At 35.8% G+C, this 72,089-nt stretch overlaps 1 protein-coding gene and 3 long non-coding RNA genes across 5 annotated transcripts in view; all 4 read right to left on the bottom strand.

Moving 5' to 3' along the window:
* Positions 1-25,652: 25,652 nt before the first annotated feature.
* Positions 25,653-37,815, bottom strand: LOC129738507 (putative mediator of RNA polymerase II transcription subunit 15). Its single transcript, XM_055729728.1, has 3 exons — positions 37,581-37,815; positions 35,790-36,940; positions 25,653-26,777 (listed from the first exon to the last, which is right to left on the bottom strand). The coding sequence occupies exons 2-3, from the start codon at positions 36,779-36,781 to the stop codon at positions 26,720-26,722; spliced, it is 1,050 nt and encodes a 349-aa protein (XP_055585703.1). The 5' UTR covers positions 36,782-36,940; positions 37,581-37,815; the 3' UTR covers positions 25,653-26,719.
* A 3,144-nt stretch (positions 37,816-40,959) lies between these two features.
* On the bottom strand, positions 40,960-42,141 carry LOC129738510 (uncharacterized). The gene is made up of 3 exons (XR_008735526.1): positions 41,955-42,141; positions 41,397-41,884; positions 40,960-41,331 (listed from the first exon to the last, which is right to left on the bottom strand). It is a non-coding gene; the product is annotated as an uncharacterized LOC129738510 (long non-coding RNA).
* A 4,665-nt stretch (positions 42,142-46,806) lies between these two features.
* Positions 46,807-47,960, bottom strand: LOC129738511 (uncharacterized). The gene is made up of 3 exons (XR_008735527.1): positions 47,802-47,960; positions 47,244-47,731; positions 46,807-47,178 (listed from the first exon to the last, which is right to left on the bottom strand). It is a non-coding gene; the product is annotated as an uncharacterized LOC129738511 (long non-coding RNA).
* Positions 47,961-67,477: 19,517 nt separating this feature from the next.
* The window catches only part of LOC129738512 (uncharacterized), a 5,173-nt gene continuing 561 nt past the window's right edge, over positions 67,478-72,089 (bottom strand). For both annotated transcript variants that reach the window (XR_008735529.1, XR_008735528.1), the window contains exons 2-4: positions 69,665-70,499; positions 67,863-68,465; positions 67,478-67,521 (exon numbers count right to left, since the gene is read on the bottom strand). This is a non-coding gene — a long non-coding RNA (uncharacterized LOC129738512). The remainder of the gene's footprint in view (positions 67,522-67,862; positions 68,466-69,664; positions 70,500-72,089) is intronic.

The following is a 72,089-nucleotide window of genomic DNA, read 5'->3' as shown; positions in this document are numbered from 1 at the left end:
TAATTCAGCTACCAGTCTGGGCTTAAATGCATCAAATGCAAATCAAAGATTCACTTTTTATATCTTGATTCAATTTGCTGGAATGTGATTGATTTGCTTAATTTCAAAATTTCATCCATGCAAACATTAATTTTTATGATTTTAGCTAGTAGTTTTTTTGCAGTATTTTTTACCCCTTAATGTATGCAGCACCCATATGCTTTTTTTTTAATCTTCCAAAGCTGTTCGGGTTTATACTCAAATCATGATAACTCTTCGAAAAAAGTCGCTAAAATTTGCTTTTGAAAACCTTTCTAGGGAATCACCAAGCTGTACTACTAGCCAACTCTCTGTGACCACCGGATGTGCTCCCTCAAAAAATCCGTAACTAGGCTGTTCGGGCCAATACGACTCGAGAGTTTGCGAGCGTTCACCTGGCCGCAAACATTCACCGATTTCAATGTTTTTTAATTCACTGTATGGATATTTTATTTTAGTTTCTCAATCTGGAAAAATTAAGCTTGGTTTGTTGATTGCTTGCGCTGATGCTAATACCTCCTTGCGTAGTAAATGTTTTAATTTTAAAATAGAGAAAGATGATTTCTCACAATTGAAATGAAATGCTTGAATCGTTTTAGACATTTTATCATTTGAGTTCTTCAGTGATACAAATTTTTGGATATTATGATGCTTTTGTTACATTTTTGTTACAAATACCCCTCGAATAATATTGAATGATTTATCATATGGCATCTGCATCTGAATCTGGATGAGGGTTCCATACTTGAAGTGATACTCAAGAAAGTATTTCAAAAAGGAAATGATTAGCTTTAAATGCAGCTTTAGCATATTAAGTGACATTAATTCGAACCGTTGAAAATCATACCCGCCTATACTTTTCACAACTTAACTGAATTTTTTTCTTACACAAACATTTTGTTGAATTTTTTAAAATAACTTTAAAAATAAATCTAGTTTATTTACTTTTTGTAATTTAATGGTTTCAAAATTTTATATTAAAATAATGAATAGATGATTTAGACCTGTAGTTCAATCTAATCTCATTAAAAAAATTTAAATCATTCACGAGAACAATAACTTTTTCCTTCAAATTTGGATTTTCGAATGTTTTCCCACAGTAACTATTTCCTTTGAATTTCTATACTTCAAATTGGAAAACTTAATTGGGTTAAAACATGTTTTTGAATTAAAACTTGTTTTTTAAATGACGAATGATCTGTCAATAGAGCGTTAAGAAGCGCTAAAAAACCTAAGCTTAGTTCTTGTTCCGAAGATCGGACTGTGTTTAGATATTGATTCTTGGAAGTATTTACCTAGTTATTGAAAAAAAGCTAGTCTTCAAAGTGTATGAAGCCAATTGTCGTAGTTTAATTGTAAGATTTATATCTAGTTTTTCCAATTAACCTCGATTCAATCACATTTAATCCGATGAATCTTTCTCACAATCGCCATAATACGAAAAAAAAAAAAGCTATCGTCATGCAGCTTTATGACTACGATAGGGAATCATAACATAATCAGGACTAAAAAAAGATCAAGAAGCATCACCCCGTTTTATTGTCACCACAGTCTGGATGTTTGTGTGACTCTAATGTGTGATTGTTGGTATTGACAAAAACTAGTAGTCACGCCTCGCCGTGGCCAGAATACTTAATAATCATTATTTGCGCCATTATAATGGCGTGAACACGTGAAAACTGGTGCCCGGTTGGAAGTGAGCAATGGGCCAAAAGGGAAGATGTCCTCGTCGTCGAGGTTGGCCTGCTCCCAGAATCTTAAGTTAAACTACACCAAGAAAGGACCCAGGGAACGATATCACCAAGACGTGTCAATCGACGACATTTGCTAGGCTTGGTTTGGGTGTTGAATTTTCCAATTTTTTTTTTCGGGGAGGGCTTGTCTTCCAATAATGTAAATGGAGCTTCATCACGACGACGTCGTCAGCTGGATTTATCTAAGTGTGGTGGAATGGGGTTGTGGAGTGTCCTGGCACACACCTGGCTGGCCGATAGCGGCTAGATAAATAAATTATTTCAAACATGAGGGTTCAATCAATTGCAACGCACACCGTTGTGTGTTTGCTGGATGGAAGTGAGGTGTCAGTTTTGGTTGATGTAGTGGTTTTTTGAAAAAGGATGGAAAAAACACCCACCGGGGTAGGAGAAAAAAAAGCGATCGAATCAACGGAACGGTTAGGCATAAACTTTGAGAACGGTGGCGGTTTTCGTTTTTTCGATACTCCGCAAACACATGTGCCCGTTTTGTGTGGTGCCTCCTGGACTTTCCGAGTGATTCAACTTTTTTCACTTAATAGTGTTCAACCACACTGTATTGCTATTGCTATTGATGACGGCGATGATGGTCGGTATTTTGTGTGCTGGTGATGTGATGGTGGCGGTCTCGCTTTTTGGTGCAGGATAGACTGTTTCGTCCGAGCCAAACACTGAACACTATAAATACAGACACACATACAGAACACATAGCGTGTTTGAAAAACTTGCCACAGAGTGAAGGCAGTCAGGCAAAAAGTCACATCGTGCCTCCAGAAAATACACCAACCATAATACTGCTACTGCCACTGCTTTTGGAGCACAGCACATATAGTGAAACCCCAAGCCTTCCACGAGGGCCACCCAAACTCCCCAATTCCCCTCCCTCAATCCTTGCTTCTACTTGGCGTAGGCTGAGGTGGTAGTTGTCGGTTGTCGGTGGTAAATTCTTTTCTTCCCAGCTCCCCTGTCTAGATAAAGAAACTATTAAATAACGTTGCAATGCAGATAACTTGGGCTTTCTTGAAATACACCAAAAAATCCATCCGAAGAGAACGACCCCAAAACCGAATGTTCGGTGTGACTCGTCTTCTGCTGACTTTTGCCTCGATTCAGTAAATCCCAAACATGGTGATTTTGCTGTTTTTGCTCTTCTGCTTTTCTTCTATAGCTGCTGCTGCACAGTATTCACTTTTATCCTTTAAACGGCACCACGCAATCAATCCGGAACAGCTGGGCAATGTATCACAACCCATTCCGGAATGTTTTTTTTTACAATTAGACAGCACGCACTACTGGACCGGAAGAAAACTCATCAGCTATCCCACTAAGAGTGAAATTTTGATACACTGAGACCCAATGATACCAGAAAGTGGTGCAACCCAAGTCTGTTTGTGACACTACCCCATCAATTCTTAATTAAAATCTCTAATGAAACATTACGAAAACGAGTCACATGAAAGGCCTTCACTCCTTCTCACTCTCTTCTGAGCACCATTTCACTCTAGCATGACACGATTGACCCCGGTTTCTACCCATCATACTTCATACCCCCTTTCATTCGGTGGATGATCAAAATGCACTTTTCCACGACCAAACGAAGGGAAAAAAGAAACGACCATAATAAAAGGTCCCAAAATAAACAACAACAGAGATAAAAATGCTACCACTCACAGGAACAACCACGTACCGAAATTTTTGAAATATTGCCCCGACGAAAGCAAGCAGCACATCAACAATTTTCACCGCACCGATCACAAATTTCCGCGTTCCGACAAGCGATGAGTACGATCCCGGGTTCAATTATTCCGAACGAATCCATGTCCACAAGCTCTTGCTGACTCTGACTGACTTTGGCGTCGATGTTGATGACGCCAATCGTAGCCAATCCGGAAGGAGGAAATTTGAAAAAACGACGACAAATTTCTGCTTCCTAGTGTAGCGGGTTTTGATGTTCAATTAGGTTCTTTTGGGTATTTTTGTTCAGTTAAACTCAGCTACATCCGCGTCAAAGTTTCTTTTTTATGGTTTGGCCCCACACACGTCTCTGCGCGTCGGATCGCGACGTCAAACTCTCAGCGACCGCGGCGACGACGTTTGTTTTGTGCCATTCGCTGGAACAATGGAACACTACTAATACGCCAACAGCCAGCCGACTTTTAGCATCAAGACTCCCCGAATGGAGAACTACTCCAGCCAGACGTTTGTTGGCGTCGTCGTTGCTCGACCAGACTCGACTCGACTCGACTCAACTTGACTGGCGTGTGCCGTATTTTCCGAGCCGTGTTCCGCTCTCTGACTCTAACTATACTACTGACACGGGCAATGTGCCCTCCGGAGCCTTCCGGTCTTTTTTCTTTTGCCTTTTTTTCTTTCGTTGCTGCTGCTTGTAGGCCGCCACGCTGATACGCTACTTTCTCTGCGATCCGCCACCCGAAATCCCACTCATACAGACGGGGCTCTTCCACCGCACAATAATAGCACAAAGCCGCTAGGAGAACAAAAAAGAGCACCTAACAAAATAAGGAGAGAACGAGAGAAGGTCCAGGACTCTCAAAAAGTATTTGAAAACTGTTTTTTGTGAAACTTTTCCGCTTATCAACACAAAAGCCTTCAAAACTTCTAACGTCCATTTCCTGCTTCTAAACCCCAAAACTGAGAGCTCACAAAAACCTTGCCTTACAAACGCGATTCAAGTTTGCCCCAAACTTGCTAACAGCTAAAACGCGAATCCGCTCAAACTGTCACCAAACAAGGACCAAACCGTCAACGCCGCCAGTCAGTCAGTGGCAGAACCGTTAGGAAAAATACCCTAGCTGTTACCTTTCTCTTTCTCTCTATTTGCGCTCCCAAAATTCTCTGTTGTTCACCACGACAAAAAAAAGTGGAAACACACCCCCCAACATTCCCCCAATGTTGCCTAAAATGAGTAGTGGGTTGCTTTTGTGTACACACAAACTCTCAGCAGCTGCTCGGGGGAAAAACCACCACCCACTTTCAACCACCCAGCGAGAGATCAAATCAGAGTGAGAGCTTGATTGAATCTGAACTCGGAAAAACTTCTCCCAATCCAAACTAAGGGTGAGTGTGAGAGCCGAGTGTGAGTGATGGTCGCTGCAGCGTTGCAGAGAGTCGGAAAATTGTACAACACAAAGGGTAACTCAGTAGAGGTTCGAGGGAAAAAAGCGCGCGCGTTAGAAAATGAATCGCCGTATGTCGAGTAACCTTTCCGTAACCTCAAGATGGTGCTGCTGTCGGTCACGCAGAATGTGTGCACCTGTCTTTTGACAATTTTACTAGTGGGGTTTCAGCACTTTGAAGCTCATTTATTGTTTGATTTAATGACCAAGTAGATCAAAAAATGAACCTATTTTTAGTGGGAAGGACGTTTTTCAAATCGTAAAATTAATGATTCGAATCATACATCAGTGGCAAAACTTAACTAAAGAACGAAACCCGATTTGGTTTCAGTATTATAATTTTGCATGTTTGCAACATCGCAAAATCGTCAAATTTGAGGCACAAAACGTTGTAGTCTCCAGAGGACACCGCAAAGCGGAGAAATTCTTTTTTTTCTAGATTTTTTATATAGCAATTCCACGAAAGTGTTTTATCCAAGTGAATTCTTAGTAAGTATTTGAAGGTTTTTACTACTTCTATAACAAACTGATTCATGCTAGGGTCTCCATATGGCTACAAAACTTTCATGAAATTTCATAATGATAGTAAATTGCTGTACAAATATGCGGAGAATAATTATAAATCATACTCCAGGTTTTTTTCTAGGATTATCCTGTATAATAAAGTGCTGTCATCTGCGAAAAGCCTTGCTGAACCGAAAAGTGGAAGTACACATAAATCATTAACATATAAAAGAAAGAGCAGTAGTCCTATATTTCTGACTTGTAGGACGCCTACACTAATAAATTTTTCTTATTTCATTCACTGTTCCTTGAACAACTACCTATTGTTTTCTATCCAAAAGATAACTGTCCAGATGAGTCCTAGGTTCAGAAATTGTTTTTTTTTTGTTTTTGTTTCGATTATAGTCGTTTTACCATCATTACGGCATTCGCGACTTTATCAACGGTTCAGTTGGCGGATCGTTATTGAAAAACTTATCCGGTACAACTGTGTTCGATGTTTTCTGTTGGGCTCGAACTTGCGGACCTCTGCTTAGGAGACAACAGACTTTCCAACTGAGCTATATCACAAGCCCAATTCAGAAATTGTGATAAGAGTATTTGAGCCTGCTACAAATACATATTGCATACTATATAGAACATTGTTGCGATTGAGGAAATTAGTAATCTATTTACTTGTAACTTCTCGAAAACTTTGCGAAAACGCTGAGACTCGATATTCGTCGATAATTGCTAACATATTCTGAATCACCTGATCTCAAAATAGGAGTCACTCTTGCTGCCTTAAGGCAACCTGGGTAACGTTCAGATTCAGTTATTGAGTTGAAAAACTGTTTTAAAATGGGAGTAAATAAAATGCTGTTATTTTTTAACACACTCACGGGAAACCTATCAGGCCTTCAGCTTTTTTTTTGCTTTAACCGTAAGAATGACCGAATGGACTTTTTTTTTCATCCGTTCTTTACAAGAAAATTGTGTTCTGAACATCGTTGATGTTGGAAAAGACATAAAATTCAGTTTCAACGGGTATTTCCTTAGTAGGATTTGATTCCATCGAAGAAAAGTATCCGTTAAATATATTGCCAGCCAACAAGTTTTTTGTCTGTAATGAGTTCTTCACCTACTGTGAGAGTAGTTGGTGACGATGATTTAGATTTACCCAAGAGTTGACGAATGTTCTTTCTAGAGTTTAGAGTGGGTACCATTTACAGTTGCGTTCAAAAAAGAATGAATTCGCGTGAAGCTGCGCACCCACTTTCAAATTTGACGAGCTGCCATTTCTCTCTCGATCGATATTTTTTCATGAAAATTTCACACAATCTAGTTCAACTATTCAACTAACACTAAACGAAATTTGAAGTCTTTTCAATGACAGGAAACAAAGGTAGAGCTATTTCCGTTAAAAAGGGAAATTTTGAATTGCTTCAATAAACTTGCTGTATCTTCGACCAATTTCAATGAAAAATCTTTAAATTTGGTCCAAAGATGTAAAAATGTTTGATCTTATATCAGGCCAAGTTATGCAAAATCGATTAACGTCATTAAAAATTGTTCCGGGTAGAAAATCAGCTTCATTATCGCTCAACATACGATTTCATTCATTTTTGGACGGATGTTTGTATGGAAAACATCGTAATCCATGTATTCTTATGGCGTATTTTTTTTTTGATTCCGGATTTGGCTCTGGAACCGTCAGAATAAAAAAACGATTTTCGGGTTTCGAGTTATTCCATACGTAGGTGTGCGTGAGAACGAGCGCAATGTTTACATGCAGCTGTCATTTTGTTCTCCCTTCTAGATTTCTTCATTCGGTTCTTCACATCCGGATTGCTTTTTTTCGTGTCCGGATTGCACTGGACAGCATATAGTATGATTTTGCTTGGCTGAGAGGTTCAAAATCGCGGCAATCATCATTTTCCCGTTCATTATTTCAACTGTTTTGCTTTCAGCCAAAAACAGCTGTTTAATGTTTTGACAACAACGTTGAGAGTATTGGTGAACTTCTCGCAAAACTGACTTTCTTCTCAGGGCGACTCAGTCCGTTTTTCGAGTGAACTTAGGTTGCCTCTCGAGCAATAAATGAGCACGATGACAGCAGTTAGAGCGAACCTAGGTTGCCTCTAGTTTGCCTCCAGGTGAAAAAAAATACGGTATTAGTTTTTTCTTTCACAAAATCTAAATTTATCACAAAGAAGGTTGTAAATTAATAGAAACTTCATTCCTGCTTTGTTTAGAAATAGAAATTGTTCCAACAGAGCTGGTATTGAAACACAAGAGCGAATAGAATACTCGCTTTAATTGTGTATCAAATTTGTTTATCGGAATAATTAGCAGGTCATTTCTGAAACTCTGTTCTTCTTATTTTGAACTCTGCTGAAACATTTTCTATTCCGAAACAAAGCACGAATGAAGTTTTTATCCATTAACAACAGTCTTTGTGATAAATTTTGATTTTGTTAAAGGAAAAACCAATAATACATGGATTACGAAGTTTTCCATACAAACATCCATCCCAAAATGAATGAAATCGTATGTTGGGCAGTTATGGACCTGATTCTCTACCTGGCACCATCTTTGATCACGTTCATTTATTTTGATGAAACTTTGCCTGGTATAAGATCAAACATTTTTACATCTTTGGACCAAATTTCAAAATTTTTCAATGAAATTTGTCGAAGTTTATTGAAGCAATTCAAATTTCCCTTTTTAACGGAAATAGCTCTACCTTTGTTTCCCGTAATTGAAAAGACTTCAAATTTCGTTAAGTGTTAGTTGAATAGTTGATCTAGATTGTGTGAAATTTTCATGAAAAAATTTCAACCGAGAGAGAAATGGCAGCTTGTCGAAGTTGGAAGTGGGTGCGCAGCTTCACGCGAATTCATTCTTTTTTGAACGCAACTGTACCATTAAGTAATCTCTTAAAATACATCCCATTTTCTTAGTGAACTTTGTTGACCTTCTTTCAGCCATATTTTGGAGAAACTTAAAACTTAATACCTATAATTTTTTTTAATTAAACTAAGTTATAAATCTGACGGTTTTAAACTTCTACCTAGAATGAAGCAAATAGATTTTTCCTTTTAAAGCTTCCATTTTGTATTTAGCTTTGCGACGGGATTACGGAACCTTTTAGGGCCAAACGGTCTCATCATTATGAACTTTTAGAACACGTGACATCACGTGAAGCCTCAGCAGTTTAACACGATTTAAAACGACCCTTTTAACGAATTCAGATAAAGAAAGTTCAAGGCTCGAGAAAAAATATTAATGATGATCGAAGTCAGGTTTCCCTATCACTATCCCTAACCCCAAGTCCGTCCAGTGTTTCACGTTTCTGTCGTTAAAATTTCAAAACTGCCACCCGAGCACCACTATTCTCATCTTCATCAACGCCAACATCAACAACCTGGAGTATCCTGCTGCTGCATTTCGGGAGCATATTTTATCATATTTGTAAAAGCTTCTTGGAACATTGCCATATCATGTGCGCCGCAGGGTTTGACACTCATCCCCCCTTACCCGTTCCTCGGTTTTGGTTTTTGCGCAATTGTTTCATGCTTTTCCCCCACAACAAAAATGCCTCTACTCCAAACCAAACAGAAAAAAAAACTTTCACATGTCATAGCAAGGAAGCAACCTCATCCAAACGAAGAGTAAAGGACAAGGGCCCTCTAGCTGAGAACGGGCAAAGACAAGCAATCGAGAGAGTGGCCGTATAAGTGAGTCAGTTAGTGAGATGAAGGTGAGTAGGCGTTAATGGCACTTTCGACCTGCTTGACGTAACCTGAGGTCTTCTGCCGAGGCGAGAAGGATCCGAATGCGAAGGAAATGTTGGTTATGCCCTTATTCGGATGACTTCACGGTTGTTCTTTGAGTTCACAAGGAAGTTTAAATTACAGATTTTAGTTACAGATTATTGGACATCTTTTTATGAATTTTAAGGATTTTACAATCAAACATTTGTTTATACTCTGCAAACATTCATCCAGGGAATAAAATTAAAATAAACTGTTGGAAACAGATAACCATAAACGAATTTCCTCGACATATCAAGATAAAAAATGGAGGCAATACGATTGAAGCATCCAAACAAACATTCAAACTCATCTCAATGGGTCTACAAGGGTGACAAGGGTGAGCAAATTGAAGCTAAATACTTTTTCACACACTTGAATCTCAAGAATCATTTTCGCTCTGAGAACAGTCTAACTTTTGTGTGAAAAAAAACACGTTTTCCCGTTTGATTTTTTCCCTCTAACCGTTTTCCTTCTTTGACTCCAACAATTCAGGGATCCTTTGCTGCACTTTTATTCTTTTTCACTCCTCTTTATCTTCCTCTCCAACTGGGGACAAGTCAGAGAAAAAGTGGATTCGGATGGTAGATTACAACAGAAGGGACTTCCGGGATGAAAGCGCGTTTGTAATTTCTGGAGGATTATTCCCATAATCTTAACGTCACTGAACTCATTCAACCGTTTTTTCGTTTCTGTTTTTTAGGCATCGAAAAATGTTGCCCAAAAGCACCGAAAAATGTTCTTTTCCGTGGCAACAAAAGTCCACCCACTCCGTCTGTGAATGTTTAATTTTTTTTCTCTCTTTTTGCTGCTCTTCTTGGAATTCAACGAGCTATTAGCCTCTAGTAAGTTTTCCCGAAACTCAACCGAGGGTAGAGATTTTGGTTTACTGGCTCATTAAGTAGACTGTATAGGGGCTTGGTTGAAGTTAACGTACTATTGGTCTTGAATGTTCAATTGTCGTTTAGTTTGCATAGTTTAAAAGCGTTTTGATTCTGTTTGAAGTGATTTTGCTTTCGTAGATATCAGCTAAAAAATCAGTTCGTTCAATTATCTAATAAAGTTTTTTTTTTCTTTTTTGTAATTATGTCATTTTTGTCATTTTTGTCATTTTTGTCATTTTTGTCATTTTTGTCATTTTTGTCATTTTTGTCATTTTTGTCATTTTTGTCATTTTTGTCATTTTTGTCATTTTTGTCATTTTTGTCATTTTTGTCATTTTTGTCATTTTTGTCATTTTTGTCATTTTTGTCATTTTTGTCATTTTTGTCATTTTTGTCATTTTTGTCATTTTTGTCATTTTTGTCATTTTTGTCATTTTTGTCATTTTTGTCATTTTTGTCATTTTTGTCATTTTTGTCATTTTTGTCATTTTTGTCATTTTTGTCATTTTTGTCATTTTTGTCATTTTTGTCATTTTTGTAATTTTTGTAATTTTTGTAATTTTTGTAATTTTTGTAATTTTTGCCATTTTTGTCATTTTTGTAATTTTTGTAAATTTTGTAATTTCTGTAATTTTTGTAATTTTTGTCATTTTTGTCATTTTTGTCATTTTTGTCATTTTTGTCATTTTTGTCATTTTTGTCATTTTTGTCATTTTTGTCATTTTTGTCATTTTTGTCATTTTTGTCATTTTTGTCATTTTTGTCATTTTTGTCATTTTTGTCATTTTTGTCATTTTTGTCATTTTTGTCATTTTTGTCATTTTTGTCATTTTTGTCATTTTTGTCATTTTTGTCATTTTTGTCATTTTTGTCATTTTTGTCATTTTTGTCATTTTTGTCATTTTTGTCATTTTTGTCATTTTTGTCATTTTTGTCATTTTTGTCATTTTTGTCATTTTTGTCATTTTTGTCATTTTTGTCATTTTTGTCATTTTTGTCATTTTTGTCATTTTTGTCATTTTTGTCATTTTTGTCATTTTTGTCATTTTTGTCATTTTTGTCATTTTTGTCATTTTTGTCATTTTTGTCATTTTTGTCATTTTTGTCATTTTTGTCATTTTTGTCATTTTTGTCATTTTTGTCATTTTTGTCATTTTTGTCATTTTTGTCATTTTTGTCATTTTTGTCATTTTTGTCATTTTTGTCATTTTTGTCATTTTTGTCATTTTTGTCATTTTTGTCATTTTTGTCATTTTTGTCATTTTTGTCATTTTTGTCATTTTTGTCATTTTTGTCATTTTTGTCATTTTTGTCATTTTTGTCATTTTTGTCATTTTTGTCATTTTTGTCATTTTTGTCATTTTTGTCATTTTTGTCATTTTTGTCATTTTTGTCATTTTTGTCATTTTTGTCATTTTTGTCATTTTTGTCATTTTTGTCATTTTTGTCATTTTTGTCATTTTTGTCATTTTTATCATTTGTGTCATTTGTGTCATTTTTGTCATTTTTCATTTCGAATATGCTTACTGAAACTTATTTTTCATGATTCGTAGGTTCAATGTTCAATTGTAATATCCAAAATTTCTACACCCCATAATCATTGCTGCCGCAGCACAAATTATCCTATTGCACTTTAATGAGCGCTCATCTTCCCGTCGCCAGATTATCGCTCTACGTAAAAATTCCTCAGGAGTAAATTGCACACTTAATTACGCGTATTAAATTCACTCGAAGCACTTCTTTCCGCGACTGCGAATAATTTGAAAACAAGTGCCCACTTCTTTTTGTGAGATGACGATGATGAAGACGATGAAGATGGAGCAACAACATCAGCAACGAGCACAAAATTGTACCACTTTGCACATGTAGGGGACACAACATCGATCCTTCTTCTTCTTCTATGTTGAGTGGAATAGAAGAAGGGAAAATAAATAAACAGACCACAACGCCTCCTAGCGATGATACCGGCAAACCGCCTGGCAGTGACTCAAAGATGCTTGAATATGATTCCGGAATGGCGGAAGTTCAGAAGTGGAGGTTTGGGGAGGTAAACACATTTTGACCACAGCTCTTGGGTCTTGGTAATAATAAAGAAAATTCCTCCACAAGCGCCACGGTAGACATGATGAGAGACGTTAAGCGGCCAAGGACGACAAAGGAACGTTTCTTCCACAATTGAAGACATCCTTCCAGCCCACTTCACTTCATGATTCTCCACCTTCAGCATGTATTGTACTGTGCCAAGGATAGACGAAACGAACCTAAACCAAAGCGGAAAGAAAGCAAGAGAGCTCATTTAAATGGTGACTATTAAAGCCATTTATCTTTCGCCTGTCGGACTGGCTGACTGGAACCACGTGGCGGTGTTAGAAGCACCGCCGGAGCAAAATAAGAATTATGACCACGCGCTCCTTTGGCTGTAAACCGAGGGAATCTGGCTGGGTTTGCAAATTTTACGGGTTTGCTTTACTGTGTTTGGATGATGTGGCTCACTTCTTCTAGGACAAAGATTTTCCTCACAACACCACTGTTAGATACATATGCTTGAACATCTAGAAAATAGAGCAACAAAATCGAGAGATTTTTAACTTTAACATTCGTTCATGCTTTGGTTAGTTCTTCTTTAAAAGTAAGTATTCAAAAAGTACCACCAAGTTTTCTTTATCATTAATCTGCTTCAAGAATGAACGAGCGCTGAAAAAATTCGTATACGATTTCTTCGTACTTTTTAAGAAAAATACAAGATCATGTATATTTTTCCGAGCCTCTAGGCATAACGCATTGTCAACATAAAAAAAGGGCAACGAATGACAATAACCTTGTCAGGGTCACGGCAAAACCGGCAAAACAATCCAATATCCAATTCGCAGTAGGCTACAGACTGTCTGCTACAGAGCGATGTTAGACACTCATTTCAGTATTCCTAGTCTTAGTGTACTACATACATATGCGTGCTTCCCACGAACAAAGACTAGATGAGGGAAACAAAGTCTCACAGCAGGCTTTTGCTGAATATGCTGCGGCCTGGAATTGTCAATCCAACAACGCTGTCAGCGAGCGCCACCTGCTATTTTTTCATGTAAATAGGCTAGTGTTCTCAATCTTTAGAAACATTCAAACGTAGGGTTTGTTTGAATAAGATTCTATTCCAGGATGTGTGAATAGAGAATGGAACTTTTGTGAAACTCCACCCAGCGGGATTCACTTCTGGTCCTCAATCTGCGACTACTGTCACTGAAAGTGATAGTTTTTCCAGAGGAAATCTTCTGTGTTTTTTTTTTCTGTTCCCCGCACTGTTTGTTGAGACTGTCGATCGGCGGAAGTGGGTAAGCAAGTGAGTGAAACGGGAATAAACTTCCATCTGTCGGTTGTCAACCTTAACAACTCTTGGCGTGCGCTCCTGACTCCTGGCTCCTCGATGATGGCATAACGATTTCCGGTGGGTCAGACACCTACCAACCAAACCATAAATCGTCATAATTGGGTGCTCATTTCCCGGTCATTTATCTTGCTTTGTGGATCTTTCGCTTGTGATTATTTGCTGCTGCTGGAGAATAATTCACTTTTTTGTGCAATACTGGTAAACTGGACGTTGTCATTTCACTGAATTGTTTACTATTGCTATATATAAATGCTTTTTCAATAATATACGTGAAAATATTTTTTGTACATTTATTTAACGAGGGTATATAACATAAGTTTCCACCATTAGCGAGAATAATGCGATCCTTTTAACACTCTAAAATTCAGATTTAAGCTAAAAAATTCATAGAAGTTTCCTTTTATGAGTACCAACAACTTTTGTTTCACAAAAATCCTTAACGTTGAGCAAAAATTAAAAAAAAAATTACAAAAATTGCATAGCTACAGGGGTTGAGATCGATATGATGTCGATTTTTGCCAACCCCGCTTTTAAGACGTGGTTTATATTTTATCTGTTCAACCTAACTTAGGATCATTTTTACTCAAAAAATCAATCCTGAAAAATTGTTACTCTTAGACCTTACTGTCAATAATTTTTTATAAAGCTTACAAAAATAATTTCCAAAACAAATAAATAGGAGCTGCTGCTTTAGTAAACAGCTTGTAAAACGACTGCTATTAGTATCACGGTGTCTTTTTGAGGACAGTTTCAATAAAAAAAAAATCGGCACCTCTTAAAATGTGTCACATTATAGAAGAGACTTTTCGATATCAAACGCACTATTCAGGAAAATATCAATCGAATTCGAAGACTCGAAAAACATTTTTTTTTGGAAATACACGAGCTAAGTTTTCAGGTTCACCATAATTTTTCTAAAAACTTCAATTTCTATATTTGTTGTTCTTTGATGTATTAAGATTCCTTCAATAATAAATAATAACTTAAAATTATTGATAAAAATGATTTATAATCAAAAATTTTGACGAAAATTTTAAATTTAAAAGAAAATTTAAAAGTTAACACAAAAATAATCTAGAATAATCTTTATATTTTACTAGCAATACTATAGCAAATTTACAAGAGCGCAGAAATAAAGTTGTATAATCCATGATAATTTCTACCGAAGACAGAATGTAGTTTTGAGTTAAGAAGAGAAAGTTAGAATTTGCTATAGTGTTGCCAGTTAATTTTAAGGCTTATTGTAGATAATTAATATTATTAATTTTCCAACTTTCTTCAAAATTTAACATTTCTGCAAAACATTTTTATTTAAAATTGTGTTTATTTAAATTGTGTTTATTTAAATAAGGCTAAGCTCAAAAGTTTGAAACATGTAATTTTTAGGAGAAATTATTAACCAAAACTTTGAATTTCGTTTACAAATCATTTAAAAAGTTGTTCTAGACCTCCTTATCGATTTTATTTTCGAATGGTGCGTTAGATAGGAGAGAGTCTTCTACATTATGTAACAAATTTTCTGAGATGCCAATATTTCTTAAAAAAAATGACACCGTGGTACGAATTGTAAAACTAAGAGGTCTTAAAACATTCTGCACAGAAACTTAGAGTAAAATCCGTATTTATCACAGCTGAGCAGAAAACCTCTTGTAAGACTCCAATATTGGCTTGTTCTTCTGAAATTGGCTCCATTCCACTTAACTGTGTAAAATTAATATTTAATTCTCAATTTTCTATCTTTTATAAGCTTATTTAAATGGAATGTTGGATATGATAAGAATCATAGGGAGGAGCTTTATCTATATTTATTCAAATTTTCCATGATTAACTTGATTTATGAGTGGAATATTAAAAAATGGTTGCAAAGTGGTCTTTGTCTGAATTAAGTCCGTTACACTATTATGTACAATAGAAGTATCTCCAGAGCAGGGCCGTAGGAAGAACTGCCTCATAGGGGGGGTTTTGGTGACAAAATTATTCCTAGAACATTTTTGCTTGGAAAATGCATACATAAAAATAAGTAAAAAAAAGTGATCCTAAGAGTATCTCTTATTCGGGTTTAAGTTCTTTTATAATAATAGTTATTCATTTCAAATCATTACTTTCGAAAATAAGTCTTAAAAGTGTCAGATTTTTTTAAAGGCTTAAGAAATGAATGAGAGATCACGAAGGCTTTATTTTAATTAAAAAAAATGTTCGGGGTTCAAATCAGATTTATATTTAATTCTTGTAAACTCGAAACATTCAGATTTTAGTTTAATTTTTTTTAGGATCTACAATATAAATAATGTCAATCAACAAACCTATAAAATATATATCCTGAACCCGAAGATGAAGTACAAGTTAATTTATCAACTATAAATTATCATTAATAATTTATTTTATGATTGAAATCTTGTGAAAAATTGAAACTAAGATTTTTCAAAAAACACAATTTTGAAAATGAGTAAAGATCTTATTTTACAACAGCGGCTTCTACCTGTTTTGTGTTTTGTTCTGAGCAATTTCGAATTTCTATTCTGAATCTGAATTCAGCATTTTGTACCTAAATACAATTTTCGAATTCCTATCCTTTAAAATAGATTTATGAATATAAAGTCCTTACAAAAATTTCCAATAATTATGAACAGAATAGACAGAATTGTTAATCAGAATCTTTTTTTCGATTTTTGATTCTTTGATTTTCTATATGAATTTTTACTTCAATTATTTATTTATTCGTAATTCAACTATTGAATCGTACTAAAAACTCTAAATGTAGAATATCTGATATTTCATTGCTGGATCACCATTATGGAACTTAAAAATTAAAAGTAAAAATTTTAAATCCAAATTTTACAAATGGTTTGTTATTTTAAATATTTTTTTTTTAATATTCCGGAATGATGAGTTTCGAACATTTAAAATGAATCTTATTTTAGTTTAAAAAGCAAAACCAAAATTTGGATCAGAATTTTGTCCCAATAATGAACCAAACTAAAAACCAAGAATTATTAACTGTGTACAAATTCCTCAATACGGTCACAGGCAACAAATTTAGATTGTTGAAAAAGCCAAAAAATCGGAAATTATTCAAACTTATGCTCACCAGATATTTTTCCGCACTTTTCCGGGCAAGGAAAATCTGGACTTTTTTTTTTATCTAAAAACCTTGCAAAATCCGGGCATTCGATTTCAAAGTTTACTTCCAAAATTCTGGGCAATATCCAGGCAAATTTTGGTATTCTTCAGTTAAATTCAAGGAAAAAAACTCGAAAAGTATTTTGTTTTCATCGAAACACATCAACCAGTTTATTTGGATAAACTTTGTTAAAAAAACGGTTTTGGACGAAAAATACAAAATTATGATCAGGTAATTTAAATTTTGCTTTGATTTTGCAAATAAGTAAAAACATTCGGGCAAAATCCGGGTATTCAGGCAACCTTAGTGAGTGTTATTAAAGATTCGATATCTTTTTTTTTTTTTTTAAGTTTTATAGACGCATTTAACCTATTGAGCTAGGTCTTTCGCGTCTCTGTTTTATTTATCACAATATACAAAAAATAATACATTATTCATATTCCTAATCCTTCCTAGCCTATTACAATTTTATATCAGTTTAAACATATCGATATCCTTAAGAAATTTAATCACTTTGTCTTCTTGTTGTTTCTGATTTTTCAATATTAACTCAATAGAATTACCAAGTTTCAACAATCGCGTTTTTGGAAGTAACATGGTGCACTCCAAAAAGATATGGTCAATAGTAAGAGAGATTTTACAGTTAGAACAGATAGGAGGAGACGAATAAGGAGTAAGAAGATAGTCATGAGCAAGGATTGAAAAACTCATTCAAACGAGCGACGGAACCTGCATCGCTCCGATTTTTGCTCATAAAAATGTCGTGAAACGCGAATGAGGTGTGAGCGAGAATCTTCTGTTCTCACGAATCAATCCCGACCAAAACGAAAACACGAACAAGGTTCCTGATTCCTTTTTACTTTGCTTCCCTCTTCGCACACAAAGTCGAGCACCAACCCGAAGATTGCGTAGCAGCGAGCTGGTTCGTGAAAATTTTTACCAACCCGCTCATGAGCCGTGTTAGTAATGATATTATTTCTTCCCGTGGTAAAATCTTCGTCCCTTTGCGAAGCTTGAGCTTAAAAAAACACTAACAGCAACAATACTGACGCCAAGCCGTGTTGGCTTTCAACAACGTTGGCCAACAGGAATTGAAAAAAAGAAAAACAGTGTGCATTTGGCCGGTACAGCCAATCCATGTTAGTGATGTTATTATTCTTTTCAGGCAAATATGCCGAGGCAAAAGAATACATTTGCTTCATGCTAGTGGTGTTATTATTGCTTCCTACGGAAGAATGTGCGTCACTTTTTGAAGCTACAAGCTTGAAGGAACATCAATAACATCAACAGCAACAGTGTACACTTGAATAGGACAAGCCAATCTTCAAACGATCGGTGTCCGGATGGTACGGACGGTTTATCTCTGAAAAGGACAAGCCGAAAGATTCCTTTTTCTTTTTCTTTTGAACTGACGTACTTACTCCCTTAAACAGACAGCAAGCTTGGTATCTAAATTTTCACGAACCAAATACGAGTCTCTCGTGATCCCGTTGCTCAGACTCGCTCATGAATATTTTGTAATACGAGCAACAAAGAAACCGCCATCGTTGAATCGTTTGTGTTGCTATTCGTGATTGTATTGCGCACAAACGAATAGCGAGCCGGCGACGAAGCATTCTCATGTGCTTTTCGATGAGTGAGCGATTTTTATAGTCCTTGGTCATGAGTAAGTCGGCAGTGGCCGATTCTAAGCCTGGTCAAAACCTTTTGTTCGTAAGGGGTTTTCCGATCAAATCCTGGGAAAACGTTAGTTTTAATTTTGTGTAGTTTTAAGGCAGGGTTTGTAGATTCCATTCATCTTGCCAAGCTTGCCATATTTTTGTGTTAATAAATAATTTTGCATCAGAACCTGTAATATCTTTTTTGTAAACTCTCTTGGATCTACCCTCATTAGCAAGTTGGTCGGCCCTCTCGTTTCCAATAATGCCGGCATGTCCTGGTATCCATACCAAGGTAATCTTTTTACTCTTCATAAGCAGCTCGCAGGATTGAATCCAAGAATTACGAGATTTGCCTGCTTCAATTGCTTTCAAGCAGCTTGCACTATCTGAAATGATAGCGCACTTTTTGATTTTGGGAGAATTTTTGATTGCGGTTAAGATTGCCATGGTCTCAGCACAGAATACAGAACAAGTATCCTGTAATCTTTCACTGGTCGAGCTTATTTCTGAAAATGTTCTGAATCCCATCCTCGTCGCCAACTGTTTTGTACCTGTTGTGTCACCACGAGAGAAAGCCAAGTTTTCGCGTTTTTAAGTTCTAGTATAATTCTCAACCTCGTTGTCGTTAAAGTACAAAATTCAGAATGAATAATAAAGAATAACAAAAGTATATCTAACTGACATATCTCATTGGGGCATCCAGTGATGACGATCTTCGATGATGTTCGAAAGTTGCGCACCGAGGGACCCAACAGAAAATATTCCGAAACCTGTTGAACCATTTGCTTTTGAGCCGTCTGTAAAAATTTTTACGAAGTCTGAATATTTTTTATTGATTTCTTCATGATATACCGATAAAACTTTATGAGAGCTATCGCCTGCACGAATTTGCCGGGCAATTGACCAATCTACACACGGTTTTATGTAGTCCCATCTATGTGGGCCCCATCTAATAAGAGGTGTAATTTTTGGAAAGTTACATGACGTTATCGTTTCAAAACATGTGGTTGCCCTTTTAATCAAGACAAGATCTTTCAATGTGCGTCCCATTTCAATCATTCTTATTGCAGTTCTGGCTTCAGTTAATGCTACCAAATAACCGAAAGGAAGTTGACCAGCTTCACAAAGCATGGCTTTAGTAGGGCTTGTCAAAAGGCGCCAGAGGCTAAACGCATAGCTTTGTTGTACACAGGTTCTAATACTGGAAGGACATGTTCTTTTTTTCTACCAGCTACACAAATACCGTACAACAATCGGGGAACAATAATGCTTTTTACAATTCTTGTGAGCGTTTCTCTCGATCCTCTTACTTTAGATCAGATCATTTTTAAAACATTTATCATAGCAGACGCCGATTCTTTTCTTTCCTTGTCATGCTTCATAAAATTCATTTTTGAATCAAAAGTAACACCCAAGACTTTAAGCAAGTGATTGAAGCTTGATTGTGCGCGAGTAGATAGATTAAATAGAAGAAAGAAGAAGCTGAAAGTTCGATTTAGGTTGAATGAAGTTTGGGGGATTTTAAAGGGAATAATCTAAATGGTGTAAGCGAAGGGAAGTGGGGTTTCTCATGTGCACATGGAATCGGTTGTGTTTGCTCTTCGAAGGCTCTCTGAAGTGGGGAATTGGGCAGTGAGAAAGGGAAGAGTCCAATTTTTAGAAAATCAGTGATAGGGGAAAAGAATAGCAGTGCCATGCTATGAGACAACCGATGGAACGCGAAAAAGTTTTAAGTCGCGTTCGACGGTAGTGGGTATTTGCGATTTCCCGCGAGAGGAGTTGGAATCGATAGGGAGTACTTGGTGAGATTGTTCCTGTTAAATGTTATTCAATGATAAATTAATTTTCGTTTATATAATTAAGAACGTTCAGTCAGGTGCCAGCTGGCCAGGTATATACACGGATGCCGGAATACCTGTAGTAAATATACAACATTGAAAATGTTGTAAATTTTCAACTGGTTGTGTATCTGATTGACACATTCTTCCAAAATATACTGACACCTACACGTAATACATTCGCTCCATAACAGTTCACACGAAACCATGGGGTCCGGGTATGGTGCACGTTGCATTAAAGAACTGTCGAAATATTTAGCTAAAAGATGCATGTGAGATCATACTTAGGCAGAAACTGCGGTGAATCCGTGCACCCATGGTGGATAACCAACATACATACATACATAAAAGTAGCACCCAAGACTTTAAGCGTTTTCACTGTTGGAACTGTAAGATCACCCACAGTTATCTCAGGAACATGTCCTCGATGACGACGATTCTGACAAGTGAGCAAAAGTTGGCATTTTTCTATCGCAACACGGAAACCAACAGATGTTAGCCAATGGATCGCTTTTTCAGCGGCTTTCTGAATTTTTGCTCTGAGTGTTTTTCTCTGTTTTCCATAAGCTACCAACAGAATATCATCAGCGTAAGTGATAATTTGGACATTTGTAGGGATAACTTCGAAAATAGGATTCATACCTACAAGGAAAAGTGTTACGGAAAGTACTGATCCTTGTGGAATCCCTTGAGCAGCAGTTCGCAAAGACGAATAAGTTGATCCGATTCTTCCTTTAAAAGTTCGGTTGACTAAAAAGTGAAATTTAGTATTTTTCCAGAAAAAATCATTTTTATTAGTGTAGAGATGACTGCGTCTCTATTCAAAGTATCATATGCTTTAGAAATATCCATTGACAGCATTTCGATGTGTTGATTATCTCTCAATGGCTTATCAAAAAATTCTTCTAGTTCAGCGAAATAAACATCAGTGCCTAGTCCTGCTCTAAATGCATACTGCCGAGGATCTAGAAGTTTTTTGTCTTCTAATTCACAAATTAAACGTCTGTTAACTATTCTTTCCAAAACTTTTCCTATGCAACTTATCAATGAAATTGGACGATAATCTTCTGGGTTGCCACTTTTTTTATTTTTTTTTATGAATGGGTACAATTATAGACTCTTTCCAGCAATCAGGATTTTTTCCTGATTTCCACACTGCATTGTAAGTATTAAGTAAGCATAATTTACCAGATAAAGGTAGGTTTTTCAAGAGGGGATACCCTACATCATCACATCCAGTGCTTTTACTGGAGCACTTACTTAGAGCCCAGTCTAATTCGTTGAGTGTGAGATCTAGATTTATATTTAGATTTTTATCAGGTTCAGGGTTTTGTGGTAAATCGTTTGTGACAGAAAAAATGTTAGAAGAGGTACTAATTTTTTCAAAATGGTCGGCAAGGGTTTCAGCAACTACAACCGGGTCAGTTGTGAGAGTATTCCCGTTTTTAATAAAGTGTTGTGGACTTCTATAACGACCTTGGAGCGCAGCAATTCTTTTCCAAATAGCGGACGAATTGGTGCTTGGATTCAAACCCTCAACAAAATCAACCCAACTACGGTGTTTAGCTTCTTTTACAATTTTCCTCGTTTTGTTACGATTTTCCCGGAATATGACTAAGGCTTTTTGGAAATCAGGGTGATTAGGGCTAAGTTTACGAAGAGATCTAAGGGCTTTACGACGGGATTTTACTGCAAATGCAACTTCCCTATTCCACCACGGAACACGTTTTTTGCCGAATAGACCACTTGATTTAGGGATAAAAGATAATGCGGCTTGACGAATCAGGTTTAAAAACATTTCAGGGGAATATAATTCATTAACATCAAGAGAGCAATTTAGGGAGTCTTGGTATTTAACCCAATCACCTTTATCGAATAACCATTTAGGGATACATTTAATAGGAGAACAATTTTGAATGGGGAGTAAAAGTATAGGGAAATGATCACTGCCACACAAATCATTAACTACACACCATTTTGTGTTACTGAGTGTCGAAGACGACAATGTTAAGTCAACAGATGATTCACTACCATTGGCCAAACTTAAAAAAAGTCATTGAATCATCGTTTAATATACTGAGGTTAAATTCATCAATTACACTTATCAGTATTTTCCCGCGAAGATCGGTAGAAATTCCACCCCAGATTTCAGAATGAGCGTTCATGTCACCCATTATGGTGAAAGGTTTCGGAAGTTGTTTTATCAACTCTTGCAAGTCAGTTTTAAGAGTACTATTATCACGAGACGGAGGAATGTAAATTGATACAAAAGTATGATCACTAGGTAAACTTATTTTCAATGCAATAGCTTGCAAGGTAGTGGTAAGGGGAACATTGACACAAGAAAAACCCCGCTTAGCAGCGATTGCTACTCCACCCCATCCTGTTAGTTGCGAGGGAGGTTTACAGAACAAATCATATTTAGAATCAAATGTACGATAATTCGGTTGACACAATGTTTCTTGAAGGCAGATTATATTTGGATTATATCGATTTACAAGGATTTGTGACTCTGACAGACGAGCTCTATAACCTCTGATGTTCCACTGTAAGGCGTTAGTTGATTCTTTGGAAATGTTATTGTTATTAATTGTACGTGTAATAGTGTTATTAGAACAAATATCCATTAAAAGAAAAGGAAAAAAGAACACAGAACCTTTAGAATTACTAAACGTGGTCAAAGGGAAATTTTAAACCAGTATTCAAATACAGAGAATAAATGAATGACCATGCTACTCCATCATACGATTGCTAGAAACATTAGACTTAACACTTTCAACTTCTTGATAAACTTGTTTTTTCGAAGGGGGTGAACTGCAGTTGTAACGATTGTTTTGTTCTTTTTCGGGACTTTTTAGTCGTTTGTTACCTTTGTCATCTTTCGAGAGGGTAATGTAGGGAATACGTTCGTCCGGTGGCAATTCCTGGAGTTCGGTGGTTGGTTCCGGGGAGGTGGTGAGGGTGGAAACAAGTTGACTGGGTTCTCGATCTTTCTTCAGGGCGGCGACTTTGTTGATAAGCTTTTCAAGTAGAGCTCTCAAGTTGAATATTTCTTTCTCCTTTTCTGCAAGCTTTTCGGTGAGTTCCAGAACTGCTGGGGCTCTCAGCAGATTCATACGCGACTGTGCAACATACATTTCCTGGTTACGTGAATTATTTTCGTCTGGCTTCCTCGTATGAGACGTCATTGTCAACTTTTATTTTGACAATCTCCATCTCTTCTTTTTTCCGATGGCAATCTCTGGATCTAGAGCTATGAGCACCATTGCAATTCGTACAATGGGGCTCAGCTCGACAAGGATCGTCAGTTGTTTCGTGTTCCTTGGAGCATTCAGGGCATGTCGGAGAATTTTTGCAAAATTTTTTCGCATGACCAAATTGCCAGCACAGACCACACTGGAGTGGGCTTGGATAATATGGACGGGTTTTGATTCTCAAAAATCCAAATGAGACTGTTTTTGGTACCGTGGTTCCTTGTATGGTTAGCAAAATTGTAGAGGTTGGTAGAAGCTTTGATTTGTTTTTCGGATCCTTTTTGTAAAATCGTTTAGCTTCAATAACTCGTTGCGTTCTTAAACCTTCCATTAACTCGTCGTCACTGATGTGGAGACCATATTGACAGCTTATTATGCACTTTCGGATATTGAGTGTGTTATGATAACAGATCGTAATACCTGATCCATCAATCAAAGTTTTCAACTGTAGTAATTTTTCAACCTGACTACGTTGACGCACTTTCAGCACATATCTAGAGCCTTTAGCCTCGAAACGAGCATCTTCTATTTTCCCTACTGCTTGCTCGATCGACTTCTTGATGATAAACGGATTATCAGGCAATCTCTCGCTCTCTTTCGCAGCTTTCAACATGAGAACCGACAGCTCTCCGTTGATCGGGTCCATCCATTCTGGCAATTTACGTCCAGCAAAACTGCTATTAACAGTTTGTGAAACAATGGCAGAGGTGTTCCAAGCAGTTCGCAAACTGTTTTCCGGGTCAGAAGTAGAAGAACCTTCTCCTGCCCTGTGAGATTGGCCTGAGGCCATCTCACAGTCGTGGTTGACCGAAGCCAACCACTAGCCTTTACCCTTTTCCAACACTCAACAGCGAAGGCTTAAGGTACCACTGTTAAGGAACCACTTCCGAACAAATCGATACCGGTCACTCACTCGTCACACACAGGTTAGGTATAATCACGTTTCGTTTTTAACCACGTGGATTTAAAAGTTTTATTTGGAAAACAAATTGTTTTTCACTTTAATTTCCCTTTATGATACACACTTTAGTTCTTCTTCCGATATAAAAACACTTCAACTTCACAGCCGTATCGCGTTCGCTCAACAATATCCAAAATTGATTTCCGATTTATTCAAGACAAATGGTAGCTCATAAGACTCAACTGTACTCGTTGGTTGCTGAGAGCGAACTGAAAGATTCGATATTGGAGACTAAGGACTGTACCCAGAATTCATGTACCAACTTTTTTTGTGAATAATTTTTGATAGCGTTCTTCGAGTACAGTTTTTAAGTTTATAACAACAAGTGAAAAAAATTTTGAAATCTATTGTAGAATTTTAGACCTGACGTAAAATGTCGAGATTTTGGTATTAGTTCTGAGATTGCTACCCTTGATTAACTTTAGTCGTTCATCAAAATTTCATTATGAATTTAAAATTTTGCTTGACATTTTTTGGACCTTCATGGGAGGGGTTTAACCTCCAAAACACCCCCCGTTCCTACGGCCATGCTCCAGAGTGACTACCTACATGCAACTTTTTCGTTTGTTTGGCCAACATGTGTTTTCAATGGAAAGAAGTGTCTACTTTTGAATCTACGTGAATGTAATGAACACTGTGAAATATGGTTCTGTAAAACTGTGACATTAATGGAAAAAAAACCTTTTTTCAGATACAGACCGGGCTTTTCAATAAATCTTCATTCGAGAGATGGTTTTAACCGATTGGTAAACAATAGAAAATATTATTCATCTCTCAAAACTACCCAAAATGTCATGATGAGTAGCCCCCTGAGTATCTGACTATCAAATTATTGTTTAATCTAGCACAAATCTTTATCGAGTTTGTAATTGTTGTAGTACTCTCCTGAAAACCTTTGACAAAATAATAGTTGAAATCCTAGAATATCAGCTCAACTTTATCAATGGTTCCTAAAGTTTACGGATGACATAGCTTACCTTGAACTGCATTACACCATTTTTTAACAATTACATTCCGTAATCTAGTGCTATGCAACACGTACATATGTCTCCATTACCTGTGAATTTTTTTCGGATTGAACTCTTTGCAAACATTGGAGCTCCACTCGACAGAAATACGCTGAACGAACTGTTTGGTATGTTGATGTGATGATTTTGGTTATCTATTCTAGCTTTGTGTCTGTTGTGTTTTATGGAGTACTCACCTGCAAATAGACAAAAACCAACAGAAAAAAAGTTTGGGTCGAAACAAAAAAGCAGAGATGTTCGGGAGGGGAAAAAGAGAAAACACAAATTCGTCAGAATTAAGAATTATGTTTTTTTCATTGCATATTTATTCGTTGATAACATTTCCAGCGTGATTAACAACATTGTGCACTTCTTATTTGCTGTAGATAGAGAAAGTATTGTATACACTATAAACTGAGAAAACAATACGCATAATACTTGGAAGCTTGGAGATGACGTTGATTACCCCGTTAAGTTATGAGGAAATCTCAATCCTTCAATACAATGCTCAACACAAGCTTTGTTCACAATTGCTTTAAGCTGGTTTCTTTGAAGGCTTCTGACGTTGCTTGAAAATCATAAACAATGCAAAAGCTTTTTGAAGCTTTGTGATGGGTAGTTTTAATTTCGAAGCTGTGCTGGCAAAAAGCATTTACTCATTCAATCCGATTATCGTATTCCTGATTTACGATTTGTATTCCTAACGCTTTGACACTTATCTTATAAGCTAGGATTCTAATTATTACTGATGTTACCAAATCGCTCTTGTTCACTTTTTTGGTTTTTTTTTTAAATTAAATTATGTCTATAAGTGAAGAACCTTGTAAAAAACTGGAAATAACGATACATCATTAATATTTATGGAAAGGGCACGAACCGAAAATTAAATTTAAAAGCATCACGTTTTTTTTAAAACAAACTCAAACAGAGCCAATTCATTGGAATGGTCTAAACAGAAAAAAAAGGAAACAATAAATTCTACCCTTGATGAAAAAAAAAAACAAACAAACCGAAACAACCACAGGATAAAACCAAGCCTTAAAAAAACAAAGATTCCGAAAACATCATTATCGCCATTGTTCTGGTTGCGGTGTTGTGTATTCCCGAAGAAGAGCGTGGGGTGTGGGTGGAGTCAAGAAGTTGCTAGGCAAGCTGACATTCTGCAATCCTCAATCTTGAGGGATCAGTGTGGTTTGTTTGCCTTTTAAATGTGCTTCAAACTTTATGCGGGTTTTCTAATGTAAAGCGGATTCGGTAATTTGTGTTCAACATTTTTTTTTTTCGCGTCTTCGCATTTGGGGTTTTTATTTTACGCTGTTTGCAATTTGGTACGGAGTTGGGCTTTGCTTGCGACGATTATCCGTGAGCAGCAAAACAGAACATTTAAGGCACATTTTTTCCCATTTATTGTGAGACTCGCACGAAAAGCGGAAGCTGTTGCTGTTGAATCAATGTGGTTGACCTGTTTTGGGAGTAAAAACAAATGTAGCAAAAATAACGCAAACAAGGGAACAATCAGATTGCAGATCGCAGATGGGGCAACGTAACTAGTGGATACATACAGAGAAAAAAATCGAGAAAAGAACGATAGGAAGTGTCAAGATTGATAAAGCAAACAGAATTAAAAATCATGAACGAGCGGATTGCAGCTAATTACTACTTCGTCGGACAATGAGGTTACCGTTTTAGAAGTCCGAACGATGTTGCCATAATACATTTGTTTGAATTGTTCTTTAATTATAAGGGCGAATTTTTAGTTGGTGTTTCCATAATGACTTGGAAGCTATTGTCATTTTTGAAATTTCTGTCATTTTTGTCATTTTTGTCTTTTTTGTAATTTATGTATTTTTTGTAATTTTTGTAATTTATGTAATTTTTGTAATTTTTGTAATTTTTGTCATTTTTGTAATTAATTTCATTTTTGTAATTTTTGTAATTTTTGTCATTTTTGTCATTTTTGTAATTAATTTCATTTTTGTCATTTTTGTCATTTTTGTCATTTTTGTCATTTTTGTCATTTTTGTCATTTTTGTCATTTCTGTCATTTTTGTCATTTTTGTCATTTTTGTCATTTTTGTCATTTTTGTCATTTTTGTCATTTTTGTCATTTTTGTCATTTTTGTCATTTTTGTCATTTTTGTCATTTTTGTCATTTTTGTCATTTTTGTCATTTTTGTCATTTTTGTCATTTTTGTCATTTTTGTCATTTTTGTCATTTTTGTCATTTTTGTCATTTTTGTCATTTTTGTCATTTTTGTCATTTTTGTCATTTTTGTGATTTTTGTCATTTTTGTCATTTTTGTCATTTTTGTCATTTTTGTCATTTTTGTCATTTTTGTCATTTTTGTCATTTTTGTCATTTTTGTCATTTTTGTCATTTTTGTCATTTTTGTCATTTTTGTCATTTTTGTCATTTTTGTCATTTTTGTCATTTTTGTCATTTTTGTCATTTTTGTCATTTTTGTCATTTTTGTCATTTTTGTCATTTTTGTCATTTTTGTCATTTTTGTCATTTTTGTCATTTTTGTCATTTTTGTCATTTTTGTCATTTTTGTCATTTTTGTCATTTTTGTCATTTTTGTCATTTTTGTCATTTTTGTCATTTTTGTCATTTTTGTCATTTTTGTCATTTTTGTCATTTTTGTCATTTTTGTCATTTTTGTCATTTTTGTCATTTTTGTCATTTTTGTCATTTTTGTCATTTTTGTCATTTTTGTCATTTTTGTCATTTTTGTCATTTTTGTCATTTTTGTCATTTTTGTCATTTTTGTCATTTTTGTCATTTTTGTCATTTTTGTCATTTTTGTCATTTTTGTCATTTTTGTCATTTTTGTCATTTTTGTCATTTTTGTCATTTTTGTCATTTTTGTCATTTTTGTCATTTTTGTCATTTTTGTCATTTTTGTCATTTTTGTCATTTTTGTCATTTTTGTCATTTTTGTCATTTTTGTCATTTTTGTCATTTTTGTCATTTTTGTCATTTTTGTCATTTTTGTCATTTTTGTCATTTTTGTCATTTTTGTCATTTTTGTCATTTTTGTCATTTTTGTCATTTTTGTCATTTTTGTCATTTTTGTCATTTTTGTCATTTTTGTCATTTTTGTCATTTTTGTCATTTTTGTCATTTTTGTCATTTTTGTCATTTTTGTCATTTTTGTCATTTTTGTCATTTTTGTCATTTTTGTCATTTTTGTCATTTTTGTCATTTTTGTCATTTTTGTCATTTTTGTCATTTTTGTCATTTTTGTCATTTTTGTCATTTTTGTCATTTTTGTCATTTTTGTCATTTTTGTCATTTTTGTCATTTTTGTCATTTTTGTCATTTTTGTCATTTTTGTCATTTTTGTCATTTTTGTCATTTTTGTCATTTTTGTCATTTTTGTCATTTTTGTCATTTTTGTCATTTTTGTCATTTTTGTCATTTTTGTCATTTTTGTCATTTTTGTCATTTTTGTCATTTTTGTCATTTTTGTCATTTTTGTCATTTTTGTCATTTTTGTCATTTTTGTCATTTTTGTCATTTTTGTCATTTTTGTCATTTTTGTCATTTTTGTCATTTTTGTCATTTTTGTCATTTTTGTCATTTTTGTCATTTTTGTCATTTTTGTCATTTTTGTCATTTTTGTCATTTTTGTCATTTTTGTCATTTTTGTCATTTTTGTCATTTTTGTCATTTTTGTCATTTTTGTCATTTTTGTCATTTTTGTCATTTTTGTCATTTTTGTCATTTTTGTCATTTTTGTCATTTTTGTCATTTTTGTCATTTTTGTCATTTTTGTCATTTTTGTCATTTTTGTCATTTTTGTCATTTTTGTCATTTTTGTCATTTTTGTCATTTTTGTCATTTTTGTCATTTTTGTCATTTTTGTCATTTTTGTCATTTTTGTCATTTTTGTCATTTTTGTCATTTTTGTCATTTTTGTCATTTTTGTCATTTTTGTCATTTTTGTCATTTTTGTCATTTTTGTCATTTTTGTCATTTTTGTCTTTTTTGTCATTTTTGTCATTTTTGTCATTTTTGTCATTTTTGTCATTTTTGTCATTTTTGTCATTTTTGTCATTTTTGTCATTTTTGTCATTTTTGTCATTTTTGTCATTTTTGTCATTTTTGTCATTTTTGTCATTTTTGTCATTTTTGTCATTTTTGTCATTTTTGTCATTTTTGTCATTTCTGTCATTTTTGTCATTTTTGTCATTTTTGTCATTTTTGTAAAACTTGAATTTTTGTTTTTACTTTTCGTATGTTTTTGTTTCGTATTTCGCAGGTCATTTCACAGATGTAGAAATGTAGGTGTTCGATTTGTTTTTGAAAATTGAAATGAAAATGGCCTTCTTCAAATGGAAATTAATGTCACTGAAAGTTTTTTTCCATTATTGATGTCATTTTAGTGTCAATGTTGTACTGATTTGGTAAATCAATTTCTATTATATCTTTTAAATTAAGTATATGCTTATATCAGGTTGATCAGGTGCTATTTTCATGGGGTAGTGATTTATCATTTTCTTTGCCCTATTTAATACCACGTGAAAAAATATGCTTCGATTATGTAGAAAGTACCTACTACAGATTGTGATATAAAAAGTGTTGGGGTTGCAACCTTCGGCATCTGCCATAAATAAAATGGCTTGGCCCCTGATTTCACTTTTGAACTCGAGACATAATATATGTTTCACCTTCCCTGTTATTCGGTGCACTTTTTCCAGTAGATACCAAAAACGTTGAGCTTGTCGAATGCAATGTAAATGGAAAACTGAGAAAAACTTCTATAGCTTCCAGATATCGTGGAAGCTGACAGGGCTTGATTGTGTGGAGGTTCCACATACTTATATTGATAGAAAAAAACCGCAAAAGCTAAGAGTTTTGGATAAATGATTTTCAATCATCTTCACCACCTGTTTTGAAAAGTAAACAAGACTGACGGAAGCTGCCATCGTCGGCAGACTTGTCGGATGATTATTCAGTGTAATGGGAAAACCTTTCATCGTATTTTCCCCCTGTCGAGACTTATAGGGTGCTAAAATTAGCTGCCATCGCGAAAGAACGCAAGTGTGACGATGTTAGGTTGTGAGGAGTTTGAAATTGGCACCGGTATTGAACTCTTTCCGGCTCGTTGGCTCATCATCCATCAACGAAAAACCAACAGCTTTTCTCCGGGAGCTGAGAATGACGATGATACGGGTTGGCTTTCATGGGTATAATAGAGTGAACTGTCTCTTATTGGCCTGTTCGCTCAAGACGGAAGTTTATGGAACAAAGTTGCCAGAGTCTCAAAAAGGGTACCCCACCCTAGCTTCCGGAAGTTGGTAGGATTCCAAGAAGCATCGGAAGATTGAGTTATAATACCGAAAGAATATAGAAAAGTTTTGGCATCGTCAGAAAAAAATGTCAGCCATGATCGAACGATGCAAAAAAGATTGAGTGAGTTGAGGCTAAAGATGTGTTTTTGCTTGATATGTCTTCTTTTATGAGAAAGAGATTTTTTTTTGCAGTTGCTAATCGATTCAACAGCGATCAAAGAAAATTACCGTTTTTATAAATTTGTTTATCCTTTGAAAAAAATTGTCGAAAAATGTAGTCAACTTTATAAATATAGCAAGTTTGTTACAGTACCTTTTAAAGACTAAAATCAAATCAAATCAGACAAACTCTACAACATAGAAAATGCGGGTCAATGTTAGATTGAAATATCGATCCGCATAGTCAAAATACACATTTTGAGAGTTTCAAACCTGTGTCATGTGTAAGTTACAAACACATGGTCTCCAAATGTACATATGATTGCAAGAAGGTGACTCGGTGTATGTGTACAGTGTACACGGTGAAAATTAATGCCATGCTAGAGAAGACTTGACTTGGTGGGATAAAATTGCCTCAATTTCCATCCTAGCAGGCCATCGTGTGATTGCAAGCAATTATTTAAACCGTAGCCAGGCTTTGGAAAAAGGGGCAGTGGGTTTGGTTTGGTGGTTCCTTGCCGTATCGTTATCGGTAAAAAAAGATCAAAGCATGCTGTGAGACGCTCTGATGTTTCCTCCTCTTCTCTCGTTGTGTTATTATATTTATTCTGTTGTGGGGCAAAGAGTGCACGGAAAAAGGCTAGGGGTTAGAAATCGCTTTTTTTCTAGATCGAATCATAACACTGTGAAGTGTTATTCTTTTCTGTCCACAGTCTGCTACTAGGTAGTGCTCGGGGGCTCGCGCTTAGTCAATGGGGTTGCATTGTTTTATTGAGCTTCTCGTGATTGATTTTATGCAAATTAGTCCTGTGATGATGAACCACACGTTAGAACAAAGAAGAAACACGCGCTCAGTTCATTTTTCGTTCGATAGCCATCTACTATTTCTGTGTATAAATGTTTTTGTAGCTCTGTATTTTGCCTTTGTTCTGTATATTCTGTATGCACTGTATTAAAACATGCTAATTAAGCCAATTTGTTCATGATGTTTACCTACAACGAATATCTACAATTGCGGATTATTCTGTTTTGTTGATAAGCATTCGATCTGGATGAACATTTTCGACACTGTCAGATTCAATATGGATCGCAAAATTTTAATTACCATCACGTAGCAGCATACGGTTGTTATAATGGAGGGTCAATTGCCAGAAAATCAGTGCTAGTTGGCAGTTAAATCGAATACAGCATACTGGAATGTAATATAAAGCGGTCGGGTTTAAAAAAAAATAATTCACAATGGATTTCCAAGTGCTAGTTTTTCTTACAGTCTAATAACCCTTAAAAATCTGTTTATGTTTCGGTTGGCCCATACTTTTGGGACTTGTTATTTTTAGAAGAAATTACTAAGTCAGTGGAATATATATTTTAGTGCAAATTTTAATATTAAAACACGTTTACAAGTATGGGATGAATAAACCCAAGAGGCTTAAAATCCCAAATAAAACAACAAAACAAACAAAACACGCTTGCAAAACATTTATGCAGAATCCAAATACGCTATAGAATTTAAGTGAGAATTCATGAAAATAGTTTTAAAAAACAAACACACATATATAGGATTTCAGTGAAACTTCATGTTTCTTTGAAGAGATCTAAATTCTACTTAAGACTAAGCGTACATCTTTCAAGGATATAATGGCTAGCATTTTACTAATGCTAACACCACCAACCTATAGAAAGAGTACTATGTTTGCCGTGACCAAGACTTGATCTCATGGCCTCTGGCTTAGAAGACTTGAACGCTATCCTCTAGGCCACGGGCGGCGGCATTTAAAGACAACAAGAAACTTTTTGAAATAATTTGAATTTGCAATTTTCTAATTGCCTACGACTGCTCACTTACAAACTGGGCATTGAACCACATGTGTGCATTTCCCCAATCAATTATTTTTCAGCCATTTACATTAAAGATACTTAACAAAACCAAGTTTGACATGAGGTGAGCGAGGTTTCCAAAAAAAATGTCTTTTTGAGGAAAAAAAACTGAAATCTGTGATTTTAACCAAAAATTCTGTGATGGTATTCTGTGATGTTTTTTCTACAATTTTATTGAAAATTCATGATAAATTGGGTAATTTTTACATTTAAGTTTTGTAAAATCAAATAAAATTACCAATCTTAACATACTTTTTTTATTCCAAAAAAAAAATCTAAGTTTTATAATGGCCAAAAAATCATAATTTTGGAAATCCATTCAAAATTCAAAAACTTTGTGAAATCTGTGATTTTTCCAAAATTCTGTGTTCTGTGACATAGATTCTGTGATGAAAATTAGCTCAAAATTCTGTGAAATTACAGATATTTCTGTGATTTCGGCAACCTTAATATAATATGTCCATCAGAATACTTGCTCAAATTAAAATGAATGAAAAAATGTTTACTACACCAAATGGTTCGGTATCATCTCGTATAAACCAACATAAAAGAAGATTACAGATACGAATTTTTTCTACATAGGTTTAAACTGTCCCTACTCGCATAACAGTCCCATATGAATTTTCGTCATTTTTTATCTAACCTGACAGTTCGTCATTTTCAACATTGGACTTCAATATAAAATAATAAAAAAGAGACTTTGTTCTAGAAATTACGAAAAAAATATCAACTAGTGACTGACCCATTTGAAATATAACAGTCCCATTTGTGAAATATCAAGGAAGTTGTTACCTTACTATGTTTCTTTCGGTGAAATAATTTTTTATTTATTGCTTTAAGTTATTAAACAAGATTCAACTCACTTGATGTCGAATTAGCACACTACACAGTAAATTTAACTATAGTTTTTGAAGGCAGGCTAAAATAAAGGAAGGATGGTCTTCCTGTGGGAAAAGCTATCAGAAACAACTAAAAATCATGATAAGATTCAACTTACAATGTGGAATTCACGAACTATATTTACGAGTTCAAAAATTATCAAATTTCAGTCTTAGAAGTTAGCTCGGTGAGCAAACCATATTCTGTATGGGACTGTTTTGCGAGTAGATTTGAAAAAGGTCTCGAATATGCTCGCATAACAGTCCCATAACAAACAAAAATTGTGCTCCAGACCTTACCAGTGGCCAAATTTCGAAAATTTCAAGTCCTTCGATATATTATATATATTACAACCTAGAACACATTCCATTAAACGATTTTTGTTTATGCTGAAAACTGTGGTCATAATTTAAAAATGTATTCCATAAAAGAAAAAGCTGATTTTCTCGCTTGCTCGTTTTTGCATATGGGACTATTATGAAAGTAGGGGCAGTAAACCTCCTTATAAAAATTTCTAAACTGAAGTTTTGAACATCCAAATCAAACGAATATTGATGAGGAATGTTCATACGCAACCGTTTTTTGTTATTCTTCAACCTGTAATATTTTTTATTAGTGATGCACTTCTTATCACAAAAATGAATTTTTATTTTGGTGGTAAGATCGGTGCTATTTGCACGGATTTTTTCACAATATTAGCTAAATCCATAGCTAAAATTCAAATTTAGTTTACGAAATTTATGATTTTTGCATCAAATAATAATTATTTCTTCCAACTTGTTTTAACGAAATAGTTTCGCATACATTTTTAGGAATTGTAAGTTAATATTCGAATGCTGCTGATGTGCCTTGTTAAAAAATCATTTGTCAGAATTGTTTATTTTTCACCTTAATTCTCACTTCTTATTGAAAATTGCTGGATTTCAGCAAGATTTGTGCGGATACTGCCTGATTTTTGTTTTGTTAAGATAAGATTTTCAGCATTAAAGAAAAAAAATCAAATTAAAAGGTCTGATTAATAACTTATTTATAACATTTAAATGATAACTCAAGGAACATTATTTTCAAAGCCTATGTTTTATGATTGATTTGGATATTTTGGCGTCCTGAACTCGCTTATTCTGTTGAATATCGTGTCGTGAGTAGTTAACACCAGTCACATTACCTGCTTGTTGATGTGTCAAATTTGTATTTGTGAAGTATTTAATGAATTTTGAAATAAAATGGTCGATTTAAAATTCTGAACAGGATTAATTTAACTTCTTGAAAAAAAATCTAAAGACTATTAAAGGATTTGAGCGTCAATATATGAGTTTCAATACAAAAGGTTTGTGGAGTTTCATTTTAAAGCTTAGAATAAAAAACTAGGTTCAATTTATAAACATTGTATAGTGTCGTAAGATGTTTTCAGCCTAGAGTGTTATAAAGCATTCGCGAATTGTTTTTGCACATATCCGGGCCGGACTTTTCCGGGAAATTCTTTTGAAAAACCTTACAAAAACCGTATTTGATTTCAAATTTTTAATCCAAAATCCGAGCAAATCTGACCATAATTCATAATTCAAAACTTCACTTTATTCAATTTCAGATCATTTTGTTTTTATTTTATTTTGATGTTAACATATTGCTGAGTTATATAGGACTAAACTCCGCCGATGGCAAGCCAATTTTAGTTCAAATTTACTTATGTAAACGTTTCATGAAAATTCTGCAAAAATCATGGATAAGTTTTGATCCAAAACGAAGGTTTTAAGATAGCAGGGTTTGAGGAATTCAAAAATAACTCCAAATCAACTCAGTCTAATGTACTTACACAAGCAATGAAAAAGAAACAACCAAAGACCCTGAAAAAGTATATATGAGGCTCAAAAAAGCAATTGTGGAACAACCATGGTTGCTTAAATTGAAGTTTGCATAAAAGCTTTGGTGGTTTTTTGTGGTGGTGTAAATATGGCATGTGCTGGCAAAGCTCAGTGTGTGTTTCTTAGTTTTGAAGCTCATCCACGGTTGAGTCGCTGGGAAAAAGTATCAAATCGTGTTAACTTCTAGTATTCTTCAAAAAAAAAGTATCACCTTTGTGCTTGGTTAAACGGCTTGAACGTGCACAACCCCAAAAAAGAGGATGGCTTCAGGTTAACGACACAGGTGGTGGTTAGATAAAAAAAAAACAAATAACACAAATCATCTAAGCTACTGTATACAGATCGAAGCAAGCGGCCAACGAACGGCGAAGCAGGAGCGAGTCAGGTCTTATATTTACTTCGCTGGCTGTTTCTTCTGATCGAAGGAGGCCGCTCCACCGTTTTGTTGTAGGTTGTTTTGTTGCTGTGGCTGTTGCTGCTGTTTTGAGGCCAAGTCTTGTTCGCTGTTGTCCTTCCGGCGGCGAGGTCTTCGCATCAACGGATCTGACTCATTGTTGTCCATACCACGGCCAGCCGCACCTCGACCCCTCGGGGGTCCCCCACCGGGTTTGGGTTTCTTTTTTTCTGGTTGTTGCTGCTGTTGTTGTTGGTCTTTCGCGGATTTTTTACTTTTAGAAGTTGCGATTTGCGTGCGATGACAGCAGGAGGAAGAAGCGGAGCGCTTTCGGTGCTTGCAGTAGCGTAGGAACAAACACTGACAGGACGCTGACAGATTGGAGGCTTCAACCGTCAACGGTGTTTCCGCTTCCGAGTAGATGGACACGGTCCCGGCATAGTTGGCGTTGACATGATTGTTGTTGTTCAGGCGATTGTAATACTCGTTCTCGTCGAAGAATGTTTGAAGGTAGTAATCATAATTAAAGTTGCCTTGAGGATTAACGTACAGATGATGGTTGGTGTGATTATTTTGATTGTTGTTGTTCTCGACGTCCTGCGAATAATGGTGGGTCTGCTGGTTGAAGTTGTTGTTAAAGAGGTGGTTGTTTGGTTGAAAAGGGGCCGGCTGTTGATTAAAATGATTAAAGTGTGGTGCATTGGCCGAGGTGGGGACATTGGCAGCGGTGACATTCAATAGTGGTGGGGGCACTGATTGTTGTTGCAGCACCGTGGTGGGAGTCTGATTTTCTCCATTCGAGATCAATACTAGTGGCAGTGTCGGATTGTTGTCAGGACCTCTAGGGAGAGGTGGAGCAGGCATTGCAGCTTGAGCTGGTTGATGTTGCTGTGGACGATTTGGTAGATGATTTTGATTCTGATTCGGCCGTACAGATCCTTCTTCTTGCTGATTGCAGCACTCCAGCGATTCAACTCCTGTACTGGCGGCACCCATGCTGTTAAACTTGTTATTTGCGCTTGGTATCACATTAACAAACTTCAAATTTGATTATTCCTAAAAACTATTATATTGAACAAAAGTCACACCAAGTTCTACGTGGTACTTTAAAGTGCTTTCCTTTGCGCTCTTCTTGCTCTCTGTTATTTTAGTACACTTGACCATAAAAATACAACAAAACAGACAGTAGTGACGATACGATGCACATCTACCCAACGATCAATACACACAACACACACATAAACACAATTGAACGGTGGCGGAAAAACTACACCGGGATAATCTGGCTGCTCGCTCCAGCACAGACTGTTGATTGAGGTGCCGATTCTCACGTTGGATCACTTCCAAGTCGTATGCTTATTTGAATTGCAATTCGATTTCGCCTTTTCTGCTTGACACACGACCATGCCAAAGGTTTTTATCAACGCTTATAAATAAACTCCACAAGTAGCACTTTCCGGGTTCCAAAAGTCATTTGTCTTTTTACTTCCGTTTGCTTTTGCTTCTGCTTTTGCTCCGTTACGTACGTTCCTGGCTGTCCGATTGACGGTAGCTGGTCTACTGCCACCTTCGGAGCCACCGGATTACACGCACATTGCCCCCCGCTTTTCCGTCTGCATTTTTTTTGTCTTGGACTGTTTTTTTGTTCGCTGAAAATCCTCTCCAAAAATCCATTCAAGCATATATGCACACAGGTCACACTCAGCCAGTCAGCCAGCGGCAAATGTGCGAGAGCCAGACTAAAAGGCACAGTATATTCCCACAACTTTTCGTTCGTTCGCTTCTTTTTTTTTACGTCGCCGTTGTTCTCGAACCATGCACAGATGAAAAATGGGTTTTCCAGCGTTGGCTGATATGACCTCGTCCTCTTGCCAGTCGTCCAGTCCAGTCCGGCGAAATCCAGCCCGGTAGTCAGAACCACTCGCTGTGACCGACTGAATACTTTGCCTGGTCGCCGAGTGTCCTGCTGCTGTTACTACTAATACAAGTGCCACTGTGCTAGTGCTTTTCTGGACGACAATCACAGGTGGAAAAACCCGATTTAATACACTTTACAGTGGATTGTAGCCTTTCTTACAGCCTGTAAAATATATTTGGGTACATGTAAAACAAAATGAACTATGAATTATGATTAATGAATTTCATACGCAATAAATCCAAAATGAATTTAGGAAATATAGATTCAAAGTTTTTATTAGGATAAAAGTATTTTTATATAATCATAATTTTCATATAAATTAACCTTTTTGAATGACTAGATTCTGGAATATCATGTATGATTCCATTTTTATGACATTATAATCTAACTCAATTTACTCCTTTTGGAGTTACAGCATATGATATCTTCAAAATGGAAGAGGTATAAAAATTAAGAATACAATTTGAAAAAAGATGCCTGACCATGTATTTCAAATAATTCAACCTCTCAAGTATATGAAACAAATACATAGATAAAATTATTGGATAAAATTTCAAATGCTAGAGTAAAATACGATACCATAATGTATATAATCGGTACAATAAATTTTGAAAATTAAAAATATTGAAATTTTGAAAGCGTAGTATTTTTAATTTTGTTATTTTGAGATTTTTATTCTGTTTTGTTGATTTTGTCTATTTCGTTAATTTTGTTAATTTGGTCATTTTTTTAAAATTTTGTCAATAATGTCAATTTTATCAATTTTCATGATTTTGTCAGCACTGTTAGTTCAGTAAATTTTATCAATTTAACCAATTTTCTAGATTTTGTTTATTTGTCGATTTTAACAATTTTCATGATTTTGACAACTTTTTCAAATTTGAAAATTCTGTCAATTTTGTCAAATTTGTCAATTTTGTCAAATTTGTCAATTTGGTCAGTTTCGTTAATTTTGTCAATTTTGTCAATTTTGTCAGTTTTATCAAATTAGTCAATTTTGTCAATCTTGTCAATGTTGTCAATTTTGACAGCTTTGCCAATTTTGTCAATTAAGTGCATTTCGTCGATTTTGCCATTGTCAATTTGGCCAGATTTTTAATTTTTTTTTCAATTTCCTTCGATTCTGTCAAGTTTGTCAATTTTGTCAATTTGTAAATATTGTAAATTTTGTCAAAATTTAGTCAATTGGGTCAATTTTGTAAATTTCGCCAGTCAATTTTGTCAATCTTTTCAATTTTGTCAATTTTGTAAATATAGTGAATTTTGTCGATTTTGTCCTTGTCAATTTTGTGAATTTTGACAATTTGGCCATTTTGGTCAATTTGGTCAGTTTCGTCACTTTTGTCGATTTTTGTCAGTTTATCAATCTTGTCAATTTTGTCAATTCAGTGAATTTTGTCCATTTTGTCATCGTCAATTTGGTCAATTCTGCCAATTTTCCGATTTTGTCAATTTTATACATTTTATCAATTTTATGATTTTTTCAACTAAGTTAATTTTGTCAAATCAATGAATTATGTCAAGTTTGTCAATTTCGTCAATATTTATAGTGAAATTGGTCTATTTAGTCAATTTTTTTCAATTTTGTCAATTTTGTCATTTTTGTATTTGGTCAACCTGGCGAAAATGGTTAATTCGGAGTTCTTTCCTGTTTCTTCAACTTTGTCAATAATAATTATAAGCTTTCTAGCATTATATGCATGTTCCAAAAAAAATCCCAAATGCTTCAAACTCTACTATGGAGGGCTTGGTGGCGCTACTGTTTGGTTGTCATCTTCCATTGGCTTCAGCAAGTGATTGACCTCCAAGCCGTCATCGTTTTTCTCTAGACACCAACCCCAACAACAACAACGCAACGTTAGATCTGAAGAGAGGAAGAGAAAAGGGAACAAAAAAACAAGCCCGAGAGCTTAAAGCTCGAGAGGATTCAGTAGCATTTGTCTTATTGGATTTAATTTGCTTCCACGGGCGAAATACTCTCCTGTCGTTGCTGCTTAAGAAAAAGCTTCGTAAGCACGAACGGCACGTGAGAAGATGAGAGGATGTGCATACATCGTCCGCGTACCCGTGTTGTTTTTCCCTTCTCAGAGGAATCTGTGCCTGAATATAATGTTGGGCGAAGTTATTATCGCTTTCGTACCATGCAGTGTGGGCATGACGTACTCATCAACGACTTCATTAATTTCGGGGTCGTACCCCTTGGTGGAAACCATTTTTAAGTTTAATAATTCGGAGCTTCGGTTCCGAAATTTTTGGAATGGTTCGGTTGCAAACTGAACCATTAAAATGGAAAAATTGTTGTCTTCCTCTCACACGGTTCCTGTCACGATGACATCGAACCTGAGTGGGAGTGAAGCCAATCTGTTCTCCCTTTCACACATCGACAGATCCATACTTTTAGATAGCAAGCGCGTATCTATGACGTCACGTATAATTTGACGTCATATATACGATAATCTTGATTTTAGTGATTGCTGGTTGTGGCTAGCAAGCCAAATTGACACGTTTTTTGGAGAGATGATTTTTGATATTTACTATGAAAAAAAATTTTTCAAGCTATTTTGTAATTTTTTCTTTCTTTTATAGGTTGTAGAAGAAAAAAAAACAAATTGTTCAAGATAAAAATCATTTTTATTGTACTGCTCAGTTTCACAAAAACGTCGAGAACAAAGTTTACAAAAATTCACACAAATACACACAAATACACAGACATCATCAGAACTCGTCGAGCTGATTAGATAGGTACTTATAAAGGTATATCTAAGACCCATAATTAAGGATCTCCCAAATCGACCGATAACTATACCTTTCTGTAAGAAAGGCAAAAAAGGTCCCCAACCATATGTTTCAAAAATTCAACGATTGCTCTGGGTAACCTATTGAGTGAAGACGGCGAGAATAGAGTATCAACGATTCCGATATAGAGTCCAAAGATGGGTTAAATATATTTTCAAAATCAATTAGGAATATGAATTTATAATTAAAGATTACTATATAAAAAACAAAGAATATATGAAAAATTGAGCACCTGTCCAACTTTGAAGCGCATTTTCTCGAATCTATCATTTATCATAATCATCAACGCATAAGTATATCGATCATAAAAAAACAGACCGATCAAAATCAATTAAGAAGACGATTATAAAATTAAAGATTACAATATAAGAAAAAGGTTCCCAACCATGTGTTTCAAATAATTCAACATTTGCTCTGGATAACCTATGGAGTCAAGACAGCAAGAATAGAGTATCAATGATTCTAACATAGAGTCCAATGATCGGTTAAATATATTTTTAAATTTGTATCTATGTTCATTTTTACAATTTTTAGTTTAGTAAATGAAATGTCGGCCTGGTCTACACGCATAGGTGTAATGGTCAGAATCAATTATCAAGGCGAATATAAAATAACGAATACAATATCAAGAACCGGTTCAACTTCAAAGGCTGATCCTCCGGAGCCACTAAAAGAGAACTGAATGTCGAGAAAATTGGCGCTGTCATGATTATTTTGAATACAGCACGTCACTGGTACGGCCGTTCGCAAGCAGAGCTCATTCCGGAGATTTCACTGTAGATCCGTTGCTATCTGTTCGTTCTTTCATGATTGGATATTACAATTTTTGTCCCTGTAAAAATCAAAATCAAAAATCAAATTAATTTTGAATTAAATTTTCATTTAATTTTTCAATACATTTTTACCACTACGAAAACATGCTTCGAATTTTTGTGTGCTTCCATCAGCTGGAACATGGCCCGATCGCTGTAGTCGTTCGGGGTCATCACCCGGACTATCTGGACAAATCGAGCTGCGTACATGTACTTTTACTAGTGCTTCTTCGGCAGGCTTTCGTAGCTGAAGATACTGTCCGCTTCGCCCGGGAGTAGATCGAGTGATTCGTCCTTTACTGGTACAGCTTTTCCCCATCATTCGGATGGAACCTAACGAACACAATCCTCTCGCTAGTGGGCCTTGTAATCGATAAATTCTAGCACCACTTCGCCACCGTGTTGTATGTTGCAACCCAGTCTGCATTTCTTGTCCTGTGCCTGTTCGGAAGCCTGCGAGCGATGTTGAATGAAGGTAGTTCGAACCTCTTTCAGGGAGGCTTCACTAGACTGTGCCGGAGAGGCTTGCAGCTGATAATGATTGTTTTTTGGCTGAAAGCGATCAAGATAATCCTACAAATAGAAAAAGGAATGTGTTGAATACCATGAATGTGAACCATTAATAAATATTTGATGTACTTACGTTCGATTTCGGTGAAGACATCCAGACAGCAGACTAGATTGCCGAAAATGATGTTTTTCATCCAGATGCCTGAAGGATTCGACCCGTCGTATTGTCGTAGAAAGTGTTATTTTTATTTTGTTTGCACTCACGCTCCTTTTTTTAAACTCAAAATTAAGTAGTTTTGGTTCAAAACAGCACTTCGGTGGCAGCCCTCAACTTTGAGTTCAACTGGGCAATAGCAAAACTAAGTTCTGATAGGCATACTCAATACTAAGTTCGGCAGCCGAACTCGAATTTATCCTTTTTTTCGAGGGTAGCTTTTTTTTTCAGGGAATTAAAGGATGAAAAAATTTATTGTACCCAGATGTTGCTGTTCCGGTACATTGCATTGCATCCGGTACAATTACGGAGCGGTGAAAAGTTTTGACACTCCCGGTCAAAGAAAACTTCCGGATGTTACTTCCTACGGGAAGTACACAACATCCGGAAGTTTCCGGACATTCCAAGCCGCTCACCGTATGATAACAATGACGGACAGAATTTTACGCTGACACGGTGAGCATGCATTCCGTTATGAAGTTCCTTCATAGTCTTCCGGTAATTGTTCCGGAACGACAAAATTTTGCGACGTGTTCGTTGGTTTCTGTTCCGGTTCGAACTGAACTCGCTAAGTGTTTTCAGTCCAACAAAGAGAGTTCAATTTTTAGTTCATAAGGTCGAACTCAGCTTTGCTCCCTCGCCGAAGGAAAAAAAAAGGATGAATTTTGAATTCGCAGTTCGAATTCCGTTTTAAACCATCGCAAGGAGGAAAAAGAGTGCTTAACTTTAAGTTCATAAAATCGAACAATGTTTTGAACATCGGTCGTACTTAATTTTGAGTTAAAATAAAGGAGCGTGCATATATTACACGACTTATGCCTAAGACCACTATGGCCCAACTTGGTTAAAATGTTTTCTCTTCAATGAGCTTCGAAAACGATGTTTTTTCACTCCTCGATAAAATGCGTGCTTCTTCAAAATGGCAACGTGCGTGCTCTTCACTTTGAAAATGGCAACGAATGGAAAAATATCTCAATGTCAACTTTTTTAACCTTTTAATATTTTTTACATGAGAACTTCCATCATGATTGCAGTTTTTCCAAAAATTCATTCAAAAGCAACAATATTAAAAAATTAATTAAGTAACCATATAAAATGGTTAATGAAAATGAGCGTGTGAAGAAATTGATATGGTGTGCTTCGTTCTCCCACACGCGCCCCTTCGTCGTTTTGTCCTTCACAGAGCAACCTGAAGTATCAATCACTTTCGTACCATGCAGTGTGGGCACGACGTACTCATCAACGACTTCATTAATTTTGGGGTCGTACCCCTTGGTGAAAACCATTTTTATGTTAATTATTTCGGAGCTTCGGTTCCGAAATTTTTTGAAATGGTTCGGTTTCAAACTGAACCATTTAAATGAAAAAATGAAATACAACCTTTTGGCCGGGAAATTTTGAACTGTCGTCTTCCTCCCACACGGTTTCTGTCACGATGACATCAAACCTGAGTGGGAGCGAAGCCTGTCTGTTCTCCCTTCCACACATCGACAGGTTCATACTTTTAGATAGCAAGCGCGTATCTATGACGTCACGTATAATTTGACGTCATATATACGATAATCTTGATTTTAGTGATTGCTGGTTGTGGCTAGCAAGCCGAATTGACACGTTTTTTGGAGTGATGATTTGATGATAATTACTATGAAAATTTATTTTTCAAACTATTTTGTTTTTTTTTCTTTCTTTTATACATTGAAGAGGGAAAAAAATCAAATTTTTTAAGACAAAAATCATTTTTATTGTACTTCCCAGTTTCGCAAAAACGTAGTGACAAAGTTTATAAAAAAATCACACCAATACATACAAATACACTGACATCGTCTGAACTCGTCGAGCTGATTCGATAGGTACCTATAAAGGTATATCTAAGACCCATAATTAAGGATCTCCCAAATCGACCGATAACTATACCTTTCTGTAAGAAAGGCAAAAAGGTCTCCAACCATGTGTTTCAAATAATTTTGCGTTTGCTCTGGGAACAAACGTTGGAGTGAAGACAGCGAGAATAGAGTATCAATAATTCTAGCATAGAGTCCAATGATCAGTAAAATATATTTTAAAAATCTATTAGGAACATGAGTATAAAATTAAAGATTACAATATAAAAACATCAATTAATTAACTCAAGAATAGATAGTTCGAGCTCATCATTTGACCAGTGGTATCTTTTGTCCAAAAATGTCATTATAATTTCATGGTATGACTGGGAGTCAAGTGCAGCTTGATCTGGTTCTGTTGAAGGTTAAGTGTATAGCAGAACTGGGTTTGTTACACTTGTCATCACGGAATGGCGCAGTTCGAAGAGTTGTTACAGCCGAGTCCTTCGAGCGCAGAATTGAGCATTCCTTTTCGATTCAGGAATAGCAGGGGGAACCTTGGTTTATCATGCCTCCTTGTGGTCCAGTGCTGCACGGAATGATGTTGCAAACTTGGAGGGTTGAGTGCTTGGGAATTTACTACAGGGACCGATAAGTATTTTTGTTGGATTGGGGCAAGCCTGAACGAACCGACAGTGGTTGCGTATTGGAAAAACATTGTGGTGCAGCTGAGTTCAGTTTCCTGGTCATACTTCGCACAGGTGCGGTGCAGCCGCCTTGTGGTTGTTTGGCGTACAGATGTACAGAGGTCTGCTGATTTTGTGGAGAAACTGGGCATACTCCGCGCTGTGTGTGACATGCCTGAGGTGCTGTGTGAGCGAGGAGCGGCAGTCCAGTGTGATGCACGGTTGATTGTTATTGCGCCCACAAGGGGAAGGACCACTGGATCGTTAACGGCAGAAGTTGCTGAGCTGCTGGAACCATAGATCGGTGAGTGCTTTGCAGGGCTCGTTGGGGGCCTTCTGATTGATCGTTGTCCCAAAAGTTTCAAGTATCTTGTCGGCATTCAGTTCAGTTGTTCCTGTGGCTTTCCCGGTTGCTGGTTGTTGTGGTAAACGCGGACAATTTTGACGAAAGATGAATCTGTTTAGTGATGCAGGACTTTGATGTTTTCTTCAAAACGTAAACACGTTACATGCGTTACTCTCGAATATGCACGCTCAGCCAAGTGAACATTGAAAACAAACAAATTAATGCTAAACGTTACTCTCGAATATGCACGATCAAAAAAAGTTAACAATGAACGAGTAACACGATTGGCAGTATAAAATTTTTTGGCAACAACGCAAATTTGTGAGCACGCAAATAAAAAAAGCAAAGAGCTTATTTCAGTGGCTAGAAAAGTAAAAACCAAAACCTATTAAGCAGTTGGCAGAATGTACAAAACAGCCCAATGCAGATTACCAAACGGGGACGACTGATTTGAATCCGGTAGAAAAATGTTGGTAGGCTATTTCATCCACAACCAGCACCATGTATGATAATTATTTTTTCAGCAAGAATTTCTTAAGTTTTTGATACTACTAAAGTTTGAATATTGTACCGGAAAGAAATCCCAGCATGACAGGTGGGAGCCAAACCTGGAGTGACTTTCCAGATGTACTTGCAAGTCACAGAGGTTCATTTTTTATCTGAGCGACAAAATGACAGACGACGATGTTAACAGACGACCATGGTAGAGGCGGAATACCTGGGTGCGTTAGAATTCGAAACACTTTTACCATAACAGTTAGCGGTAAGAAGTTTGAAACTTTTTTGCTTGAAATTAGTCGAAAAACATTTGATACACCTTTTCCAGACGATCTCCCGATTTAATACACTTTACACTTTAACTTTAACACTTTACACTGAACTTTTTTAACCTTTTAATATTTTTTACATGAGAACTACCATCATGATTGCAGTTTTTCCAAAAATTCATTCAAAAGCAACAATATTAAAAAATTAATTAAGTAACCATATAAAATGGTTAATGAAAATGAGCGTGTGAAGAAATTGATATGGTGTGCTTCGTTCTCCCACACGCGCCCCTTCGTCGTTTTGTCCTTCACAGAGCAAGCTGAAGTATCAATCACTTTCGTACCATGCAGTGTGGGCACGACGTACTCATCAACGACTTTATTAATTTTGGGGTCGTACCCCTTGGTGAAAACCATTTTTATGTTAAATATTTCGGAGCTTCGGTTCCGAAATTTTTTGAAATGGTTCGGTTTCAAACTGAACCATTTAAATGAAAAAATGAAATACAACCTTTTGGCCGGGAAATTTTGAACTGTCGTCTTCCTCCCACACGGTTTCTGTCACGATGACATCAAACCTGAGTGGGAGCGAAGCCTGTCTGTTCTCCCTTCCACACATCGACAGGTTCATACTTTTAGATAGCAAGCGCGTATCTATGACGTCACGTATAATTTGACGTCATATATACGATAATCTTGATTTTAGTGATTGCTGGTTGTGGCTAGCAAGCCGAATTGACACGTTTTTTGGAGTGATGATTTGATGATAATTACTATGAAAATTTATTTTTCAAACTATTTTGTTTTTTTTTCTTTCTTTTATACATTGAAGAGGGAAAAAAATCAAATTTTTTAAGACAAAAGTCATTTTTATTGTACTTCCCAGTTTCGCAAAAACGTAGTGACAAAGTTTATAAAAAAATCACACCAATACATACAAATACACTGACATCGTCTGAACTCGTCGAGCTGATTCGATAGGTACCTATAAAGGTATATCTAAGACCCATAATTAAGGATCTCCCAAATCGACCGATAACTATACCTTTCTGTAAGAAAGGCAAAAAGGTTCCCAACCATGTGTTTCAAATAATTCAACATTTGCTCTGGATAACCTATGGAGTCAAGACAGCAAGAATAGAGTATCAATGATTCTAACATAGAGTCCAATGATCGGTTAAATATATTTTTAAATTTGTATCTATGTTCATTTTTACAATTTTTAGTTTAGTAAATGAAATGTCGGCCTGGTCTACACGCATAGGTGTAATGGTCAGAATCAATTATCAAGGCGAATATAAAATAACGAATACAATATCAAGAACCGGTTCAACTTCAAAGGCTGATCCTCCGGAGCCACTAAAAGAGAACTGAATGTCGAGAAAATTGGCGCTGTCATGATTATTTTGAATACAGCACGTCACTGGTACGGCCGTTCGCAAGCAGAGCTCATTCCGGAGATTTCACTGTAGATCCGTTGCTATCTGTTCGTTCTTTCATGATTGGATATTACAATTTTTGTCCCTGTAAAAATCAAAATCAAAAATCAAATTAATTTTGAATTAAATTTTCATTTAATTTTTCAATACATTTTTACCACTACGAAAACATGCTTCGAATTTTTGTGTGCTTCCATCAGCTGGAACATGGCCCGATCGCTGTAGTCGTTCGGGGTCATCACCCGGACTATCTGGACAAATCGAGCTGCGTACATGTACTTTTACTAGTGCTTCTTCGGCAGGCTTTCGTAGCTGAAGATACTGTCCGCTTCGCCCGGGAGTAGATCGAGTGATTCGTCCTTTACTGGTACAGCTTTTCCCCATCATTCGGATGGAACCTAACGAACACAATCCTCTCGCTAGTGGGCCTTGTAATCGATAAATTCTAGCACCACTTCGCCACCGTGTTGTATGTTGCAACCCAGTCTGCATTTCTTGTCCTGTGCCTGTTCGGAAGCCTGCGAGCGATGTTGAATGAAGGTAGTTCGAACCTCTTTCAGGGAGGCTTCACTAGACTGTGCCGGAGAGGCTTGCAGCTGATAATGATTGTTTTTTGGCTGAAAGCGATCAAGATAATCCTACAAATAGAAAAAGGAATGTGTTGAATACCATGAATGTGAACCATTAATAAATATTTGATGTACTTACGTTCGATTTCGGTGAAGACATCCAGACAGCAGACTAGATTGCCGAAAATGATGTTTTTCATCCAGATGCCTGAAGGATTCGACCCGTCGTATTGTCGTAGAAAGTGTTATTTTTATTTTGTTTGCACTCACGCTCCTTTTTTTAAACTCAAAATTAAGTAGTTTTGGTTCAAAACAGCACTTCGGTGGCAGCCCTCAACTTTGAGTTCAACTGGGCAATAGCAAAACTAAGTTCTGATAGGCATACTCAATACTAAGTTCGGCAGCCGAACTCGAATTTATCCTTTTTTTCGAGGGTAGCTTTTTTTTCAGGGAATTAAAGGATGAAAAAATTTATTGTACCCAGATGTTGCTGTTCCGGTACATTGCATTGCATCCGGTACAATTACGGAGCGGTGAAAAGTTTTGACACTCCCGGTCAAAGAAAACTTCCGGATGTTACTTCCTACGGGAAGTACACAACATCCGGAAGTTTCCGGACATTCCAAGCCGCTCACCGTATGATAACAATGACGGACAGAATTTTACGCTGACACGGTGAGCATGCATTCCGTTATGAAGTTCCTTCATAGTCTTCCGGTAATTGTTCCGGAACGACAAAATTTTGCGACGTGTTCGTTGGTTTCTGTTCCGGTTCGAACTGAACTCGCTAAGTGTTTTCAGTCCAACAAAGAGAGTTCAATTTTTAGTTCATAAGGTCGAACTCAGCTTTGCTCCCTCGCCGAAGGAAAAAAAAAGGATGAATTTTGAATTCGCAGTTCGAATTCCGTTTTAAACCATCGCAAGGAGGAAAAAGAGTGCTTAACTTTAAGTTCATAAAATCGAACAATGTTTTGAACATCGGTCGTACTTAATTTTGAGTTAAAATAAAGGAGCGTGCATATATTACACGACTTATGCCTAAGACCACTATGGCCCAACTTGGTTAAAATGTTTTCTCTTCAATGAGCTTCGAAAACGATGTTTTTTCACTCCTCGATAAAATGCGTGCTTCTTCAAAATGGCAACGTGCGTGCTCTTCACTTTGAAAATGGCAACGAATGGAAAAATATCTCAATGTCAACTTTTTTAACCTTTTAATATTTTTTACATGAGAACTTCCATCATGATTGCAGTTTTTCCAAAAATTCATTCAAAAGCAACAATATTAAAAAATTAATTAAGTAACCATATAAAATGGTTAATGAAAATGAGCGTGTGAAGAAATTGATATGGTGTGCTTCGTTCTCCCACACGCGCCCCTTCGTCGTTTTGTCCTTCACAGAGCAACCTGAAGTATCAATCACTTTCGTACCATGCAGTGTGGGCACGACGTACTCATCAACGACTTCATTAATTTTGGGGTCGTACCCCTTGGTGAAAACCATTTTTATGTTAATTATTTCGGAGCTTCGGTTCCGAAATTTTTTGAAATGGTTCGGTTTCAAACTGAACCATTTAAATGAAAAAATGAAATACAACCTTTTGGCCGGGAAATTTTGAACTGTCGTCTTCCTCCCACACGGTTTCTGTCACGATGACATCAAACCTGAGTGGGAGCGAAGCCTGTCTGTTCTCCCTTCCACACATCGACAGGTTCATACTTTTAGATAGCAAGCGCGTATCTATGACGTCACGTATAATTTGACGTCATATATACGATAATCTTGATTTTAGTGATTGCTGGTTGTGGCTAGCAAGCCGAATTGACACGTTTTTTGGAGTGATGATTTGATGATAATTACTATGAAAATTTATTTTTCAAACTATTTTGTTTTTTTTTCTTTCTTTTATACATTGAAGAGGGAAAAAAATCAAATTTTTTAAGACAAAAATCATTTTTATTGTACTTCCCAGTTTCGCAAAAACGTAGTGACAAAGTTTATAAAAAAATCACACCAATACATACAAATACACTGACATCGTCTGAACTCGTCGAGCTGATTCGATAGGTACCTATAAAGGTATATCTAAGACCCATAATTAAGGATCTCCCAAATCGACCGATAACTATACCTTTCTGTAAGAAAGGCAAAACTGTGTCGCCAACTCTATGCCATCGCCTTTTCGCCAGCCAGAGGTCCTCCAGCATATATATCACTACGGCGCGGCTGTTGTTGATTAGTGGTCACCCCATCTTTGGGAGGGAGGGCACGCACGCACACACATTCACAAGCACACAAACACCTGGCCTTCGGACCTTGTTGTCAACTGTTATTAGCGCGTTGTTAGTGTGCCAATCAGGTGAAATTTGCCGTGTGTTTCTGCTACTGTTATTACACAATCAAGGGTCTGCTCTTTTTTCACTCTCTCTGGGTTTTTACCTACCAAGGATCAACGTCGTCCTCGTATCGTCTTCATCACTGTGTGTGCTGATGCGAAGGGTCACGCTATGCAATGCCCAAGGAACCACACCAGTTTCATTTTCCTCGAAATTCTTGTCTTTCTTGCTTGCTTTCGTTGCTTGCGGGGGGTGAATTTCTCGCGCTGCAGAACTTTTCCGCTGATTCACAACATGGCACAAGGAGTCACAAGAATTTTTGTCCTCATGCGGGTGCTCTCGGGCCATTCCAAGCTCTCCGAAACTCTCAGACGCGCTAAGGCAGAAGGCTCAAAAACTTTGCTCACCAACAACCACGCGGTCATGCCGACCGAGACCAGGCAGGGAGCTAATTTACCGAAAAGCCACCCGTTTGCCAAAAAAAGTAAGAGAAACAAGCCCCCCTCATCCCGTTTGCCACCCACATCTCGCAGTAGCAACGAAAAACTCATAAAAATCCGCACATGAAAGTGTAACCTTCACCAAACAACCACATCAGCAGAAACGAAGAGAAAAACCAACCAAATCGACACTGACATACACCGAATTGACTGTGAGAGGAGTTATAACCCGCTCAATCCCCTATGCAACAACTACCCAATTACCCCCATCCTCACCCTCGTTATGATGAAAAAAAAAATACAACAGTCAAGGAAAATAACGAAAGTATGAATCTACTGATACAACCTACCAGTCAGTGAGGCATGCATGTATGAATGTAGATATCTTCTGTGTTCAAGTTCGGCTCCAAAGCTTGACAAATGTGTTGTGCTTAAGCTATGCGGATTAGGTTGCTTGCCTGGCGACTGCAGGTTTTTTTTCGGTTCTTTGGGAAACCCCATTATTTAATTGTTACCGTGCTGGGCTACCTCCATCTCTAGTTAGTATACTTCACAGTCACACTTGACAGTGCAGTGGTGCCAGTGCCGGTGTAGAGGAAGCAGCTAACTTGTGGCCGCCTACCCATGTAGTCATTTACCGGAAGGTTACCTTGGAGTGTCTCGTTCCGGCCAAGCACAAACATTAATTTCCTCAGAAATTTGGCCACATTTCAGTCACTCGGCCGTGCGGTGTTTGTTTTTTGGGGCTAACTAAACAAGCTGGCAGAACAAGGGGTCGGTTCAAGGGTGCATCGATGCACAGTGTTTTAAAATTCCTATTTCTTTTCGCATTAACGCCTCAGTGTTTTGATAAAAGATATTTGGGTAATTTGTCGTTTATTTTAATTTTTTTAAATTGTTGAATAATAATGTATTTGAAGGACCCTCAACTTGACTTTCACTTTCACTTCCAGAAGCTAACTAGAGACATTAACGCCTATAATTGGGATAGTTTTGAACCGGAAAAACGTTCAAATCCCAAAATGGAAAAAATGGTCTGATATTATTCAGCCCTTTATTTTTCTACTACATATATTGTTGATCTAATTAATAAATCAAATTAAAAAAAACAAATATTTAATAGAATGCCTGAACGATAGGAGAAATAAGTGCGTAAGAAATCACTGTGTATTCGTTTATAGATTTTTGATTGCTACGTTATCGGTGAAAGTTGTTCTTCTAGAGAAAATAAAATATAGCAATCAAAATCAAGTCATAATATAGACCGATAGAATGTCAGAAGAAAACTGAAGTAGTTGAAAAAAGAGCATTTTTAATACAAGTTTTAATCACATGCAATAGAGGTCGGTAGGGTCGATAGAGGTGACACTACTTGATATTCTCTCCGAGCATAATTTTATGAATATTTTCACCAGTTTATTTCGGACCTCACACAATTTCCGAATTCTCCATGAGGTAATATCGTACAAAGTTGGGATAGTTTTGATTTTGCAGGGGTTTTGTTAAACCTTTAGAAAAAAATACAAAAAAAATGTATGCTGCTTCCCACCATTATCTGCACAGTGGCAACATCAACCGTTTCTGCCATTTTTTCCTCCAGTTCGGTTTGCCAGATTATGTTTTGATTGATTTTCCTCTCTTTTTCAGTTTACGTTTGGCTATTGCTCAATAACTTTCGATAAGATGAAACAGTGTGCAGGATCAATCCATGTTTCAGGAACATCAATTTCATCCAGCTTCGGCAAAACTAAAAATAACTATGTCCTGAAGACACTTCTTCTTGTAAATTTGTCCATTCCAGTAGACTGGTTCACTTTTCGGCTTTTTAGGCAGATCAAAATCGGACTCATATGGGTTGTTCCATATGTATTTTCAAGTATTACTGCCAAATTCGAGATCTTTTGGACTTATTTCTGTTCTGCCTAATTAGTTTAAGTGAAAAAGTCAATTGTCTTGAAAATTTCCGTATAAGGGTTCTAGCCAGCCGTTGTCTATAAATAAAAATACAATTTTATGATGCATGGTGGTTAATATTACAAGCATCCATGTTTGAATAACAAAAAAATACCATGCAACATTTCAGCTCAATCGGACTTGATTTCAAAATTCACGGAAGGAGGGAAAGATATTTGGAAAATCGAAACTTTGATTTTTATGTAAAATGACTTAAAAATGCTTGAAACGTCGAGATCTGGTGATATCAAGAAAAAAAATTCATTGCCGAAAATCGACTACGTCATTTGCCATAAAAATTAAAACTTTGATTTTTCCGATTTCTTTTGCCCACTCCCTCCCCCCTTTTAGTGATTTTTGAGGGTAATAGAAATCGAAAATTTGAGCTCTTTCAGGTACATCCCTGAATCAAGAACAATGGAGCTGAAATTCTTCATAATTTAGTTTTTTGGGCCAATCTTCAAAATACATATGGCCGGTTAAAAGTTAAAAATATTGAAAGAAAATTCTTTTTAGCATATATTTCAAATAACCGGTAACGAAGGTAATTTACACCGAATTTTTGTTTAACTTCTATTCAATTTAATCCAGAACCCGGTTAGTCAATAATCATTTAATATTATGCAAAAATAAAAATTAACCAGTGCAGGTACTAAAAAATATAATAAAATATGAACTCAAAAATAAAGTGTACTAAATATGAAAAATAAATTAGTAGGTACTATAACCGACAATATTGACTGCTTCTTGCTGTCAAAATATGAAATAATTGAGAAAAAATTTCTACGCTTGCTCTAAATTACATAAAAAAATATAAACCAAAATTAATCTATTAACCAGTTTAAAAAAATTGTTTAGTCAAGGAAGAACGACCTTTTTCTTTGTTGAATTTCGGTCGTTTCAATTTTTTTTGTAATGTAGCTTTATTTATTGGTTTGGGAATTCCTGGGATTTTCTAGCGAGTCCCAAAAATTTGGAATTCCCGATATTTTTGTTTCCCCGGGAATTACCGGTCGGGAAATTCCAGGGCAGGACACTCTATCGTTATGCTCAGATTTCCCCTGCTTCTACTAATTCGTTGAAATTTCCTCAATACGCCCCATAATTCATGCTCACAGTCGAATTGTTTCGGTCAGTTGAGTAGAAATTTTCCTGAGAAAAAAGACAAACATGTACATGTACGTAGGAGCCAACAAATATAGCTAGTGCACGCGTTTCAGAAGGTTTCTATAGTGTCTTGAATGCTACATTTTACGGTAAATCAAAAAAGCAATTCCATCGTCGTTTCCACTGCCCGCAGGGAAGTTTATTCGCAAAACTGGAGAAAACTCCACACGGCCTGGCAGACGCCTGAAAGGTTCGAAGTAGCAAAATAATAACGAATGTGACATTCGATTATGAAATTTCGATATCTTAAAACTTTGATAATCTCGAAAAAATCTTTTTAAATAATTTTTTATTTTCTAGATTTTTATATGACCTCACTGCTAGTTTTGGTAGCTCCAACAAATCGGGTTTGATTCATTTGTAAGGTCACTCAGTGGGCACCGCATACATTGAGCTTAGAGCTTCGACTCTATGAGCATTGGAACTGACCTTCAATTATAGAGATGTACTGATTGCAGAGCAAAAGCCTTTCGGAAAATTCAATCTAGAAGATTTCTAACCAGAGTGTTACATATTGGAGCTTACTAGACAGTTCCCATTTTCCCATAATAAATGTTAAGGAAGACCTGCTGAGATTTTGGTTTGTGCTGCTCTAGAAAATGTTTCAATCTCAATCGAGATATCGTTTAGATGATTATTTAAGGGTTAAGTAGTAGTTTGAAAGTAAACAGCAATTTTTGACATTTTTAATTGTATGTTGACATTGTTTATGCTTTGTGAGTGATGGTTGAGAAAAACATTCAAACGGAGGGTCTGAGTCCAGCCCATTGATAATTTCTCATTTAAATATTTATTGTTATTTGGTGTTGACATTAAACAGTTAGAACCTAAATTTCAGAATAAATCTTATTATCATTTTCGGACATATGTCCCTTTTTTGCAACTTTCAGCAGTCTGTTCTTAACATCATTTTTTATTGACTCCAGCAGCATCCTTCTCGTTAAGAAAAGTTGTCTTGCATTTCCCACAAGATAAACAAAACGCAGCACGTCGTCGTGGTCTTTCATTTGAATATAAAGTACAACAGTATGTCCTCGCTAACATGAATCAACAATTTTCACAAAGTAATTCCTGCACTGAGACAAACAGTATTTGAAATTTTAATCCCCAATCAAATAACACGAAAAACCCGGATCCGGTAAAAAAAAATTCTGCATGCATACGAATATTGTACATATGTAGAACTACAAAGAGTATGGGGGGATGACAAAAGCAGTTCGTTCAGCTTGCTCGCTTCATCGCCTCGACGAAACGAAGCTAGCAGCCACTCCTACCCATTGTCTTTGATGATGATTGGCTCAATTGTGTGAGCTGTTCTGGTTGTTTCTCGATTTTCACTACCCAACACAATACTCGGGATGCTGAACGTGGTCCAGTCAGAGTAGATAGATAGATAGATACTGACGGCATCTGCAGCCAGCCACTTTGTTTATCTAAAAGTACTTTAAACGATCTGTTTTACTGCTTGAACCTTTAGAGGAGGGAAGCTTCGTCTGCTTTGAAGTCAGAGCCATTTCTACTTTCGACACCAGAGCAAGTGATTTAAAGTTCTTTATTACATGGAATTTATTTAACTGAACAATACAACATAAATATTTCACTTGAAATCGATTAAAATTAGACTTACTTCTTTTTATCGCTTTTGGTCGGATGAATCTTACGCCGCTCATTGTCTCTCTTGCCTTTTAGAACCATTCAAGTAGACACACAAGAAATCAATCGAAATCGATTTTCATTGCAGTTAAAGCATGTTTTATATTAAATCAATATGACACCACAATATACATTCAAAAGAAAACATCAAATCTTCACGAAATCATATAAAATTAAGAAACGAAATAAAATCACGACTAATTCACTCGAAAAATTACTTCTAAGGGATGAAAACTACAGAACACACATTCCAGATCACCGGAAGGAACCAAACTAGACCCAAGTTATTATAACTGGTCGATTTTGGATGAACAAAACATCTACCACGATGCGACTTTCGCTTTATGAATGAAGGTCCAACGAACTTTTACACATTCACCTACCTGAGACGAAAAAAAGAACCCAAAACCGCAAAGGCTCAGGTTTGGGACACCAAATTCGTTCAAGAAGAATAAGGTAGCAAATGAGGTTTCGTTACTTGATGAAAAGCTCAGATGGGGTTTGGCTTTCGCTTTATTCCGGTACCTTCATCATAGTGATGCTTTAGTGTTGCCTTGGGTCATTTCCAAAAAAAACAAAAAAAAAAGACTTTCGCTGAGTCTGTCAATAATAATCAATGTCTGTGTGCTTTTGCTTGCAAATTATCATAATTTTTCGATTCTTCCTGACAGCTTCTGATTCACTTTACTTTTAAGACAGATAACTTAGTCAAAAAAGTGAATACAAAAAAAAACATATGAGTTCTTATTCAAATTTTTTAATTTGTATGAATGATTTCAATTTCAATCAATATTATTTTGGACTCGTGGGTAAACCCAAGGCGGATACAATGCATACATGATTTCAATCAATATTATTTATATCTTCAAAATTGTTTATATACTGGTTATGAACTAGTTTACGCATTTTTAAGTAGAATAAAATAAAATCAAATAATGACTGTTTTTATTTCGAAATCACCATAAGCAGCAAACCCCTAACTATAATATTCTCAAAAATAAAGTTTAAAATACTCTGTGGTAGAAAGTAACAAATTAAGGAAAATCTTCATAGGAAAAATGCATCTCGCCTGACATTCACAGCATAGGTTTAGTTGATTACCGATCGATTTTTCCTGTATGTGTCATACTTCGCAGCGATGATGTAGATATGTTCCTATACTGAGATCGCAAAGTTTACTGAAACCCAAACACACGCACCGAAAATTTATCGGTAAACGAAATGCTGAAGAAGTTTTCAAACGAATGAACATCAAACCCAGCCAGAACGCGTTTAGCCTAGGGAAGGTGAGGAATTTGGTGGGTGGTGGAATTGTGTATTTTGTGCTCAGTTTTTCCACTCTCTCAATATATCAAACAGTTTTCTGCATCGACACTCGCTCCCACTCTCTGTATTTTCTCATTTTCTCTTGTTGACAATTGCTCGACCACTCACTAGTACTTAGCAGCGACACAAGAAGTAGGAAAATCGGGAAAGGAAAAAAAAAACTTGATTTTGCACCAGCCAGCACGCAGCAGAGGGAGCAGCTACTCGATACATGAGTTGTTTTAATTGCATTTTGCTGAGCCCAGTGCATGGGAAAATGGAAAGAAAGTTAGGAAATTTTCTTTTAAGAAACGACGGGCATAAAAACTGCACCATAATAGCAGCGCATTTAAAACCATTTCAATAAGTTTATTTTATCCCCTGCTAATCACATGATTTCCTATATGGATGTTTATTAATGAACAGAGCTACATGTCTTCCTTGACCTAGTCACTAAGTTATTTTGTAACTTGAAGGTTACCGTGAATAAAAATCACAATTACAATCACAATCACAATCACATGTGATTTATTTTCTCTGGAGCCATAAAAAACTCATTTTATTTTATTCAAAACTCTTCTGAATTTCTGAAATCAAACGTGCTTCCCCAAAACAAAGCTGTGATAAATTTTAAAGTATCCTTTCTGGAGCCACCAAAATTTCAGCTAGTGTTCTTAAATCAATCAATTCTGAATAAGAGCTTTTAATCCAACTTGATTTTTCTTAACAAAATTGTGTCAACTAGATTGTGAAAGATTTTCTCTGAAGCCATCAAATTTTAATTTTTATTCATAATCATTCGTGCTTCTCCAAAACAAAGCTCTGCAAATTAATGTCTGATTTACCCTCGTGGAATCACTAAAATTTCATCAAATGATCTGAAATCAGATCAATTATGAATAAGAGCTTGTTATCAAACTTGCCTTTTTTTTAAAGAATGTTTTGCCAACTTAATTGTGATAGACACTCTCTGGAGCCACCCAAAATTAATTTTTTACAAAATTTTTCTGAGCACGTGCTTCTCCAAAGCAAAGCTGAATTAATTGCATTCTGATTGACACTCTCTGGAGCCACAAAAATTTCATCAATTATATGAAATTCAGATTTATTGTGAATCATGTAGAATGTTGGAGGCTCCAGAGATTAACTATCAGAATTTCATCGACCCAGCATTGTTTTTAAAAAGCACATTTGATTTCAGAATTTCAGAAGAATTTTTAATAAAATAAAATTTTGGTGGCTCCAGAGAGTGTCTATCACGATCTAGTTGATACAACTTTGTTAAAAACCACATTTGATTTCCAGCTATACAAAACGATGTTTGAATAACGTTGTTTCAGCAAAGATTTCATTGACTCTCTCTGGAGCCACTTTGCTAAAGAACTTTTTATATTTTGAAACGTAAGATCGCTGATTTCAGTACAATTTGCATGAATCATTTATTCGTTTCAAACAACGTTATGAGACATAAATTTAGATCATTGTTTTAGATTTCATGTCAAACTAGATGCACATAATCAAAACATTGTTTGTCATAAAAAAATTCATTGTTTTAAACCTGAACAAAAAGAATAAAAGGAATTTTTCAACGAAATGATTGTAAATTTTAATCGACCATATAAATTCGTTCTGAATTTTTTTTTTTTTTTTTTTTATGTAGCGGCCCACCACACTCCCCCACACCAAAAAGCTCGTATGAGCCCCCTGGTAATGGACGCTACTGTTCTCAGCACGTCTGGCAGCAAACGAAAAGAGAATAAAAATACAATACGCGAGCAAATTTTACTCATGCTGAGAACTCAAAATTTTAATTAATTGCGAGGAAATGTGACGAATACTATTTAAACTAATTTACGCTATGAATCTCAATGGAAAAAGATTTCCTTTGAAGAGATTCATGTTTGAGACAAACAAAATTTAAACAAAATAGATTATACTAGAAGTTACAAGATATTTTACATTTTAAAATTAAGGTTACACTAAATTTAAGCTACATAATTAAAAATATCATAAAAGCTTGCTTTGTTCGATTTATTTAACGACTAATTTTTTCCTTAAATATTTGAAGCAGTTTGTTTTTGAATATGGATCTACTATTTATTTCTTTAAGATCATTGGGTAAGATGTTATATTTGGTTGGTCCGATGAAAGAAATTCGTTTCTGCCCTAAAGTTGTAAACGACCGACAGGGTTGTAGATAATTAAAAAAACGGGTATTATGTGTTCTAATAGCTGTTGTAAAATTAATGTTCTGGATGGTATTTGATGAGTGTATGTTGTCAAAGACGTACATTATGGTTTGGAAATCGCAAAGATCAGCTATTGGTAAAATGTTATGAGAAATGGATGAATAAATAAGTTTTGTTGAGTATAGCATAGGGAGGTTGTAAATATTCTTTAAACATCTGTTTTGCAATGATTGAAGCTTTTGTAGATGTGATTGAGACGCTCGACCCCAGACTGAGATAAGATAATGTAAGACTGAGTGGATAAAAGCATAATAGAATTTCAATAAGACATGTTTAGGCACAAAATTTCGTAACCTCCACAGAACACCACAAAGCGGGGAAATTCGTTTTTCAAGATTTCGTATGTGACAATTCCACGAGAGAGTATTATCCAGATGAATACCTAAGTATTTGAAGGTTTTTACTTCTTCTATAACAAACTGGTTCATATTTGGATCTCTATGTGGTGGTAAAACTTTCCTGGACGAGCGAAATATCATATATTTGGTTTTTGTGTAGTTTAAAGATAGTAAGTTGCTGTTGAAATATACAGATAGTAATTGTAAGTCATGTTCCAGGTTATCAATTATAGTATTCGGAGATTTCCCTGTATAGAATAGTGCTGTGTCATCAGCGAATAGCCTTGCTGTGCCAATAAGTGGGAGTTTACATAAATCATTTATATACAAAAGAAAGAGCAGAGGCCCTATATTGCTGCCTTGTGGAACGCCTACGCTAATGTTTCTCATATCACTCTCTGTTCCTTGCATTACTACATATTGCTTCCTATCCGAAAGATAACTCCGAATTAAATCATTTGCGATTCCCCTAATACCATATTTGTTTAGTTTTTCCAGAAGAATTCCGTGATTGAGCGTATCAAATGCTTTCTTTAGGTCCAGGAATAAAGCACCAACTATATTTTTGGAATCGATGTCCTTAATTATGGAATCCACGAGTTCAGAGATTGCGATAAGAGTGTTTGATCCTGCTCAGAATCCATATTGCATACTGTACAGAACATGGTTGCAATTAAGAAAATTTGTTATTCTATTTACCAGAAGTTTTTCAAAGACTTTACTAAAAACGCTGAGACTTGAAATTGGTCTATAGTTATTAACATCTTCTGGATCACCCGATTTGAATATAGGAGTCACTCTTGCAATTTTAAGGCAATCTGGGTACGTTCCAGATTCAATTATTAAATTGAAAAACTTTTTCAAAATGTGAGAAAATATAGTACTATTATTTTTTAACACACTTACGGGAAAACTGTCGGGCCCACAGCTTTTTTTGTTTTTAAGGGTAATAATGACAGAATTGACTTCGGTTTCATCAGTAGGTTGCAGAAAAATTGAGTTTTGGATTTCATTAATATTGGACAAAACATCATATTCAGTTTCAATGGGTATTTCCTTTGCAAGATCTGATCCAATCGATGAGAAATATTTGTTAAACTTATCACCAACACGTTTTTGACCTGTAATGAGTTCTTCGCCATCTGTAAGAGTGATCGGTGAAGATGTTTTAGATTTCCCTAAAAGTTGATTTATATTTTTCCAGAGTTTAGAGTGGGTAGTATCATTCAGTAATCGTTCATAATACAGCCTTTTACACGTTTTCTTTTTATTACAAAGTTTTTTGTTTATGTGTTTAAGCATTTCTTTAAGGTTATCATCATTAGGATGATTTTTTACTCGTTTCAAATAATTATCTTTTAATTTTATTAGAGCCCATAGGTCATACGACATCCAAGGACAGTATCTACGCTTCAGGTTTATTTGTTTAGAAACTGTTTTTGTACACTGCTTCAACATTCGAGTGTAAGTAGATGTTAATTCTACAATTCCGCTGTTCACATTGTCTCCAGGGACAAAAGAGCTAAGATAACTCGTAAATAGGTTATTAAGTTTTGAATGATCCGTAATATCTTTTTTTAAAACCATACTATGTCTTTCTGATAACATTTCGAATAATGTGAGAATTTGCGAGTGATCACTTTTATCAGTAAGTATCGTAAAATTTTTGAGGCGTTCGATATCTTTAGTTTTACATATCACATGGTCTAAAATATTTTGACTTTTCGGCCTAGTTGTGTAAGAATTTGTACAAACGAAGCTGAAAGATTCTAATAATGATTTGTATCTTCGCACAATATTTGTATTTACAAGGTTTACAGGAACATTCAAATCACCGACAATAAGGCAAGAGTGCGAATCAGGCGTAGATGCGAGAAGAGATTCAAGCTGAGCACATAACAAGCTGAAAGAATATGCGGGTGGTCTGTAAATTCCGTGGACGTCGACAATTTGACCACATAGAGATATTTCTACACTAATTCTGTGATACCCATCGCAGGTTGTGTTCTCCTTTGTTTTGAAATTTAGATCTTTATTAATGAACATTGCCAATCCACCATAAGGCTGGTCTCTACACGAAAAGATTGAAATAAATCCGGGTATGTTATAAATGGAACAATTATCTTCAGTAAGCCACGTTTCACTAATTACAACTACATCAACTGCAACATCCAACTGTTCGATTGTCTCAAGGAGACTATCAAATTTTTCCAATTTGTTCATACTGCAAATATTCCATTGTAAGACCCTAATGGTTTTATTGATTCTTGATTTATTAATATTAAGGCTAGTATTGTCATTCCTTCCACTAATGTTTAAATTACTAACAGTATTATTATTATTACTATTGTTTCTTCTATTTATTGTATTAAAACTATTAAAATTATTGCTATTATTACTAGTATCATTATTATTCTTATTATCATTATTGCTAATATTATTATTTTTATTATTATTAGTATTTTTATTGTAATTATTATTATTATTATTATTACTAATATTATTACTATTATTATTATTATTATTATTATTATTATTATTATTATTTTTATATTTATTATCATTATTATTATTATTGCTATTAAAACTATTTTCATTTTTGCTATTACTATAATTAAAATAAAAGTTTTGACTCTTACAGTACATGTTAAAATCTTCTACGCTATCATGAATTTTATTTATAACGGTTTCCATTTTCATTTTTAGTTTCAAGTTTGTTCTGAGTAAAAGGAACTCAAATATCTAGTTCCTCTTGCGCTTCGGAGAAGGCGTATCTTTTTGGCTTAGTGATGTATCATTATCCGCTTGAATCAGATGCTTGCTGAGAAAATTGTTCAGTTCCATTTTACTTCTTATCGATATGGGTTTAGAGTCTTCGTGTTTTTTTATTAGTATAGCGCCACCCCTACCAGGCCAAATATATTTCATTTTAAGCAGATCCTGAGACTCACGGAGCTCAGTTAATATTTCCATAGCTAACGGAGTTAATTCATCACGAATTGAGATATTTGTTGCTTTACCATTAAACAAAAACGAAGGGTCTATTGTTGTTGAGGAAAGTTTACCGAAACTACGCTTTTTACTAAAAATTTCTTCCTTAATTACGGAGCTTTTAAGGGAAAATTTCATTGGAGGAATAGTATCTTGGGTGTTTTTAGAGGAATAGAGTCTTACGGCATATTCGATATGTTCTTTATTTAAATCGTAGCCAAAAGCACTGCAAGTTTTACAAACCGTTTCAAGAGTGTTCTCGTTCTTAGAAACTGGTAAACCAAAAATCATGCAATTTTTCGATACAGCATCTCTGTTTACTTTATCCAGATTTTTTTCAAGCTTATAAACTTCATTTTTTAGGTGTGAATGTTTTTGTTGAAGATCTGATACTTCTGTTTCTAAAGCCTCGTTACGGGATTTCAAGTCCTGGAAGTCTGTTTGAATCTCTTCAAACTTCGAGGACAAGAATTCCTGAGAGGACTCTATGGCAGATGTAACGGATTTCATTTCTGTTTTTAGGGAGGAAATTTCTGTTGCCACGGCGTTTTGTATCACTTCTTAAAAGAATTAATAATTCTTTTGAAAAAATGAGCTTCTTTCACTATGAACAAGAAAAAAATCACTCTTTATTCGATAGTGCTTCACGAGGGGTAAGATGCTTTTTGCGGATCTTGCTCTATGCCCGATCGTTGAATTCCTTTGTTCGAAGCATCGATTCGTCCATATTTCAATAGTCGTCAAACCGCTTTTTTTTCGATTTTAGTTTTGCGATTCCGAAAGAAAATAATTCCGCAAACAAAATAAAACATTTCAGTCAACTTTTACTCAATTATTTGACATCATTCTAGAAATAAACTCAAATGAAGATCTAATTTTCATTTGCTGGACCTTATTTATAGCTATGTACGTGCATGAAATATAGATGAAAAACGAAGTAATATTATAACCATTTCAATTTAGATCTAACAAAATGAGGTGTTTCAGCGTTTCTGGTTCGTATGATTTTAAATTTTTCTGGTGTGTGTGTGTGTGACTCATCACTATAAACACTATATTATTGTGATGATAAATTCCATTTGTTTTTTTTGGTTCTGAGTGGGTAAATTTTATTATGAAAAGCAAAAAATGTTATAAAACCTCTAAAAGAAAAGTGTGTATTTGAATATGCTTAGCAAGGCACTGAAAAAAAGGCTGCTTGGTTGCGTGGATTAATAATATTTGCATAAATTGTAGATAAGGAAGTCTAATTTTAGGCGTTCAATAAGGTCGGAATAAATATAATTTCCTTCTTTTGTCAACCACTCCCCCCCCCCCCTCCCCCTCAAAATTTCTAAAAAACCCGAAGGGGAGTGTAAATATAGTTTGAAGTATTTTAAGGAGATTTCGAAAAAATAATCAAATATCCGAAATATTACAAGAGTAAAAACAAAATTGTGGAAGAAAGGAGTTTTATCACAATTTGTATTCTTAATTTTATTGAACTTTTCGATAAAAAAATTACTTGATTTATAGGTTTTGTGCAATGGTATAGTATGCAATTTTGTTGCCTACAAGCTTTTGTGCAATTTATTCCAATTTAATATATTTTCGCATTAATTTTTCAAATTCGAATTGCTAAGAAAACTTTATACAAGAATGATATTTTTGTGTAGGAAATTCTATGGTCCACTATCCTACGTCTTAGAATTTTTAAATTTTTTTGTCAAAACTGGCCAAATTTTTGAAAATTTGGACGAATAACTATTAAAATTTGAAGTTTCAGGATATTCAACCTTAGGTGACTAAGACCACAGTTCAGATTTCAAGCATGATTGAAAGTAGGATTTCTTGGGAAACTATTTTTTCAGAACTTTGACGATGGTGGAAGTTTTCCGTACAAAAACATTATCAAACGCAAGTTAAAAATTACAAAAAAAAATTAAAAATCATGTTGCATGTTGCTTATTTTTATTAAATTGTATCGTGTCAAAGAGAGACGAAAAATTCTAACACAGAAAAATTTAATATCTCTACTACACCTATTTAGGTGAAAACAATCCTGCAAACTGTAGAAAATGAATTAATAAATTAACAAAACGACAACCAACTGAACAATTTCACAGAATATGGTTGCTTTATTTTTCAGCAATGGCGACAAACTAATGGAAAAATGGTAACCTATAGCAAAACTATGCATAAGTGCCGTTAAAAAGATTCATTGCCTTCATCGGAAACATTGGTTGGAAAATCGATCAGCTTTTGGCACTTAACCAAACAACTCCGAACGCCCCAACGAAAGCCTTAACAGAACCCCTAGCTATTTCCGACATAAAATCGTTTTATTGAAGGCCACCCTCCCAGCATCTGAGCAACTGAGCTGCAGAGCGTCGAAAAAACAGAAGAATCGCACATGAACAAACGAACATACCCAGAGCATACGTGTCAATACTGAACGAACACATGACGGGAATAGACCAAATTTGTTAACTGCTCCAAAATCGAATGAATACATTCGATAACAGCTCCACACAGCCCCAAAATGTGGAGGTGTTCCGAAACAAACCGGTGAGCCCCCTCAGTTCAGCTCTAAAAGAGACGAGACAACGACTGGCTGGCTGGCTGGCTCTGGGAGGAGTCGGAAAGCTCTTAGCTTTGATTTATGGTTTCAATTTCAGTAAACCCCCAGCAGAATGAACAGCACGAAAAGATACACGGGGTACCTCCTACAGACATACAACATCGACATCGACCGAATGACTGGGTTCACGAGTTGGTTTGTGGTTGGTGTTTTAAATTTAATTGATACTAGCTAGCAGGGTAGAGTGTTTTCTTTTGTCTGAGCAGCGTTCGCTAAGCTCTGGGTTCGGAGCCTTAAATTATGAACGGAAAACAGTTTACGATCCGCAGTTTTAGCTCTGCTCCGAGAAAGCTGATTCGACAGAAATGCTATCGACAATTTTATTGATTTTGGGTCCCACTTGCTTCAAAACAGCCTAAGAGCTTGTTGTTGAACATTTATTTCTATCTGTGTTCTCTGGAGCCCTTCTTAAAGTGGCTCCGGAGACAGCTTTTTTAAATATATGCCAGAAAAATCATTTTTTTTTTGCAAAACCAACCATTAAAGAAAAGTCGGCCAAAAAGTCAACATAGGACATGCGAAATTGGATTCCACAAAAACACTAATTGTTATTTGATTCCAGTAACTGATCGAATTTCATTGAGCGCACCATCTTTTGTTCCTAGAAACCGGCAGAAAAAAATTGTTTTCTCATTGTGTCAGAAGTGTAAAGAACATTCAATGAAGATTTTACACGCACATAGGCATAAGCATTCCTGCACAAAATGAAGACACGCAGCCATACTATACCGTATCAACCTTTGGTTGAGATTTTTTTCCTCGTTTAAAGCTAAACTGAGATGAGTTCTCCTGCAGGCACGCTGCTTCTTCCGCACAATTTACAAGCAATTGTGACTTCAATTGTCGTTTCGCAATGCTTTCGCAATGTTTTCCCTCTTTTGTTATGTACTCGAACTCCCTACTTTAGTTGACAAGGGTAAGAGGCCCAGGAAGCAATGCCAATGCGCCTTTCCCTACGCTCTGAATGGATAACGTTATCATTATTGTTGTTGCCATCATTGTTGGAGGTATTCGATCTGTTTTCCTCTTTTCCTCCCAAACGTTGAACAAAAGCAACATTTATACGCTGAAAAACGAGCTCTTTGAAGCGGATCATTTGACACAGGAATTTCCGTCACGTCAAATAAATGTTAAATTTATGCTTTCATTTGCCGCTTTCGAAGATGTTGAACGTAGAATTCAACTAAATTCTTGCTTCAAGAAAATTCAAAATCGAAATTCATTACATTTAAAGTTTAAGAATCATGTTAAATGGTTTTCAATAGTCAATTTAAATCTTATAATATTTTCAAAATTGATATTATTTTAACATTTATATCAAACAAATTGTTGGTATGTTTGACTCTCTTAAATTCTGCAACCTCAACAAATTAACTTTAGTTACGGACTAAAAATAATTCTTTTGGGCCATAGCTTATATTGTATCGGGTTTTAACCAAGGTTGCCGTAAAAAATTTTATGTTATCGACAAATAAAATTTCTATAATTATGTTGTTTGGCCCAAACATGCTGTGACGGTTCTCTGTGATGCTGTTTCTATGTTTTACAATTAAAAATCATGTTGAACAATTAGGTACAAATAAATTTTCATTACCAATTTCATAACATTTTCATGAATTTGAGTCAAAATTGCTAAGCTAATAGTGACAAAGAAATATATAATTTCAAACAAGTGTTCAAAATCAAAAAAATCTGTTAAACAATTTCAAATTCTGTGATCTGTGACACAGATTCTATGAACGAAATTGGCTCAAAATTTTGTGAAACTATAGAATTTCATGGTTCTTACGCAAATTTGAACATGAGCTACAAAAAATGTGTTTGAAAGAAAGTTACAAAAACTACGTGTATATTAAGATAGAACAAACAACTTTTCGTGCAAGCAAAGAGAAGAATTTGTCTTTAGACAAAGCGAAAAAGGTACTTGAAGTTTTGTACGGCGTAATTTACCTGTTAATATGGCACTTATGTGAAGTTACAGAAATAAAATATGATTTCAAACTATATACCGATGTACGATATTTAACGTAATTCAAAGTTGTAGTGTTAAAAAAAAGAAAGACAAGCTTTTTTAAAAAGGCTGTAGATAATTAAAAAATTACTCAATGCATTGATAAGAATAAGTTGAAATCCAATCCAACGGATAATCGAGTGTAAAAGAAGTGCCAGCGAAAACTTTGTTTTTCCTATTTTTTGAGCTTAAAAAGCTTAAAATTCTTTTTGAAAGAATTCGTTGGATAAATTCAATGACTCCGAGTCATATTTTGGATGCAGACAAGATTGAACTTTATTTCAAAAGTACAGCTACGTGGCTTTAAAAAAACGCGAAGATGATTCGTAAACATTTTTAAGAGGGCGTTGTTTAGAAGCTGCCTAGTACATATTGGACAAGTGTTCAGCCCACTGTATAGCTGAAGATCTCCAAATCGTCGTTGGTTCTGTTTCAGCATTTTTGTTGCCTCCAAACACCTCAGCTTTGCATCAACCGATGGATCAGAACATTATCCAGATGATCAAATCCTGTTTCCGGCTTTCTTAGAATATAAGCAGGTAAAAGGTCTGGGACAGATTATGGTAAAAAGAAATGGTTTTCCGATTTTTAAGCGATTCAATTGTTGATAGTAGTGAATTGAAAAAAAAAAATGCTTTTTCTCCTCCATTCATTTTATGTAAAAGAATTTCCTCAATTGACGATTTAATAAAATTGTTTTTCAAATTCAATCTCCCTAGGAAAGTCATACACACACAAAATTTACTATTTACCTGTCGTGGTTGGAGTCGGAAGAAGTTTGAGGAATTATCGATCTGTTTGAGAGAAAAAAATACGATGTGAACGTTACAAAATGACACATAATTTACGAATGCAACACAAAGCGCAAATCTTGAAACTCATTCAGGAAAAGTTCTCCTGTTTTTAAATATTGTTACTGCAGTTTTCGTTGAAAGCGTGTTGTTTGGCGAGAGATTTTCAATAAAAGTATAACTGACTTCATTATATATGAAGTTTTTGAGTAAAGCGTTAGTTGAAGGTCGAGGATTCATATGAAAGTAAAACATTTGCAAATCGAACAATTCAAAAATGCCGATTAGTGCTTGCAATAAAGATTAGATTAGCAAAGTACACTGATTTCACACCCTTAGCTCACCTTAAGCCCTGCGAAATAACACCCTGTTGCGTCGAAATGTAAGCCATTTGGATAATCCATCGAGTGCACACAAGCCGCTTATAATGCTATTATTTTGCTGTTTTCTTCGCTCTCTGTGTCGTTTTTTTTCCTTCAGCTATCAAACTTCACTTATACTTATATTGGAAAACTTTTTGCAACACTAGACACACACTTGATTTTCCTTCCTTCCTTTTTATTTATGGCTCTTGCGTTGATGATACGTAATCACTGCTTCCACTTCTGCTGCTACTAGTGCACCGCCCCCTCTTGATTTCTGCGATGACACCGGATGGTGATGATACAGGGGGACCGCCCATCTCGAAACGACAGCCAGTAATCATTTCGAGCCAACATTATGATGACCGGGGAATGCAACGGTGGCGTGGCCCTAGGACAGGACCTTCTCTCTAATGCTGGCTGGGCTAGCTGGGCGGTTTAGCGATATATTTTTATATCTTTTATTTTCTGGCTGCCTTTCTTTCTTTCACTAGAGGGAACACTTTTCACTTTTCCACACAAGTGTTGCACAATTTTCAGCACATGTCAAACTGCAGCGTTGCAATCATACGACAATAGGAAATACTAAACGAGAAGCAAAAAAAATTAAATGATTCTAAAATTTTTCACTTTGCAATTTTGAGCACTACATTTTGCTTATACTCTTGGGGTTTTGGTTGCTTGGAAGGTTCATCTTCGAAGGGGGTTGTGTTTATCTTTCATATGCCCGTAATGATAATCTTCAGTAATGTATGAAGGGACGTCAGCTTTTTTGAAAGTAGGATCGAAATTTCGAAAAATTCGAGGAACGTACATTAAAATACCTGGACTTTTTGCTCAAACTCTTTATTTCAGCAAAAATAGAGCTTTTTGGTAGATATTCTTATTCAAATACTGTGTGCTCAGTCATGATGAAAATTATTGCTTATTAAATGGCAGTTGAGAACCTATAATTCAAGTATTCCTTTATAATGAAGAAATTTTAATTTCAGTTACAAAAACGAATCATAAGGGATAGACTCAAAATAGTACCTTACAAACAAAAATTGAGATATAAACCTTTAACACACACCTTAACGTAGACCTTTAAGTTTTGAATCACTGACATCAAATATTGAAGCCTAATACTGAATACAAAGATTTAAATTTTATTACCTTCAACCTTGAGAATTGATTGACTTAACAATTTTGCTTGGTGAAATCATATTAAAAGAATCAGAATTTAGATCACTGGGGTCAGAAAAAGCAATGACTCAAAAGCTACGTTCGATGAAATGCGTGAAACTTTAAGGATTTTCAGAAGAAATCGATCGATTTAGTCATTGCCCCTGGTTTTGATATTCTGAACTTTTACCGCATATGGCGACCGTCAAAAAAGGATTAATGAATTTAAATGCAATTCTTCATCGGATTTTTATATGCCACGTTCTTAGAAGATTACATATGTGAAAGATATCATCAAGGACGATGCCGCGTTTGCTCATTTTGGACAATAGAGCACCGGGTCAATACTTTAAATCGCTTTGATAACGTTTTTGCTTTAATCCAACTGTTTAATTTATTGAACATGGTCTGGAAAAATGTCCTACAGTTTTGTTTCAATAAACAATTAATGACAACAGAATTTTACAGATCAGATTTTATAACCAATTCTTAAAAACTTTTTGTGATTTTTTAACCTTTTTTGTTTACTGAAGAAGGGGTTTTATCTTCTAGAAAATTCTTTAACAGTGTCTTCAAGTCATTCGAAGTTGAACCATTCCGAGCCGCCTCAACCAACTAACCTTAACAACAATAACGATCAACGACGCGGATACTGAACGCGAGATGGCTAGCACAAATTAGCCGTTTCCTCGGCTAGCTGGCAGTTGACAGCTTTGTTTTCACCAAAGATTCCGCTTCCGGCTTCGAGCATTATGTACTACTATTTTTCCCGGGGCATCAAGAATATTTTCGCTTCGCTTTCCTCTTCTCTGGCTGTGCTCTGCTGCTATCATCTTTTCACTTCCAAGAGTCAGCATCGGCGGCGTCGGCTAAGTGGCATTTCACTAGCAATTTCCCACTATTTCACTCAAAACCTTGCGCTGAATTGTCGTCACAGGGCAAGAAATTCACCTTTTTCCTTTGCTTTCAGGCATGTCGCCCAAAGCACAATCATCGACCATACACAAACATTTGCACCATCTTCAAGGTTTCGCACTTGGCTTTCCCATCACACTTTGGTATCATTTGAAAAATTTCGTAAAATTTTCTCGCCAACCAACTTAAGCCCGACTAGCTTCTTACTGCCAGCCGCTAGAACGTTGAACTTGAACCACTTGATCAGCTCAGCAGTTTCAACCACATTATTATCATCTTCTGCCTTGGCAAGGGTCGTAGCATTTTGAACCCAGCACTTTCAAAACCACACAAAATGCGTTACCAAGCACCAAACTTGATGATGCACTCTTATTCACGCCGACGTTATCTACGACTCGATTAAAAGGGGCAGTATTTTCCTCAATCAATCGATGCGAAACTCAGCTGCAATTGCTAATTCACACCTCTTCAATAGTAATCACCATTTCAGAAAAACCTCACAAAGTGCTTTAATTCGTTTCGATTCTCCCCTAATTGATGCTGCCAAGAGAGATTAACAAGCGCTACTTAAAACAAACGTACATCCATTGAGCTAATCAGCTTCTGGCTTGTAGAACAACACTCATTCGGCCATGTCAGATAAACCCGTCGTCCCGCTGCCATCGATCGATTCAATGGCCATTTCACACCTCATAATGGATGAAAGTGATTCGGTGGCAAACAGCGTTGTTGTTTGTTTGATTCCCTCGAATCCGATAAAAGAAAGGGGGGCCAAACTTAACCGGGGGAATTAATTTCCCATCAGGCAACCGACAAATTGCTTCGAACCTACCCAGCGGCAGTCACAATAAAATAGTGCCAATTTGCAGGACCCCAGATAGGCGGCATCAATTTCCTGTTGAGATAATTCCCGGGAAACAGATACCTACCCGCAAAAGTTCCACTTGCAGCAGCCGAGCCGAAAAATAACAAAGATTAGTTTGTCGATTTTCTTCCCCAATAGACACAATACACAATCGGCATCGGCAAAGGTGAGTGTTTTGTCTCGGTCGATTTTTTTTTGTTTTGGCTTGGTAAAATTGTGTTCACTAGCTACGGCTTAAGGTTGTGTTGATTCTTGTTGTTTTTTTCTTCAATTTCCATCTCGTATTCCCACGGCTGCCGCTTATTTTCATGCTCTCTAAAGAGTGTCGATTTTTCACGGGCGCGATCTTTCACTTTACTTCGGCCACTCGGATTAACTGCCATCCGCCGTCACGGTGGGTTTGTAGGGAAAATTGGTTGGATGAATAATAACACACTTAAAATAGCACTTGGCATTTGTGGTTTGAAGTTCCTAGAAAAAGAAGCTCAAGACCACTACAGTTTACATAGTTTATTTAGATAAAAAAAACAACTTTCTTTTAAGATTTCAAAAACTAAGCTATTTGTTTTCGTTTGAAGTATTACTTTTAAGATTTTCCCATTCAAAGCCACCGTGTACCAACAGTAGTCAGTCGAGTGTGCGTCGTTGTCGTCTGCTGGCGATTTGTCGAGCGCTCTAGCATGAGATTAAGCGAGCAAAGAACGAGAAAGACAAAATAACCTAGGGACCATAAAAATAAATCGAACGCACTCTTTTTTCGGCGGCATCTTCGACCTAGAGACAGTGTAGCGACATTTTGCCGACAACTTTTTCGCAGTCTCGCCGTCACTGCACCTCAAACCCCAAACACCAAAACCAAGATCAACACCGCACCGAGCTGGGAAGTGCTGCTCTATTTTCTTGGCGTTATTTTTTCTCTCTACTCCCCACTCTGTTTCCTTAGGTAATTAGTTGGTCACAACAGCTAGATACGATCGTGACTATTTGTAGCTTTCACCATTGCCAAACCACCGTTTCTACACTCAGACGCTAGATTGATCTTGACTCAAATTTTCTCCCCGACACCTTGGCGAGTTTGCAGGATTAAGTGGGAGAGATAAAAATTCTGATGACTCTTATGTCATGAATACAAAATTGGATTCACACGCCAATAATACTATTTTGTGCATTATCACTTAACATCAAACAAAGTTTAATCATTCGGAAATAGTTTACAACACTTGTAAACGATCGCTACTCTTTAAAATAGAAGCTCCTTCTATCCC

Source organism: Uranotaenia lowii, chromosome 1 (genome assembly GCF_029784155.1).
Source record: "Uranotaenia lowii strain MFRU-FL chromosome 1, ASM2978415v1, whole genome shotgun sequence".
In the NCBI taxonomy this organism is placed as follows: Eukaryota; Metazoa; Arthropoda; class Insecta; order Diptera; family Culicidae; genus Uranotaenia; species Uranotaenia lowii.
This window is presented reverse-complemented; position numbering and strand designations above follow the sequence as displayed.

Bases quoted from the DNA above. Each gene is read 5' to 3' on its own strand.
- LOC129738507 (XM_055729728.1), bottom strand. From the start codon at position 36,781: ATGGGTGCCGCCAGTACAGGAGTTGAATCGCTGGAGTGCTGCAATCAG. The intron at 26,778-35,789 runs GTAAATATAAGA...CTCCCAAAACAG, and splicing joins CAGAAGAAACAGCCAGCGAA to GTCAACCACATTGATTCAAC.